The sequence below is a fragment of the Marmota marmota genome, unplaced genomic scaffold (assembly GCF_001458135.2).
Source record: "Marmota marmota marmota unplaced genomic scaffold, marMar, whole genome shotgun sequence".
Lineage (NCBI taxonomy): Eukaryota > Metazoa > Chordata > Mammalia > Rodentia > Sciuridae > Marmota > Marmota marmota.
In genome coordinates this window covers 52,260,478-52,332,566 of record NW_026000108.1, presented here as the reverse complement: position 1 = coordinate 52,332,566, position 72,089 = coordinate 52,260,478, and the positions used below count along the sequence as shown (strand labels likewise).

The window sequence follows — 72,089 nt, the reverse complement described above, 5'->3', positions numbered from 1 at the left end:
TTCGTTGGTCGGTCATATCGGAGTACGGGGATGACGGGGTGGGGTGGGGGTGGGGGGTGGGGGTAGGGTGTGTGGAGATTATTTCAAGGTCTAGCATTAGATAGACCAAGATTTAATACTCAAAGAAATAAAAGAGGTTAAATATTACACAAACCAAAGTACATTTTTTTATTTGTTTGTTTATTTCAATTCACTTACTTAGTTGCAGGGTCTGGCAATGGGGCGAGATTTCCTGGAACATTCCCTTGTATTATCTTGCAAAGTACATTTTACATTGGTTTCTCAGCTATGTTTTTTTGGGTACTAGGGATTGAACTCGGGGGTACTTGACCATTGAGCCACATCCCCAGCCCTATTTTGTATTTTATTTAGAGAGGGTCTCACTGAGTTGCTTAGCACCTCATAGGTGCTGAGGCTAGCTTTGAACTCAAGATCCTCCTGTCTCAGCCTCCCAAGCGGCTGGGATTACAGGCGCGGCTGAGAATGAAGTCCAAACTTGGATCTCCATCCCAATTCAAATTTCTAACTTCCAAAAAGGGTCAACTGAAGTTACTGGATAGACAATTGTATTTTAAGGATTTAAACAGTGAGGGCCAGGTATGTATATATGTGTGTATAACAACATACTTTCATGTGCTTTTCTGTTTTTGTCTGTAACAAACCTCAACTTTGGGCTTTATATTTCACACATCATATAACTAGTCATTTCTTTTTCCTTTGTGATACTGAGGATTGAACCCATGGGTGCTCTAACACTCACCCACATCCTTAGCCCTCCCCATTTTTTTTTAAGTTTTAGTTTGAGATTGAGTCTGCCTCTAAGTTGCCCAGGCTGGCCTTGAACTTGAAATCCTCCTGCCTCAGCTTCAAGGCACAATTACTGCATCAAAGATTCAGGGTAAACATGAGAAACATATTTCCTGCCCTCTTGAAGCTTCCACTCTAGTAATGTGGAATGCAAGTTACTTTAGAAAGTGGAAGGACATATACATTTTGGATTAATTTTTAAAAAATGTTCTCTATAGAGAACTCTAAAAGTGTATGCAATAAAATTTATACAGATGTTTATGGTGACACAAAAGATGTGTATTTCCTCATTAAAGAAAAATGTATTTACTGTTAATTAACACCAACATGGCAACATCTTTCAAATCCACTTTTTTAACAAATAATCACCACAGAAATCACAGGGAGCTGACAATTTGTCCGGTTATATAGGATTCAACTTCTAGGTATGAGTATCATAGAAGCACTATAGAAATTAATGTGTTTATTACATAGCTCATACACAAAGCTCAATAATTCAAGAACTCCATGACAGTCTTTCTAACTGTTCTGTAAATAAAATATAGTTACTGCAAATTTCTGCAACTTACACTCATTTTTTTAATCAAATTTTAAACCATTTGAGGAATCATTTAAGAAGGGACTTAAGGTTTGCAGTGTTACTACGATTCTTGGGGAGTTAATCTTTTACAAATTTTCTCATGTTTTGTATAACTCATGACACTAAAATACTTATGTTCCCACTTTTCATTGTTTAAGAGACAGATGAGTCAAATACTGATCCTTTATCTATAATCATGGGTGTGACAATGATCAAGTGATGCATGTTGTAGATCAGAACTCTTTAGAAATTAAATAAATGTCATTTCCAGTAGGTATGTGCTATTTTCTGTGTTGCCCAGAAATAATATTTGTTATAAACTAAAAAATATAAGCACTTATATCAGAATTTTAAAGAACTCAGTTATGGAAATTAAAAAAAAAAAAAAAACTTGATAACACAAGGCAAAACCCTTTCCAAAAGGTGGAAAGTCGTCATAGGTAGCACTGATAGGTTTCATTACTATCTCTCAGTAATAAACTTCATGTATTTAGACTGCACCATCATCACTAAATCTATTTGTAAAATAAATCCTTTAAGCCAGTATCATTTTTCTTCTTCAATGTGCATTATTTGTCTGCACTATGACTTTAAGCATCTTCATTTACTCATTTTTGTGTTTGGTTAATCTGGTCTACCACAACCACCAAACCTACCATACATATAGTTCATAAATTACACCCTGGCCATCCAATGTTGAATGAATTCTTGTTGCTTAAGATCTTCTCACTTTACTATTAAAAAGAGGTTTCCTTTACTCACCCCATACCCTCCCCCCCCCATGTTTACATTATTCTGAATTTCTCAAGAAAGTGGGAACTTTGGGGAGTTTCAAGGTGTTGGGGGGAATCAAACTGCTATAATCTAATCAATGAAATTATTTAGGACAAGGGCATTATCTTAAACATAATCCATTCCCCAAGCTTACTCTTCTTATCCAAGAACAATTCACTGAAAACAAAGACTCTCCTGAGCCAGCAACCAGAAAATCTTAGGAGGATCATAGGCTTAATGCAAACTGATTCTAGAATCCACTTAAAAAATACCCAGCCCAAATGAGCTAGCCATATAGAAGAGACCTGAGAGATACAGTGCAGATACTCTACAATGTTTTCATCAACTAGAACTATTGCAAGGCTATCATATCATGATAATCTATGGGTTGAAAATGATCTTCAGGCAGTATCCAATCTAGACCACTCTGAAGACGACATTCACTGGTTCTTCCCTCCAACCCTCCATAACTTACAAATAATTTGTTCCCGGTTGTACCCTCCCTGTGGGAGCTACGCACGTTTCTAGCAGAATGGTTGCCAGGGTGCCTTTTTTTTTTTTTTTTGGAAAGGGTTACGAGTCGCATAGTTTTATTTTCAAGCATCATGCTTTCAAAAATAATAACTCTAGGAACAAAACGGGATTATCCTTGCCACTTCTCCTATTTAACAGTAACAGTCTAAAGTTATTTGTAGCTATTTCTCGAGATTAATAATACACCTGTACCACTTAAACACATTCACTTAACTAGACTACCAGCGTTGATTGTGGCATTAAGGGTTTTTGAAATTTGGCCTAACAAAAAGGTTGTTCGGAAAATACGCATTACATCCGCATAACCCTACCAGGAAATAAGCCCAGGGGCCTGCAACTCTGAACAAGCCCTTGCTCAGCCACTCCCAACAAAGCTAAAAGGAAAGTCAGGAGTGGAATTTGGATCAAAGAAAAAATCCTGTGCGAAAATAAGTGTTAGGCCATATGGAGACGGAGGACGAAAGGACAGGCCTGGTTCTCCGCCAATGAGTCCAAGTGTCTCGATGGGGGGGAGCGGGGGTGACCAGCTCTGCGCCAGACAGGCTAAACTCCCCACCCCCGCCAGGCAGCCACGACCACCGCTCCAGCACCGCACTCCAGACCCCGCCTCCGCCCGTCACCTTTCCCGCACTAACCTTTCTCCTCCCGGCTGTCGGCCGCCATTGCTCCCCTCCGGCTTCCGCTGCTGCCGCCGCCGCTACCGCCACCGCCACCGCCACCGCCGCCGGGACGCGACTCACGCGGGCGCCGCAGCCGCGGCAGCAGTCGCACGCGCCTGTCCGTCAGTCCGCCCAACGAGCTGCGTGCTTCGCACTTGGCCGCTACCACTCACCCTCCTCGACTCACCCTTTCTTCCCTCTTCTTTCCGTTCTCCCTTATCCCCTTCCCTTTTTTCCAGCCTCCGACGGCCTAGGCCCAGCTTTCCCGTTGAGGCTCAGATAAGGGCGGGGTAAGGGGGAGGGAAGAGAAACAGATGGCGACGGCGGGCGGCGCTAAAATGGAGCCTGCTTCCTGCGTGAAACAATCCCGCTCCCGAAATGCCCTGCGCTGTTTACGCTCCGTTCCTCTTTGGAAACGTCACAGTGCGGACATGGGCGAAGAGGCAGGACGGTAAGGGAGCGTGGCGTAGCGTCAGCACGTCGCCCCGCCCACCGCAGCCCGGATGTCCCCGAACCAGTCTTATTTCTAGTAATTTTAGACGCAGGTTTTATACCGGCCGGGTGTTCTGCTGCGTACCCCGTAGTGGTGCAGATTTCCCACCCGAAACTCTTAGTGGAGTCCCTGGTAGGCTTTGAAAGATTAGGTGAGAAGAGACTGAATCAAAAACAATGTCGTATGATGCTCTCATTCAGTTAACTATTTAGTTTTTATTTAGTCCCAAATATTCATCTCACGCAGGTGCCGTGAGAATATATATACATCGTTTTTGTTTTAATAATCTGTTCCTTGCCCTTAAGGAAACCTAGTTTACAATCTAGTTAGAGACAAGGTATAAGTAAACAAATTTAAAATCGTGAATTCTATGAAACAGATTAATAAAGAGATTAATTAAACAGATTAAATATGGTTCTAAGAGTAGAACCATATTTCAGGGTTATCGAGTAAGTCCTTGATGAAGAGAAGTGTCTATTGAAGCATTACAGCTAATACACGGTCAGAGCAATGCATTAACAACTAGGACATCACTATTTACAAACATTAATGAAATAAACTGATTAATGCGTTTTGGGGGAGGTACTGGGAATTTACTGAGGCACTCTAATACTGAGTTTCATCCCTCCTCCTTTTTATTTTTTATTTTGGGACAGGGTCTCTCACTAAGATGCTGAGACTGGTCTACTACCTGGGATTCACCTGCCTTAAACTCCTGAGTCCCTGGGATTAAAGACATATTCACTGTGCCAGCTGCTAATTAATAGAACAAAGTCAGTCAGATGCTATGTTCCTCCTGATAGAAGTACGTATACCATCTACAAATCTTTCCAAAAAATTAAACCTGGATGTCATAAAGTCTGTGGATTCATCTTGACATGATTGCAGCCATCTTGAGTCGTAACAACTGTGCTTTCAACCACTGAGTAACCCTAGTTGGTTTCCTCTGTTTAGTTTCCAAGCACACTATAAATAGACAAAACCATTGAAGTAGAATGTAGAGCTTTTGTGACCATACCCTAGCCCCAGGAATGTACCTGATACTAGCTTGAGACAAACTGATATATTCTGGCTTGAATGAATTCACTTTTGTCCTGAACACTTCATAAGCCCCAAGTATACTGATTCAAATCATGAGAATCTGGTCTTGCTATTGCCCACAACCATGATTCTGTCAGTGAGTTCCTAATAACACTCTACAATTTTGAATCTATCTGCCTCTTTTCTTTGGTCTCCTTACACCTTGGGGCCAGTTCTCATATACTGGGACCGGGTTGTTCAGAACAAAGACTTTAGGTTAGTGGGTCTAGAAGTTGTAGGATAGTGTGAGTGTGAGAAGAGATGTAGGTTATCCTACCCCCAGGGGATATTTTACAATGTTTGGAGAAATTTGTGGTTGCCACAACAGGGGAGTGCTACTGGCATATGGATAGTAGGAACCAGGGATGCTGTTATACATCTTATAATGCATCAGAAAGACCCCCATAAGCAATAATTATTTCACCACCTAATGACAAGTACCAGTGTATATGTTAAGCAATTCCACAGAAACACCATTAGCAAAATCCAGACAACAGAAAACTCTGTGGGACAAATAAACAAGTGTCTTCAAAAATAAAATGCCATATAAAAAGATGGAAGAAGATGGGTGCTGTGGCACACACTGTAGTCACAGCTATTTAGGAGGCTGAGGTAGAAGAATTGCATATTTGAGGTCAGCCTGGGCAACACAGTGAGACCCTGTCTCAAAAAGGGCTAGGAAGGCCAGGTACAGTGTGCATGCCCATAATCCCAGTATTTTGGGAGGCTGAGACAGGAGGATCTCAAGTTCAAAGCTAGCCTCAGCAACTGTGAGGCACTGAGCAACTCAGTGAGACCCTATCTCTAAATAAAATACAGAACAAGGCTGGGGATGTGGCTCAATGGATAAAAAGAGCTAGGAAGAAGGTAGCTCAGTGGTAAAGCACCCACGAGTTCAATCCCCAGTATTGAAAAGAATGTAAGGATAACCTATAGATTAAAATTAATTTACTAGAAGATAAAAGTTATACACCAGTTGTAGTGCATGGATGTCATGTGTTGCCTTGTTCTCCCAAAATAATATGTTGAAGTACTAACCTGCATTACCTCAAAATTAAACCTTATTTTGAAATAGGGTTTTTTCAGATATACTTACTTAAGATGAAGTCATACGAAATAGGGTGGACTCTTAATCTAACAAGACTGGAATCCTTACAGGAGAAGAGACAGGCACAGAGCGAGAAGACTGCCATGTGACAACAGCATTAGATATTGGAGTGATACATCAAAGAAACACCAAAGGTTGTAAGCAAAAACCGGAAACTGAAAGAGGCAAGTAATGATTCTCTTCCTTAGTAGATTCTGAGGGAACATAACACTGTGGACAACTTGATTTCAAACTTCTGGCCTATAGAAATATCAGACAATACATTCTTGTTGTTTTAAGGCACCCTGTTTCTGTACTGTTACATCAGGAAACTAGGGCATTGTTTGGATACTGATTGGAATATACGACCGCACATTAATAAATACATATATATTAAATACTGAGTAAATACCTGATGGTTTTGAGGAATTATATTTAGCTATTTTTAATAGTAACATTAGTTTTTTGAAAGTTCTTATAATTTCAAGATACACACTGAAATATTTGCAGATAAAATTATATGATAACAGATTTGTTTCTAAAAAAATTGGTAGAAGACAGAAGGGTATGGCTGGAACAGTGGCACATTCCTGTAATACCAATGACTCTGGAGGCTGAGGCAGGATTGCAAGCTCACAGCCTCAGCAACTTAGCCAGACTTTGTCTCGAAATAAAAAATTGAAAGAAAAACAGAGGCTGGTGATGTAGCTCAGTGGTAGAGTGCCCTTGGGTTCAATCTCCAAGTCCCAAGGCAAAATAAAAAAGGAAGGAAGAAAGATAGGGAGAGCATTCCTTTCCATACCTTTAAGGAAGGCACCTTATCATGTCCACAGAACAGGTTAGAAGACTAAGTCTTGTGTGTTTGACCCAGAGACCATAAGCCAGCCACACCAGCTTCAGTTTCTAGAGTACTTGAACTAAAAAACCTGGCTAGAGCTGTTGAAAGAAATATCAACAGTACTTAGGGGTTTTTGTTTTTGTTATTGTTTTTATTGATAGAGAATGAAAATAGTAAATACCTATAGACAGGTCTCTGACTGTCCTGAGACTATGGTACCCTTCAATTAACAATCAAAATCTAGATATGGAAATCACCTTAATATTGACAGGTTTTAAAGTCTCTCCAAACCAGAGTTATCTGGTACTCTTGTTAAGCCATCTTTGTTTTCTCTGAAATAGAATCAATTGCTAGATCTTTATTTGCCCTTTCTATTTCCATTGTTACCACTCAAGTTGATTGCCTAACTGGTTGTTCTGCTTCCTGTTTGCCCCATACTATCATGCCTAAGACCATCAGATCAATCTTTTTGAAATATTGCAATCATGCTACTTTTCTGTTCAATATATAGATAGCTCTTTTCTTCCAAATAAATTATTAAACCATAAACAGACTTTCCACCTAATTATTTCCACCTAATCTTTTACTCTTGTCTCTCACTCAAGTCTAATCACGTGATGTAGTCAAAGTAACTTTTCTCTGTGCTCTCTTTTAAGTATACCACATCATTATTTTGCATATGTACAAAATTTCTCATTGACTTCTACCTAGACCCTCATGTCTCCTATTTTTTTTTTTGCCTGGGGTGGTTCCTGGGGATTGAACAAACTCAAGGGTACAAGGTGCTTTACCACTGAGCTACATCCCCGATCTTTTTTTTTTATTTAGAGGTAGAGTCTTGCTAAGTTGTTGAGTCTCACTAAATTGCTAAGTGTGGCCTCCATCTTGTGATCCTCCAGTCTCAGCCCCCCAAGGAGCTGGGATTACCAGCCTGCACCATAGCGTCTGGTTTGGGAGGTATTTTCTAGGATTGATATGAAGTCAGCAAAACTCTTGTGAGATAATCAAAAAATTCTGTATTGTAAATTATCCTCCTGTTTATTTTTTTGTGGCACTTGGCTAAAAGGCTATGAAGTAGATATCTCACTTTTCCTTGTAAAGGAGCCCAATCCGCTTCCTGATATTTAATTTTAATCAGTTTTCTATAATAAATATGTATACCTCGCACAAAACTTTTTTTGAAGGTATCATTCAGCCCCATAAGTGAACAGTGCCTCCTCTATATTCTCAAGACATTTGCTTTCTGGTCCTCTCAGACTGTTCTTATGGCTGCTTGTATACTGGATATCCAGACTGATATCTGTCTTGACAAACTTAGGTTTATCTTCTGGTGGACAGTAACCTCTCCTAAAACTGCCATTCTGCTTTCTGACCAAAATTGGGATACATGTAATCTGAGTCTCAAATGGTACAATTTCTACAAAGTATTTATAAGAAAAAAATGGTAAACAATTTTGAAAGTCTTTAGGAAAATAACAAATATGTGATCCTTATACTAATGTTGTTTTATTCTTTTCAGTACTAAAAAAGGCAATAGCTGCTCAATAAATATTTGTAGAATGCAAACATGAGAACTCCATTAAAGTGCATTTTTGGGTAAATAAATGCATGCGATTCTAACTCTGAAATCTTAATTAGAGTACTGGCCTATTAAATTGAGGCTATAGGTTAATATATGAGAGAAGGACATACATTTATGTACTCACCCACAAACACATGTGTGGGGAGAATTAAGTAAACTAGAGATGAAAGAAACACACAGAGACAATTACATGTTAAAGTAACTAGTTAATATTTACTGAGTCTTCCATATTATTTTTTGGGGGGNTGTGTGTCTGTACTCTTGTCCCACCAAACAAACATTTGATATTTGAACCACACTTGGCTTAGTGTGCTATAGACTAAATGCTTAGAAATAGGCAATTTTTTCTTCCCCTCTTACTTTAAATCTTATCCTTGTTATGCTTCAGAGAATGAGAAGAATATTGTTGAACGCAATGTGTCCACGTCAGGAGTGAGCATTTACTTTGAGGCTTATCTTTATAATGCTACCAACTGTACCAGCACACCATGGCACCTCCCCCCCATGCACATGAGCTCTTCCCAGCGCCGGCCCTCCACTGCTATTGAAGAAGAAGATGAAGACTCACCCTCAGAGTGCCACACTCCTGAGAAGGTGAAGAAACCGAAGAAGGTGTACTGCTATGTGTCACCAAAGGTTGGAACACCCCATTTTTGTATTATAGTCCCTCTACTTGAGCCTGCCTCTAATTGGGATTTAGTAACATTAGCAACAAAATACCAGTCTGAGTGCTGGTGGGGCAGGATCATTGACTTGACTTGAATGGTTTGGGGATGCTGCTAAGAGAGGTTACTGAAAGTGGAGCAGTAGATTGATATTTGTTTGGAACTAGCCTAGATCTCTGTCTAGAGAGGCTTTGTGCCTTGGCACTGTGAGCATCTGTCTGTGCTGCCTTTTGATTGCTTCAGTGGAGAATTTTCAAGACATGGCTCTGAGTTGTAAAGAAAGCTACTTTTAACCATTAAGAAGTTCTCACCAGTATAAAAATCACTATTGGCCCCTTGTACTATGTTGAAACAATTTGGTCATTTATTCTGTGATTTGTGAAACCTCAATAAATGGATGTCACATCAGGCTCCAAGATTGGAATAAAGAAATTTTGGCAGAGACAAGAAGGTGAACTTCCCAAGCCCCTGAGCTCAGAGACGCTTTTTATAAGTGTTTCATTTGAATATTTGTATTTTCTTAGTAAGTTCTCATAAAAATGAGACTCTGTTGAAATACCCTATTTTATCTGTTTAATCTCATAACCAAAACTGAGTTCAAATTCTGTTCTTCAGAGCACTTGCTGTATACCATCTTCACTTAAAAATCTAGCCTTTATTTGGACTAGAAGGGATGGTAATGAGGGAAATGGATGAGGTGAATGAATGAAATAAGACTGGCTTTGAATTGATCATTGCTAAAGCCTGGTTATGGGTTCATTATATTGTTTTCTCTTTGGAAAATGTCTTTAAATCAAGAAAAAAAATCTGATCTGCCTCATGTTCATATAATAAGTTTTTTGTTTTTTTAGATTAAAGAACTGTTACATTGTCTTTTCCTTTTTTGTAAATTGCAAATTGCATAGGAAGATCCTTCTTTATCCTTGCATGGAATATTTTGGTGAACTTTTTGTGTGAGCTGCCCCCAAAACACACATGCATTACTATCCTCTTGCCTTTCCATCCCTGGCAAATCCTTGGCCACCCAAGGAGGAGGAAAGTAATGGGTCTGGAAGACTGGTATGCCCTGTCTGGACTTAACAAAGTCATTCTGACCAGCACTGGGCTGAGTAGGAGATTCGGATTGTTTCTGGGTAAAATGTTCACCACTCTGATCCCAGCTATTTCAGAATTGTAAGACTTGAGTTTTAAGGTTATAAATTGTCTCTGTGAAATTTTATGTCATTGTAATATTTTTAATTTGCCCTTTTGGGGGGGGGATACCAGGTATTGAACTCAGGGGCAATCAACCACTGAGTCACATGCCCAGCCCTATTTTGTATTTTACTTAGAGACAGGGTCTCACTGAGTTGCTTAGTGCCTCACAGTTGCTAGACTGGGGTTTGGGGTTTTGGTGTTTTTGTTTGTTGTTTTGTTTTGATACTAAGTTTCACTATGTTTTCCAGGCTGGGCTCAGTGATTCTCCCACCTCAGTCTCCAAAGTAGCTGGGATTAGGGTGTTTTGGTCCACTTTTTCGTGGCTGTGACTAAAAGACCTAACAGGAACAAGTTTAGAGGAGGAAAGTTTATTCAGGAGCTCACAGTTTTGGTGGCCTTAACCCATAGACAACTAACTCCATTCTTCGGGACTTGAGGCGAGGCAGGACAACTTGGCAGAGCAAAGTGGCTTCTGATAGGGCCATCATGAAGCACAGAGAGAGACTAAGCTCCTCAATGACCCATTTCCTCCAGGCACACTCTACCTGCCTTTAGTTACCACTCTGTTAATCCCAATCAGGGGATAAATTCACAGATTGGGTTAAGGTTCTCAACTCAACCATTCACCTCTAAATCTTCTTACATTGTCTTATACATAAGCTTTTGTGGGATACTTCACATCAAACCATGATATTCCGCCCCTGGTCCCCAAGGTTCATGACCTTTCTCACAATGCAAAACACACAGTCCATTTCCAAAAGTCTCCATAGTCTCAGCAATCTAAGAGTGTTCAAAAGTTCAAGTCCAAAATCTCCTCTGAGACTCAAGGCAAACTCACATTGTGAGCTCCTGTAAAAATCAAAAGCAATTCACAAGTACCTAATATATAAAGGTACAGAGCAAATATTTCTATTAAGAAAAATAGGGGCATAGAAAGAAGGGATGGGACCAAAGCAAGACCAAAATCCAGCTGGGCAAATAATTCCTGTAGTTCCAGGTTCTCTGCAAAGGGCTTATGTACTATGTACCTCCTGGGTTTGCTGGTTGCAGTCCACATGACCTCTCTCTTGGCTTGTCTGTGCTCAATTCCTACAGCTTTCCTCCAGAGACATTCCATGGTACTGCATTTCTTAATCTTGGGAGTTTCTACTACAACTTTGGCTTCCACCTCACATCTTCACACATTGCGTGCTCAGGGGAAGCCAGTAGGGACTCAGACCTTGCTGCACTTTACCTGGCCTCCCAGTTCTTCCTTTTTACCTCTTAACTCAAGCACCCTGCATTCCTGCAGAACCAGCACCACTTGGTTCACGTGGTTCACGCCAAAGTCTGTCACTAATTCCAGCTGCAGCCAATCCTCCAGAACCCTGGCTGTAGAAGCCTTTGAGTGCCTAGGTGGCTGAGATTGTTTAAAAAACTTCTGAGGCTCTCTTCTAGGCAAGCAGGGCTCCCCACTGGTCTCTTCCCAAAGGAAGTTTTACTTTTACTTCCTTGAGCCTGAGATGGGTGTGATCTCGCCAATTCCTGAGATGCCTTGGAGCCATTATTCTTGTTGTCTCTGAGCAAAGTCTTTAGCATTTCTTTAGTGTTGTGAATGTCTTTTTTAACAACTGCAACTTTCTTAGCCTCAATTTTACTCCCACTTTCTTCTTGCATTGTTTCACACATGAGATTTTAGAGGATACCTCACATCAACCATAATAAATGGGTATGAACCATGATGCTGTACTGAGTCTTTATTAACTACTAAACCCTATGAAAGTGTTTTCTCTATTGTCTCATTTAACTTTTGTTTTATTTTGTTTTATTATGTTTTAAATTTATTTGATACTAGGGCATGAACTCAGGAACACTTAACCACTGAGCCATATTCCCAGCCCTTTTTTTAAATTTTGAGACGGGATTGCTAAATTGCTTGGGGCTTTGCTAAATTACTGAGGTGCCGGACTTTAACTCCCAACTTTAAAGTAAATAAACTATTCTAGATTTACCCATGTTTTCACCAAAAATAAATAAATAAATAAATAACTTACTGAGGCTAGCTTTGATCCTGTCTGTGATCCTCCTGCCTCAGCTTCCTGGGCCACTGGGATTGCAGGCATGCACTACCACCCCTGGCTAACCTTCATTTTAAAGATAGATCCATTGAATGTCTCATGAGCCATTTCAAGAAGGAATGCTACCATAAGAAATACATTTGTATGTGAGTGTATCTTACTTTTTTCAGACTGCTAAAACAACATACCATTGACTACATAACTTATAAACAATAGACACTTATTTCTATCAGTCTTGGAGATTGGGAAGTTCAAAATGAAGATATTACCATATTTTGTCTGATAAAGGCCCACTTTCTCATAGAAAAAATATTCCAGCTATATGTTAACATGTCAGAAGGGGCAAACAAGCTACCTAGAGCCTCTTTTATAAGTCACTAATCATATTCTTGGGGTCTCTACCCTATCATCTAATCACCTCTGAAAGGCCCTACCTTTTAATATCATTGTCTTGAGGGTTGAAATTTCTACATATGAATATTGGAAGAATATAAACATTCAAATTATAGCAGAATTTCAAGAATGATATAATTAAATATCATGAAGAAATAAATTTTCATGAATAATTCAATTCTACTTAGGTCAGCCTGGGAAACTTAGCGAGACCCAGTCTCAAAATAAAAACTAAAAGGGCTGTGAATTGTCATGAGCGAGCTATGTCATTAACATATACCAAAACATGTTTGTGTCTTTCCACAGTGTCAGAATTTATTGAATAACAATAAATTCACAGACTACACCACTTTAATCAGTGGCAGTTCACTGATGAAAGTCAAAAGCCAGGCAAACATATATCCTTTTATTAATTACTAACATCTATAATACTCAAGTAACACATCACACTTCACACAATTCTATATATATAAGTTAAAGAAAGGCTAAGAAAAGGTTTAGGCAGCCATAGGGGTTCAGGAGGCTAACTGAGAGCAAAGGCAAAAAACAGATAAAAATGCAAAGAGTCACTGTAGGTAATCAAGTAAGATTATGAACCAGCCCAAGAACTTGTTTGGCATGCAAAATTGTCAAAGCACAGGAACTTATTCTAGGCCAAAGTCCAGAAGGATAACAGTTTCACACTCTCAGCTTGAGATGTCAACTTAGAGAAGGCTGTATGTGTTCATCACAGGCAGGAGAAATAGCACTCTGCTAAAACCCAAGGACAGCGATTTGGAGGTTAGTCACTGTTGCAATATTTCTGGGCAAGGTTCATGATGAGGGACCAGGTGATGCAGTCAGGGCACCACCATGAATAGTCTGGTGTGTGGGGGGGTCCTTCTTTTATGGGCTCTGAGTCAAGGGTTTGCTTCATTCAGTTGTCTGGTGTGTTGGATAAACTCATGGGCCTAGCTTTTCTGAACATGAGTTTAATATGCCCATACATCCATGTATTTCTGATTAATTTGATAACTTCATAGGTGGTCATTTTTGTTTGGTTTGGTTTTATTTATTTATTTATTCTAATTATGTATATATGACAGCAGAATGCATTTTAATTCATTGTATATAATTACAGCACAACTTTTTTTATTCTGTTGTGTCATAGCTTTCCTTTTATTGCATATGTTTAAGGAGTACAGTATTATGTACGCATATCTTTCCTTTTTTCTTCATTTTAATTAGTTATACGTGACAGTAGAATGCATTTATATACTTTGATATATCATACATATATGGGATATAATTTCTCATTTTTCTGAGTGTACTTATTGCAGAATCATATTGGTCATGCAGTCACATATATAACATAGAGTAATAATGTCTGTTTTATTCTACTATCTTTCCTATCCCCACATCCCATCCCTTTCCTTCCCATCACTTCCCTCTACCCTAGTGCCCCTGGCCTTATTGTGAATTAGCATCTGCATATTAGAGAAAACATTCAGTCTTTGGTGTTATGGGATTGGATTATTTCGTTTAGCATGATATTCTCCAATTCCAACCATTTGCTGGCAAATGCCGTAATTTTACTCTTCTTTAAAGCTGAGTAATATTCCATTGAGTATATATACCACATTTTCTTTATCCATTCATCTATTGAGGAATACCTAGGTTGGTTCCATAGTCTAGCTATTGTGAATTGAGCTTCTATAAACATTGATGTGGCTGCATCACTATAGTATGATGATTTTAAGTCCTTTGGGTATAAACCAAGGAGTGGGATAGCTGGGACAAAAGAAAGAGAGAAGAAGAAGGAGGAGGAAGGGGAGGAGGAGAAGGAGGAGGAGGGAAGAGAAGAGAAGAGAAGGGAAGAGAAGAGAAGAGAAGAGAAACACACACACACACACAGACACATATATTTGTACCTGTGACTCTACATGCCTCTAAAGGACTTCATTGCAAGTGTGTTCCTGCAAGTTAACACTCCTATCTAAACTGACTCATTTGACCAGAACAACCAGTTCACATGCCAGTGCAAGTGAAGAAAGAGGCAATAAAAAGAGGGAAAGAGGAAAAGGCATTTAAAAGCTGACTAGTTACATTTACATTTAGTTAATGATTGCTTTTGTTTTCCAAGGGCTACCTAACTTTTTGGAGAAAGAAAAACAGAGTCGACTGAAGTATGAAATTAATATTTCTGTAGAAGATCTAGTCTGCCCTTCTTGCCTTCTTTTTTTTTTTTTTTAAAGAATTTTTTAATATTTATTTTTTTTAGTTTTCGGCGGACACAACATCTTTCTTTGTATGTGGTGCTGAGGATTGAACCCGGGGCGTATGCATGCAAGGCGAGCGCGCTACCGCTTGAGCCACATCCCCAGCCCCATCCTTGCCTTCTTCTTAAGACTTAATTTCATCCACAATTTTAGTAGCTTAACTAACCATCTTCACTTCCTTCCCTTCCTGCCCCCTCATTTTTCCCCCACTAGGAGCATTTGTTGAACATTTGTTACATGGCAGGCACTGAGCAAGGCCTTGTTGTTTTTATGCCAAAATAAGTTAGTTTATAATTGATCCTCTTGATCAAAAGTTCTCAAACTATAATGTTTATAGAAGCTCAATTCACAATAGCTAGACTATGGAACCAACCTAGGTATTCCTCAATAGATGAATGGATAAAGAAAATGTGGTATATATACTCAATGGAATATTACTCAGCTTTANACAGGGATGAGAGGTGGGGAGGGGGGAGGGTGGAGGATGGGAAAGGCAGTGGAGCATAACAGACACTAGTATGGCAATATGTAAATCAATGGATGTGTAACTGATGTGATTCTGCAATCTGTGTATGGGGTGAAGGTGGGAGTTCATAACCCACTTGAATCAAAGTGTGGAATATGATATGTCAAGAAATTTGTAATGTTTTGAACAACCCACAATAAAAAATTAAAAATAAAAAAAAAAAAAAAGATTCATGAAAAAACTGTTTTGAAAATGCCCATTCCTGGGGATCGGATTCAGATGTTCTGGGTCTGGGAATCAGTCATTTTAACAAGCATCTTAAATGATTCAAGGGAATAACTTAATTGGATTTGCATTTTGAGTGATACTTCTATCAATCTCTGTAAAATTATTAGAACAACTTGCTATTAGGTTTGTGGACAGCTCAACTCTGAAAGATTTTTCTCTCCTTAAGAACTTTGAAATTAGGCTTTCTGTTCAAAGACAGACTCTGCCACTTAAAAGCTGTTTAGTTGGCTGAATCAATGAGTTAACCTCTTTTTACCTGTGTCCTCATCTGTAAGGCTACGTGGGAATCAGAGCCTCTTCCTTAGGATTACTATGCAGATTTAGCAAATAAAGCATATGTGTTATCAAGACAGAGCAGTAAGTTCTCAAAAAATGATAGCTGTAATAATACTAATTATTATTTTTATACTTAGCATTATAATATAGCTCCATTTATTATTATTTCATTATTATTATTATTATTGTATTGGAGATCAGATATAGAGGCACTTTACCACTGAGCTTCAATCCCAATCCCTTTTGTTTTATATTTCAAGACAGGACTTCACTATTTTGCTGAGGCTGGCCGCAAACTTGTGATCCTTCTGCCTCAGCCTCCTGAAACTGTCCCATTTTTAGATCAAAAATGGGGGGGATAAAAAGTGATCAGATTCTTGAAACATGACGAGCTGCTTCAAAAGGAAGAAGCATTCTAAATGCTAAATTATCTTCTTTGAGGCCAAAATTTTTATTTTATCATTAATATTTTATTTTATTTTTTATTTCATTAAAATTTTATTATATAATTAATAATTAATTATATCATTAATAATCATTTCATTTTTTAATTTCCATAGGTCTACTTATTGAATTCCTGAATAGTAAGTACTACTATTAATGCTGTTCTGAAATTTTCTCCTCATTGCTTATTTTAAAAGAACCAAGTTTATCTAGTTCAGAGAAAGGAAATAATTTCTGCTCTCATCAAGAATCTAAAAGATGTCATTAACAGAGATAAGGATTATAGAAGGAAAGTCAGAATTAGAAGGAGGTTCAATTTCTTCACCACTTACATACAGCTAGGGTCTTATACTTTTATATACCAGAATTTAAATGTATTATTTCTACTGCATCTTCATAATCACCCAGGAGAAAGTACAATTATAATTCCCATTTTTAAAGAAGTCTTCATCTTTAAAAATGAAAGTTTTCAGTCAAGAACCCAGAACTATTTGATCTCAAATCCTCCCTTAGTTTCCATACCAAACTGCTCCCCAGACACTTCAAAGGACTCAAGTAAAGGTGGTTTCCTGAGAGGACTAAACAGGACTTCAGATTAGCATTTCCACTTCTCCTGAGCACAAAACACACTTATGTAATATTCCAAAATATTGAAGAAAAATAAAAAAAAAATTTTAGAAAATGTTTTCCAATCCTTCCTCTGAATGACTGACCTTACCTTTGATACACATTCCATATTCTTTACATCAAAGGTTCCACAAATACACGAAGAAAATACTGAAATATTCTCTGGCTTACAAAAGTGTTTTCAAATGAAAAGTGGCAGTTTTGGGTAATGGAAAACTGAAATCATTTGCAACTGAAATCAATCAATTGTGCTGCTTCTACCTGCTAAGGAAAGTGGTGTATTTTGGAGCAGAGGGGAAAGAAACCTCTACTCTTCCTTTTCTCTTTTGTAAAGTATAAGGACAGCAAGCAGATGACTCAGATTAATGATCTACTCACATGTGTTTGTTTGCTCTAAAAGATGCAGAGGTCCTTTAAGAAAATAGTGATTGACAAATTTTAAGTCCGTAAATAAATCTGAGTCAGTAAAAAGTTGCAGAATTTACTCCTGTACCATTGAGTGTTATTTGATAGTGTGATTTTCAAATGGATGTGCCATATTCTATCATATAGATACTCTATTGGATATGGTTCTTTTGCACACCACCCTAGAGGAGACATAAACAGGAATCTATTACTGGGTATTAGATGTCTTACAAATTCTATGAAATTGTACTTAAGTGAGCTTTTGGGAAGAATTTCCACAGCCAGAATCACACTGCCAGTTTTTTGATCCTGAGTCATCACTGCCACAGGAAACCATCAAACTTGAAAGACAGTGGCAAGCTGAACAAAGCAGCAGATTGCCACCTTGAGTTTGCTGTGCTGAAAAGGTTCACTGTTGAAGGTCCCATGAACACAGATCCCCTGTGTCTGATTAGTGGAAACCCAAACTGTCTGCAACCCTGTGAAGGCACCTGGGAAATGTAATTTTTTACTCTCCAACATCCAAGACACAGAAACAATAAGTCGATTGTAATTAAAACAGCATAATGTATTACAATTTATTTAGACATTTTTGAATTTTAGATTTTTAGGTTCCTTGCACATTTTTTCTCTACCCTAAATATGTATTTAGGTATTTATTGTATTATAAATTCCTTAGTCAAATAATATGAATACTTTTCAAGTTTTTGATGATTGCATAATTTTCCTCTTTTTAAAAACGTAATATGATTTTATGCTCCTCCCAGTCAATCTTGTTCCATATGGTCAGTCATGATTATATATTTGTTAGTACTTTTAAACTATAAACTGATGCATTATTTAAAAACTTTGAGTTTCTTTTGCTAGTAAGTTTGAACATTGTAATTCTCACAACAGGTGAATTATAATTAAGTCTTTAGCCTACTGTTTTTCCTAATATTTCTCAGCAATACTGTTCTAGTCAGCTTTTTCACTGCTGTGAATAAAAGTCCTGACCAGAACAATTGTAGAGGAGGAAAGTTTATTTGAGGGCTCACAGTTTCAGAGGTCTCAGTCCATAGAAGACCAGCTCCATTCCTCAGGGTGCAAGGTGACACAGAATGTTATAGCAGAAGAGCAGTGGTAGAGAAAAGCAGTATAGAGAGACTCCACTGTCCAGATAGAAAATATATACCCCAAAAGCAAGCCCACAGTGACTTGTGTCCTCAGCCACACCCTACCAGCCTTCAATTGCCACTCAGTTAATCCCATCAGGATATTAATTCACTGATTGGGATAAGTCTCTAATAACCCAGTCACTTCTCCTCTAAACCTTATTGTGTTGTCTCACACTTCAGCTTTTGGGGGACGCCTCACATTCAAACCATAACAAATACATTTATAAATAATCTCATAGGGTGGGAAATTAACATGGTTGTTTTGTTGGGTCATGTGTAATTGTTACTAGTGAAAAAGATAACTCTAAGATCTAGTGACACCAGTGTTTATAGCCCTGTAACAAACTTCTTTAGCTCTTTCATGTACATATCAAGGAAGTTTTTTTCTCTTTATGGACTCCATAATTAAACTTGGTTGAATTCTGTAGGTCTTAATTTAAAAGCAAGATTATATAACTCAATTATGATACAGTCAGTTGGATTTATATGGAAATTGTAGACTTGCAAATAAGTATTTGAATATCTATCAGTATAATTTTATGCATTTGGATTTACTTGTGGTGAGACCCAGGCTATAAATGTCTAGATATTCATAGAAAGACCGTAGGAAGAAGGAAGTTCTGTAAGGAAGAGCTCTATGACTCCGGGAAGTCCAAAAGGTCTAAACATTCAGAGCTACCATGGAATAACTATTCTTCCCTGATTTAATGAGACCAGATGAACTCTCTGGAAAACTTCACACTGGGCGTATAACACCTCCAAGATCCATTTCTTCTAGCAGGTACAATATACAGCACCCTGTCAGAAATGGTGAGATGACGATGATAATTTCTGGGGTTAATCATCTTGCATTTTCTTCCCAAAAAAGTATAGGGAGATTTAGAAGAGATACATAAGAAAAGCCTTGTTTCACTACTATTTAGTGATTTAGAAAAAAAGGAACTTGTTCTAAAATCACTTTTGAAACTAGAATACCTTTTACCAGATTAAGACAAAAATCCTTAACATACATATTGTACTTGAACAGGTGTTTTGAAAGACTAGGTTAGCCACAAACCCACAAATTGTCATCATTCTCCATCTAGTGGCAAGACAAGCTAATTGAAGCAAGCCACTAAAAAATATTCTTACTCTTAGATGTTGGACCCAGTATTTTAAAAAATTGATTTTATAGGACATATTATAAAACCTCACAACTATTTTGTTAAAATGTGATATAAATAAACTCTATGTAAAATAATACATTATTATAATTAGGTTCTATGATTTTTCTTTTAAAAGATTGATTAAATTTCTGATAAAACTGATCAGGAAAAGGAAAGAAGGTGCCATGAAGTTTTTATTCTATTGCTGAAATTAAAAACAGGAACACACAAACAGCTGCTATGCAAATGAAGAGTTACACACTTTTGCTATTAGAGTATTAATGAAAATTAAAACAACAATTAGAAAGCTTAATCATATTAAGTAGGAGTAAGGAAGTTAAGACATAAGAAACCTGTATAACTTAAGGGAAAATAAGCTAGTGCAACAATTCTAGGGAACAACCTGGAAAACTTGATAAATTAACTATACCTATACTTTGTATATGATGTAGCAATTTGATTTCTTGTGCATTTTTGTAAGAGTATTTTCACAGCAGTGTCTGAAAGGCTACATGTTCATCAGAAGAGGAGGGGAATAAAATGAGAGATAGACACAAAAGTTATATGCAGAAATAATTTTCCAGATTAATGTATATCTGGATGACTCTTAAAATATCATGATAATGATATGAGATGTATAAAAGAATACCTATCAGTGTGATAAAATGTAAACACATAGAATACAACTTTACTTTTAAAAAAATATTTTCAGTTGTAGATGGACACAATACCTTTATTTTTACTTATTTATTTTTATGTTGTGCTGAGGATCAAACCCAGTACCTCACAAGAGCCAGGTAAGCACTCTATCACTAAGCTATAACCCTGGCCCACAACTCTACAGTTTTTTTTTTTTTTTCAGAAACTGGTGCTTATTTCTGTAACTTTATTGCCATTTTGCTTAAGTGTTTCCAGAAAAACAGCCCAAGACCATTCTGTGGTTGTTCCTACTGGCTCAGTGGCTTGAGCAATGGGAGCTGCAGACCAATCTTCGGTGCTTGACTAGTTACTCCAGGTTTCAGTAGGGAACTGCTGGTTAGGCACAGAGGGCACCTTGAATGCCTTTAGAGCTGTCTCTGACTTCAGATTGAGTATCAGTGAACACTGGAGCTAGAACATTTCATATACCCAGAAATCCCTCCTTGGTCACAGCTTTTTTAGTGGCTGCCTGCTTTTCCTGTTCGATCTTTCAGAATCTCTGTGAAAGTAGAGATCAGGCATAGTCAACCACGGGTATTTGCGGGAAATGATGCCAGGCATGCACAGAACTTCTTAGGCCAGCATCCACCACATCAGACCCACAGAGTGAACTATTTTGTTGTTGCATGGAATGGCAATGTCCTCATAGCACAAAGGAGAATCTGTGTTACCCAGAGCAGTCGTAGGCAGGTTTACAAAAGCCACTTCTGTGAGAGGCTGGTGGTCAGAAGACATGGCTCCCAGGAGGCTGCCTGGATCTGCTTAGTGAAGGTTTCAAGACTGAAGCGTCCAGAGATAGGAGTGCCTCTGTGGCAGCAGCAAACTTCATCACAGCCTGTTGGTCAGTGTTTCTGGAGGACATGACACTGATATCAGCAGAATTTTCCTGGCAACACTGGCACCAGAAGCTTCTCCCAGGTCCACTTTAGATCTGTGATGTAGATGCCATCTCCTTCCCTTTTGTAGATACATTGTTCCATCTGCAAATCAGGGTTGCTGCCACTTAAGTGGGTTCCTGGTGCAGAAATTTGAGGACATCCTCTTCCTTCATTTGCAGGACATCAAGGGCTCTGGACATTGTGACACTTTGCCTTTAATTTATGATAGGAATCAAGAACAACAACAGCTGGAGCAGTGGTGTAGGCCTGTAAGCCCAGTGGCTTGTGAGACTTACGTAGGAGGATTGTGAGTTCAAAGCCAGCCTCAGCAACTTAGTGAGACCCTAAGCAACTTAACAAGACCCTGTCTCTAAATAAAATACAAAAAAATAGGGCTGAGGATGTGGCTCAGTGGTTGAGTGCCCCTGAGTTCAATCCCTAGTATCAAAGGGGAAAAACAACAACAACAACAATACCATATAGACCCCTCCCTAGGTAGCACATCAAGACTATACATTTTTGTATATGTGGTCTAAATAAACATAGAAATGATAGACTGCAAAGACATGAATACACAAATGTTGGAGCTGGGCTAAGTGGCACATACTTTGAATCCCAGAGACTTGGGAGACTGAAGCAAAAAGACCAAAAGTTCAAGGTCAGCCTGAGAAACTTACTGAGACCCTGACTCAGAGTAAAAAATATGAAGGGCTGAGCTAGAGCTAGAGCTCAGTGGTAGAGCACCCCTGGGTTCAATCTCCAGTAGGTTGGAAGGAAGGATAAAGAAAGCAGCATCTATTGCAAGGGTGCTGATAGTGTGAAATGAAATGGAAAGCAATTAATTTAATTTTGTGTTCTTAGTCTATAAATTAAAAATACAAAGTAGAATCTGAATACAAACAGTATATCTGAAGAACTTAATCTTATTTTCTTGATATTGCATTATTACAATCATAGCAATAATCTCAATTTTGAGATCTTTATAATTTATAAAATGTTTTCATAGACAGCTTTGTAGAGGCAGGAACCTCCATAGTGTTTTTCAATAGAAAACTATTCATTCACAGAAGAGTATGAAATCCTGTCTTAGTGACAACATGATGGACCTGGAGGGCATTGTGTTAAGTGAAATAAATCAGGCACAGAAAGGCACATACTGCATGATCTTATTTATGAGAAATCTAAAAAAGTTGATCTCATTGAAGTTTACAGTAGAAGAGTGATTGCTAGAGACTGGGGAAGGATGGGGAAAAGTTGATCAAAAGGTATAGATATGGGGCAGGTGGTACACGCCTGTAATCCCAGTGGCTCAGGAGGCTGAGGCAGGAGGATGGTGAGTTCAGAGCAATTTAGTGAGGTCCTAAGCAATTCAGCAGGACCCTGTCTCTAAATAAAATATTTAAAAAGGGCTGGGGATGTGGCTTAGCAGTAAAGCGCCCCTGAGTTCAGTCCCCAGTACCAAAAAAAAAAAAAGGTTACAGTTAGGGGAAATAGGTTCTTGTATTCTATGGCACAGCAGGGTGAATATAATTAACAATCTTGTATTATATAGCCCAGAATATTTTTAAAAGAGGATTTTTGAATGTATTTTTCATAAAGAAATTATAAAAGTTTAAGGTGATGAATATGCTAATTACCTGAGTTCATATCACCCAATGTGCATGAATCAAAATATCTTATTATATCTTATAAATATGTACAAATATTATGTATCAAGCTGGGCACTGTGGTGCACTCCTGGATTTCCAAGGACTTAAGAGGCTGAGACAGGAGGATCACATATTGGAGGCCAGCCTGGGCAACTTAGTGAGACCCTGTCTCAAAATGAAAAATAAACAAAAATTCTGAGGATGGAGCTTAGTGTTAGGGTGACCAGGTGCAATCTTCAATAAGAAAAAAGTCCAAAAAACTATATTATGTATTGATAACAATTTAATTTAATATATTTTTTAAAAGCCCACTACAACTTAATGATTAAATAAAGGTACTCACAGAAAAGATCAGTTTATGGTATGTTCTCTATATAATCATTTTTTACTGAAAGACCCAAGATAACAACCATTAAGTAAAAAAAGGAACCATGATCCAGGCATGGTGGCGCATGCCTATAATTACAGCAGCTTGAGAGGCTGAGGTAGGAGGATCACAAGTTCAAAGCCTGCCTCAGAAACTTAGCAAGACCCTAAACAACTTAGTGAGACCCTTTCTCTTTTTAAAATATAAAAAAGGGCTGGGGATGTGGCTCGTTGTTAAGCACCCCTGGGTTCAATCCCCTTAACAACAACAACAACATAAAGAGGAACCATGGAGTGAAGAAGCAACACAAATCTCATTGGAATCATTTCAAGTGGGGGAAAAAAAACTATATGTGGAGTTACAGGCACATGAATCTGATTGGAAATAAATAGAACTGCACATTGATTAACAACAGGAATATGTTCTGAGAAACGCATCATTTGGAAATTTCATCTTTGTGTGAACATCACAGAGGGTGTGTACACAAACTTAGATGGTATAAGGTCAATCACTCAACATGGATGGTTCATTATTTTATTAGCAAGAGACACAAGCTGAGGTTGCTGCCAGGGTATCACAGCATGCTGTCTCATAGTAAATTTTTTATGTAAGCTGAAGGAGTACACTAAAGTATAATATAGTAAATATGTAAACTAGAAACTATAGTTGTTTATTTTAATTATCAAATATTACATATTGTGTATAACTGTATATGTTGTACTTTTATACAACCACAATGTAGGAAGGAGGTTTTTTTACACCAGCAACAACACAGACATGTAAGTAATGCATTGTACTATGATGTTATAATGGTTACAATGCCACTAGGTGGTAGGATTTCTGCCAGTTCCATTAAAATCTTTTAGGACAACCATCATATGCAGTCTGTCACTGATTAAAATGTCCTTATGCAGTGCATGACTATAGATTGAAAATTGCCACATTTTTGAAGAAATTATTTTGGAAAAGAGAACTATGAAGCTGCAACAAAACACTAAGAATATTAAGATTTAAAACAACCTGCATGTGCCCAATCTTCAAGCTGGCAGCAGGCTTTTAGATATATAGAGCCATTAAAAGGGGCATGTTCCCCAGTGTCCACACCAGATGTGGACAAAGAGAATAACGGGTGAGTGGGAACCTTCCAGGTTAAAATATTGAACAAAAGAGTTCAACTCAAAAAACACAATCAGGATGTAATCAAGAAATTTCTTCTGTTCCCAAGGCCATCCCAGCAGGATTTCAAAGTTGTCCCCAAACAGTTTTCCAATGAAAGTATTGATTGTGATTATCTTATCCCAGGTCCATCATTATAATGAGATATGTGTTTGGGAACAATTCACTTACTTGTCTTTTTATTTCTTGGGTCTGCAGAACCTGAGGCATCACATCTTAATCAAATGGAAAGGACCATATAACAATTGGAGAGACTGGATTTGGAGCTAATGTAGTCAGTGATTGGGGTTTGGTGTTAGTGATAGGGGTAAATGAGGCCCATGAGTGGGAGTATGAATAAAAGGGATAATGAGTGGCCAAAAAAGACGACTGTGGCAGAGACTACCTAGATGCTCACCAATCTTATTTCTACTTCTCTTTTTTTTCACTAATCAAATCTATTTAATATACTGATTCAAGAAGCAATGTTTATACAACTCACAATAAACATTGATCATGAATTATAAAATTTTTCATAACAGTTAAGTTTAATTGTAATCCCACTATTATTAGTTAATTTTGCACTTGTTTGTGTCCCAAACCCCCACAAGTGGAGTTAATATTTAATTAGTTCATTCTATAAAATACCCTCTCTAGTGATATTTATTCTCTTTTTTCTTTTGTGATCTCACTAAAGTGGCAAACATCACAGGGGAAGTAAAACTACTCCTACTAATGTAGAAATTTAGCACCAAGAAATTAGCAGAAGTCTATGTTCCATTGATAGAAGAGAAAATTATTTAACCTTGCCTTCTACATAGTTGATTTTTTTTCTTACCAAGGCAAATTTGTTTTTTTATTTGTTCTTTTTAATTATGCAGTAGAATGTATTCTGACATATTGTGCATACGTGGAGTACAACTTCCCATTCTTGTGGTTGTACATGATGTGGAATTACACTGCTGGTGTATTCATACATGAACATAGGAAAGTCACATCTGATTCATTCTACTGCCTTTCCCATTCCAAGCCTCTCTCTTCCCCACATCACTCCCTGTCCAATCCAGTAAATTTCCACCCCATCTCCTGCCTATCGTGAATCAGCATCTGCATATCGGAGAGAATATTTGGCCTTTGTTTTTTTGGGATTGGCTTATTTTACTTTGCAAGATATCCTCCAATTCCATCCATTTACTGGTAAATGCCATAATTTCATTCTTCTTTATGGCTGAGTAATATTCCATTGTATACATGTACCACTTATTTCCACTTCTTGAGCATATAGGAATGCTGTAGTTCAAAGCTTCTCAATTAGATCAAACAGATTGCAGCTATATGACGGAGAAATAAAATGTCAGCATAAATAATTTTTTGTCATTTGAAGAACTGGACTCTCTCTACTGTCCTAAGGCTACAATCAAAGGATTTCAAGACAGTAGAAATTCACCAAGTCAACATTTGGAAGCTTCAGAACACAGCTGCTAGAACAACTTTGGTCTGTGACTTTGTTTTAAGTCACTGAAGTTTGGGAATAATTGTTCATAGCAGCTATCAAGTTTTACCATGACAAATACAATAATTTCCATATTAAAACATATTATACAGAATCAATTATGTGACCAAATTTAATATATCTGTATGTGTGATTAAGAAATAATAATTGTACCAGGCATGGTGTAACACTGTGTAATCCTAGTGGCTCGGGAGACCAAAGCAGAAGGATCACAAGTTCAAAAACAGCCTGGGGTGGGGGAGGGAAAGGGAGAGAGAAGGGAAATTGCATGGAAATGGAAGGAGACCCTCATTGTTATACAAAATTACATATAAGAGGAAGTGAGGGGAAAGGGGAAAAAACAACATGAGAGAGAAATGAATTACAGTAGATGGGGTAGAGAGAGAAGATGGGAGGGGAGGGGAGGGGAGGGGGGATAGTAGAGGATAGGAAGGGCAGCAGAATACAACATACACTAGTATGGCAATACGTAAAAACGTGGATGTGTAACCGATGTGATTCTGCAATCTGTATACGGGGTAAAAATGGGAGTTCACAATCCGCTTGAATCAAATGTATGAAATATGATATGTCAAGAGCTTTGTAATGTTTTGAACAACTAATAATAAAAAAAATTTAAAAAAAAAACAGCCTGGGCAATTTAGCATGATCCTGTCTCCAAATTAAAAAAAAACAACAAAATCATGGGTTTGGGGATGCAGCTCAATTTTACAGTGCCCTTGGGTTCAATCCCCAGTACCATGAAAAATAAAAAACTGGTACAGTCTGAATTTTATTTTTTGTAATATTGGAAAATAAAGGAGATATAAAAATGAATTATTGGAATGCAGAGCATATTCCATGCATAAATAGGATCACTAGTGAAGAAACAGATTGAAAATGGAAATGAATAGTTCTTCAAAAAAAAGAACAAAATCTCATAGTAAACAAGGAGGAAGTGGTTTTAGGCAGTGATTCCCAACCCTGGGAATGGGAGTGCAGGATTCTCACCTAGGGGGTTTTAGGAAGGAGAGAGGAAACCATAGGAGTGACATGAAAAAGTTTGAGGAGGAGAAGTTTTGGGAAGTCCTACAGATGAAAATTATGTGTTACCTGGTATTACCTGAGCAGAACCTCTTTTGAAGAGGAGGGGGAAAACATCAAAATTGCTCATCTAAATTCTGAGTGATATAATGACTCCCAAAGAAAAATTTATTCGGTTAGTGCATAAGATGATAGAAAATTGGTTTAAGAGAAGTGAATCACTGGGGAACTTGTAAAGGAGAAATAAGAATAAAAATTTTTAAGGGGAGTCAGATTTGATGATTTTTTAACTTTTACATTTCCTACTTAAAAAATCCATTTACATTTTTCAGAATTGACTACCCTTCCCTTTGATAAGATTTATCCAATTCATAAGGGTCACAGCCATTCCTTCATGTATATTTACAGATTATGCTCAGTGTGCAAAGCACTCAAAGTACACTGTATGCAGTGCATGTTCAAAGAATAAAGATCCTAGCTATTGAAGAACTTGTAATTTACTTCAGCAAAAACTATGGACCTCCTAACTCTACTCAAGATATAAAGATAAGCAAGTTATAACCTCTACTCTCAAGGAGTAAACAGTCAGTACATAAAGAGGATTCAGCAAGCCAGGGTTGGTGGCACATGCCTGTAATCCCAGTGACAGCAGAGTTTGAGGCAGGAGGAACTCAAGTCTAAGGCCAACCTCAAAAAATTAGGAAGACCCTGTCTCAAAATAAAAAACAAAAATGGCTGGGGATGTAGCTCAGTGGTAAAACATCCCTAGGTTCAAGTTCCCAGTACTGAACACACAGTGAAAGAGGACTTAGACATGTAAAGGTTCTGTTACAATCAACGTGGTCATAAACAGGGACCCAAATCCAGATTGCTTGCTTCGAATATCATTTATCTGATATACTAAGTGTGTTACCTTTAAAAAGTTGTTTAGTATTTGTGTACCCCAATAGAGATAGAAATGAATTCCTCATGGGGTTTTTTGAAGTTTAAATGAATTAATTTATCTAAAGAAACTATGTCTAGCACAAAGTTAGCACTATATGCATTAACTATGATTATTTATTTAGAGGTACTTGGGATTGAACCCAGGGGCACTCTACCATTGAGCTACATCTCTAGCCCTTTTTATTTTTTTTATTTGGAGACAAGGTCTTGCTAAGTTTCCCAAGTTGGCTTCAGAGTTGCAATCTGCCTGCCTCAGCCTCCCCAATTGCTGAGAACACAGGTGTGCACCGCTGCACCTGACTATCTGTGTTTATAATAGAAGATTCTATCAGATAGGCAAAAAGAAGGAAGTGGCTAATTTAGTCCGTGAGCACAGAGATGGACTCAGAAGAGTTCGACTTTACAGACTGAGGGAGACACATGGGTATTAAGTCACATTTGAGGGACTTCAAAAAGTCTGTCAGCCTTTAAAAGATGTGGTTTGGATGATTTCTTTAGTGTGAACTCTTCATCCAAAGGACTTCATCACAACTGAGTTTTTGTGCCTGTGAGAGTCTTAAAAACAGCTCTATTATACCTGCCTTAATGGCCACAATTTGGTCTACAAAGACAATTCTCTCCCTCTCTCCTTCCCTCCCTTCTTATAGATAACACCTCATGAATGTAATTCTTATCAGGGAGATTGCAAGTTCAAGGCCACTATTCACACACACACACACACACACACACACACACACACACACCAGCATGCTTTCATAGGTCAAAATAAATGGAAGGATTTAGGATTTACCAATTAACTAAAAAATGATTGCTTCTTCCCTGTATAAATGAGATTCTTTGTTTTCTGAGAATGAGAAACTTCTAGTTTCTCAATTTCATTTTCATGGCCATTCAACTTTTCAGACATTATCTTTAATGAGTCTGCTAGCATTTAGGGAGGAAAGCCAAAGAACACAAGTTTTCAGCATTTGCCCCAGGGCTTTTGCAACCAAAGCATCACCTATGCTAGTGGCTAATGCTTTTTTAACTTTTTATTTTATTTTGTTTTGATTGACACATGAGTATAGGGTGAAATGTGATATTCCAATTCATGTATGTATTGTGTAATATTATTTAGAAGGAAGAAGTTCTGGTGATCTATTAAGGAGCAGGATGACTATAGTTAATAATAATGTACCAAATATTTCAAAATAGTCACAAGAGAGGATTTGGAATGTTCTCACCACAAAGAAATGATAAATGTTTAAGTTGATGGATATGCTAATTGCTTTGCTTCCTTTGAAGTGACTGTGTTCTCTCTTCACTGTGCATTTGAGTGCCTGTGAAAGCATTTGTCTTAGCAGTTTCTTTGTCAGAGAGTTTCTAGATTGGGATCTCTGAGCTAAAAATCCCAAATTATATGCATCCACCCACCCTTATATTATAATCACTATCTATCTTTGGGCTTTTTAAAATTAAATATGGACATCAAATTCAACAGTTTCACAACTGCTTCTGTGAGTGTTGAGTATAGTAGGCAAACTCCTAGAAGATTATACAGGTGACTACAGGTACTAATGTACACATAGTTAGAAATGTTTGAATATTGTTATAATGCGATCAAGGGGCTAGGCTCAAAGATTCCAACGGTAATGCTGTGTGTCAAGTCTGCACTTCAAAACTAATTCAAAAGCATCTGTGAGGGTTATTATCTGTTTGCTGTTTGCTTTGGGGGTTTTCCCTCATAAGACCTTCATATAGTAGTATGGAGAAACATTAAGGTATTTTCATTTTAACAACTTCAAGTAAAATTGAAATCTGATAACAGCTTTCTTATGTCCTTATTTGATTACTAGACATCAAGAAACTTTTCCTCTATTAATTTCACTTTGGTCAAATATTTTCCAGAATGAAATTAGAAAATGTGAATTTCCTGTATGTATGTAAACTTGTTTATTTTGAAACAACACAGCATTATAGAATATGAGAAATGAGGAAGACTATAGAAATGTTGATTTTATAAGTTTCAAATTTTCTTGAAAAATGTTGATTTTGGTAACAAATAGACTATTTGGCCCAGGAAATGAAGAGTTTTTTTTTTTTCTTTTGGAAATTTTGGTTATATAGGGTGTGCAATTTCTGGGCCCTTCCCTCAATTTCCAATTTGAATTAACACCGAGAACAGCTCATTGAATACTACTTGATCCTATGATTAATCAGCACATGCTTTCTCAGTTCCAAACATTTTAGCTATCTGTCTTGCTAACTAGGTGGAGAATTGGGTGTATGCAGCCCACTTACAGTGCTGCCATGGTGAATTTGCCTTCCAGCTGGGCACAGAACATCCTTCTTTACTGTTGCCATAACATTTTTGTTTTTGTGGATTCATTATTTTTATAGTGTACTTAAGCCTTTTTATTGTGCTTTCCTAAATTCCATCTTTAATGTGCTACTCAGCATCAAGGCTATAAAAATGAACAGTTTCATAGCTAAGGTCTTTTTAAAAATAAAATAATGATGACTTTTGTCTTCTTATAATATCTGTTAAAATTTGGAAAAAATTCAAATAGATTAAAAAACATTTCTTTTCAGGATAATCATATTTTGTTTGGAGGAAAAATAAACTTGATTTAGGCTTAACCTAAAAATTGTAAATGTCCACTACAAAAATTTCAGTTGATACTGATAATCTGAAAAATTAGACATATGTGAGGAACTGATTGAGCTGGAATATGAATGATGGTCTTTGGATTGGATCACAATGAGGACAATTACCCTTTTGGAAAATGATTAATTATAATTTTGGTACTATAGCCTCTAATATTCCTACCTCTGAAAACAACCTTTAAGCTGCTATCAGCATACTTAAGTCACAGTGTTCCTACAGTGCCAAAGACTGGATTATAAACCAGGTTTGTAAGGACTGAGGGTTCAGTGGTTGCTTAGCATGCATGATGCTGTGGATTTGCTCCCCAGCACCAACAAACAAACAACCCCCTTCTCAGGGTTTTTATGAGTACAGTGCAGATTACAGGACTGTTTTTCATTCCTATACTTCTTCAGTATGCTTTTAAATGCCTGCTTAATTTTGTAATCAATTGATGTTTTATAAACCAAGGATGATTGAGTTTATTTTTTCAGCTGCACAGATGAATACACAGAGGAACAGAGAAGATAAGTGTCTTGTCCATGATTATCCATCTAGTAAAATTAACAGAGGTGAAAATGAGAAGGTCAAAGATAGTCATATCTCTCAATCCAGATTTGTGTTTTTTTTCTTTGCTTTATATGCTTAGAAATACCTCCTCTTCCTAGAGATAAGAGATATATTTAATCATGGATTCTTCCAATTGTTTCTGGTGCTTATTTGTATATTGACATTTAAGACAATCTGGCATACATTTTGGTGAAAGAATTGAATGAGATGATTTTTTTCCCTCTAAGGGAATTTTTTTTTCTTTTTTTTCAGTACCAGTGATTCAATCCAGAACTTGCACATACTAGGCAAATGCTCTATCACTAAACTACAGGCTCAGCTATTTTCTATTTTTTTTTTTAATTTTGAAACAGGGACTCCTTAAGTTGCTCAGAGCCTTGCTAAATTGATGAAGCTGGCCTTAAACTTGAGATCCTTCTGCCTCAGCCTCCAAGTCTTGGGGATTCCAGACATGCAGTATTGAGTTGGCCTAGTGGAAGAACCTGATGAAATTATTAAACTACTTATCTGGAAAATCAAATATGATAGCAGGTGGGAAATATTTAAAAAGAAGAAAGGCATAACAACAGGGGTATTGTATTATTAGAAATTTAAAAATGATAATTACATAATAATTACACCAGTAATCACTATTTTAAGGGAAAAAATTCTGTCCAGTAGAAAGGAACCATTAAACTAATGTAGAAATCTTAATGATTCCTCAGAGGCTAAAATAATTGATGATAAAATAGTTAATAATTTAAAAATGAAAACTCACAAAACAAAAATCTAAGCCAACATTTTTGTGAGAGTGAAATAAACTTTTTAACATGGTTTAATTTCTACTACCAACACCTGTGTCATCATAGATCTTGTATGCAGAAGCTCTTATGCTGACAAACACATACTAATGGGCTTCGTTTTCATGGTGAAGCTCTTCATGCTCCACCTGGTCTCCTTTAATGTGCATCCAGAGGATAGATGCTCTCTTGCTTCTCACCCCTCCTATCTACTTTTGAATTGTTAGAGGTCTGGTAACCTAGTTTTTTACCTTCACATTTGAGTAACTAGAAACTTCTTCCTAGAATCAGAAATATGTAAAAAAAATGCTTTTCTCAAGGTGGAAAGCATTTGGTCTTGACATATAGGGGAAAAAATAGGTTGGGGATAGTTGGAGAATAATAATTCTAGAACTGAAAAATTGTTAAAGTGTTCCTTAAGGATTTTCTTTCAATCTTCTATTATTCAACAAAAACCACAAACATATATATGATTTCCAGGATGAGGATGTTAACACAACATGGAAAAGAAAGACTGGCTGTGAGCTCCAAGGTTTAGGGACTTATTTTCCAAACATTTGTTCCTAAATGACATTTACAGAAATAGGAGTAATATCCCCCTTAGGCAGACATTTAAAGTTATTGAAACAGCATCAGGACACACAAAAAAAAAAACTTGGCAAAATACCAACTTTTAAAAATAGAAATCAATTTTTCAGTTCTGGTTTTTTGTTCTATTTTCCCAAGATTCTTAACATCTGATTTCTAAACTCTGCCAGGTGTAGTCAGGATTGAGCACGTTTCATTGTCTCTGTTGAAAACTGAGTATTACTTACATGGAGAATCATACCTGATTTGTAGTGCTTACTGGTTTAAGCTAACACTTTTTTTTTTCCTAGATGAGGGTGTTAATATAGAAAAGTCCGTCTCACTGGTTTTCAAAATTTATAGAAACTTAAACTTTTAAAGAGCTAGTACACGAAGAAAGACATCTGTTTGCATTTTGTCTTTCCATATTCTGTGATACCTTTCAACATAGTTTACACATAAAATTTTTCAACAATAAAAATATAAACACATATTGAAATAAAGAGTCTAAGAGGAAACCTGAACTAATTTTGAGACTAGGAAGCCAAACAAGACACATATTAATAAAACTTAGTTTATTTTTTCCTTACTTTGACCACTGATTGTGTTTTATTTGAAGCATATACATTTATTTGTCTTCAGTCTTGTGTTAAAGAAGGCTATAGAAAGATTCCCTCATCAAATGTTTTAGTATTCTCTTCCAGGAAGGGTATATACAAGCTTTATAGAAATCAGACATTCCTTTTTACCTTGTAATATATGTCCTTTTGCAATGTGATCATAGGCTGACCTAAGAAAAATCATGATTTATTATTTCAGTATTTTAATGCATAATTTACTGTGATGTACTTCTCTGGCTACAAGTTTCTGTTGCGTAATATAAAGCAAACTTTTTTGTTTTTTTGGCAGTGGTGGGAATCAAACCCAAAACATCACATCAAACCCAAAACGCCAGACAAGTGCTCTACCACTGAGCTATATCCCCAGACCTTAAAGCAAACTATTTTAAAATAACTTTTCAGGTGGAATAGCAACATGTATATACCTATAGTACAATTGCTACAACCAAATATCTAGTTTATTGTCAGCCACAGTAGGCTTCTGTGAAGGCCAGGCCTTTTCCAGGGCTTTTGCCAAGGTGAGCTTCTATTCATCACTCGGCTTTTGTTATGTCCATAACAAAAGCTTATGTCTTCATAAGTGTATGTGTCAAGATCATTTGGCAAATTTTCCATTAAGAATATTGCTATAATGTTTTTTCAAAAAAAAGGTCAAGGCACAAATTATTAATTCATATCGCTTTCCAGGAGCAATAAAAAATGTATCTTAAATTATTTCAAGATCCAAGTAAGGATATACACCAATAAATAAGTTGCAAGAGGACAAGCAAGAGAGAGTTTTCAGATGAAAAGGACTTGTGTTGCATTCAGGCACAACAGTGTATTCCTACAATCATCAGAACTTGGGAGGCTGAGGCAGGAGGATCATAAGTTTGAGGCAAGCCTTTATAATTTAACAAGACCTTGCTCAAAAAATAAAGAAGACGGGGCATATAGCTCTGGGTAGAGTATCCCTGGGTTGATCCCCAGTACCCTAAAAAGGAAAAAAAAAACTTGGGTTGCTTGTTTTATTTTTTGAAAAAGAATTAACTACTTGCCTGGCTTCTCACTGTGGAAAATTGAAAAGAAATGGAGCTGGGTATGTAGCACATGCCTATAATCCTGGAGACTTGGGAGACTGAGGTGGAATGGATGGCAAATTCAAGGTGTCATCATTTTAGCAAGAGATCCCAATTTTGAGACCCTGTCTCGAAATAAAAAATAAAAACTGCTGGGGATGTAACACAGTGGTAGGATGCCCCAGGTTCAATCCCCCGTATCAAAAAAAAAAAAAGAGAGAAATGGATCACATTCCATTTTTAGTAGATGGAAACTCTTCTCGTTCACCTGTTTAGAATCTTACTGTCCTTTTTAAATTTTACCTGGTTTTCTTCCCTTCTAATACTGGTGTCTAAGGCAGCAACTTAACCCTTAGCTGCCAAGGTGAGCAGAATATAGTTTGCCAAAAGGGGTTGTCCTGACAGACTCATACACTAAGTCTATGTAAAGGCATGATTAGACAATAGTGATAAATAATAATCTAAAATTTTTCTTCTTACTTCTTTCAGCCTTCTCATTTTTTGCATATTCTCTAAAATAATGCAATTTTCATTGGAAAGATGAGGAAAAAAACTTTAGTCTGTAGAGAAAATAAAAATAGAAAGGAATTATTTCAAAGTATCATTGAATAAATGTTTTATCCTTTTCCTTCCACTTTTTCTCCTCACCTCTTTTTCTTCATCATTTTTATTCTTTCTCTTGCTTCAAATAATTTCTAAGATGGTTCAGGAACAAATGTTTGCTACTACAAAACACTCTAGTCCTGACTAAGAACATATATTTTCCTTTACAATAGAAAAGTAGATGGATCTGCATTTATACATAATTGCACATAAATGTTTAGAATATGTTCATTCCTTAGATTGTGTCATGGCACAAGACCCTAATGTTAGGCCCCCTACAATGGAAAATACTTACAGATGTTAGAGTAGGTAGCTAATAGACTTTAACAAAGGTGGTGAGAAAAAGCCAGGAGTGCTTAGAATAATATACACCAAGCCCTGAAAGAAAATGGGTGCCAACCAAGATTATTATATCTCAATAAAACTATCTTCATAATTGAAGTTAAAATTAAAACTTCTACAATAACAGAAACTAAAACAAATAATAACTACTAAGCTTGCACTATAGAACACACTCAGTGAAATATTTCATGTAGAAAAAATGAATACTAAATATCAGAGCACATGGATGAATCTCATTAGAAGAAGACTAGTCAAATAAAGGAGAATTAAGTCTGAATTAAGCATTTAGAAATAAATTAAACTGGAAGTAAAGAAAAATCTTCTCTCTATAATGTCACTGAATGTAAATGGTCTAAACTCTCTAATCAAAAGACAGAGATTGGCAAGACCCAAATATATGTTGTTTATAAGCGACTCACCTTACAGGCAAAGATATTCACAGGTTGAAGGTGAAAGAATGGAAAAACATACCATGAAAATGGAGACTCAAAGCACCAGGGTTAGCTTTTCTCATGTCAAAGTAAACTTTAAGCCAAAATTAATCTAGAGACAAAGAATGCAATTGCATAATGGTTAAAGGAATCATCCAACAACAATATACAATGACTGTAAATATTTATGCCCCAAACTTTGATGCACTTACAAACATAAAACAAACCTTTCTTAATATGAAGAACCAAATAGACCACAATACAATCCACTGGGTGATATTAACACACCTTTCTCATCATTAAAAACAGGTAATTCAGACATAAACTAAGTAAAGGCTCTCCAGTACTAAAAAATACTATTAATCAAATAGCCTTAATAGACATTTATAGAATAGTTCATTCATCAAAAACCAAATTAATTTTTCTTCTCAATAGTACATGGAACTTTCTCTAAAATAAATCATATTTAGCAGGTGGCATCACTATACCAGACCTTAAACTGTTCTACAGAGCAAAAGTAAAAAAAAAAAAAAAACAGCATAGTATTGGCACCCAAACAGACGGGTAGACTAATGGTACAGAATACAGGACATAGAGACTAACCCACAAAATTACAGTTATCTTATATTAGACAAAGGCACCAAAAATATGCATTGGAGAAAAGATAGCCTCTTCAACAAATGGTGCTGGGAAAACTGGAAATCCATATGAAACAAAATGAAATTAAACCCCTATCCCTCACCATGCACAAAACTCAACTCAAAATGAATCAAGATCCTAGGAATAAAACCAGAGACCCTGCATCTAATAGAGGAAAAAGTAGGCCCTAATCTCCATCATGTGGGATTAGGCCCCAACATCCTTAATAAGACTTCTGTGGTGCAAGAATTAAAATCAAGAATCAATAAATGGGATGGACTCAAACTAAAAAGTTTCTTCTCAGCAAAAGAAACAATCTGTGAGGTGAATAGAGAGCCTACGTTTTGGGAGCAAATCTTTACCTCTCACACATCAGATAGAACACTAATCTCTAGGGTATATAAAGAACTCAAACAGCTAAGCACCCAAAAAACAAATAACTGAATCAATAAATGGGCCAAGGACCTGAACATACACTTCTCGGAAGATGATATACAACCAATCAACAAATATATGAAAAAATGTTCATCATCATTAGCAATTAGAGAAATGCAAATCAAAACCACTCTAAGATTTCATCTCACCCCAGTCAAAATGGCAGCTATCATGCATACAAACAACAATAAGTATTGGCGAGATGTGGGGAAAAGGCACACTCATACATTGCTGGTGGGACTGCATATTGGTGCAGCCAATATGGAAAGCAGAATGGAGATTCCTTTAAAAACTGGGAATGGAACCACCATTTGACCCAGTAATCCCACTCCTTGTTCTATACCCAAAGGACTTAAAAACTGCATACTACAGGGACACAGCCACATCAATGTTTGTAGCAGCACAATTCACAATAGCTAAACTGTGTAACCAACCTAGATGCCCTTCAGTAGATGAATGGATAAAAAAATGTGGCATATATACTCAATGGAATATTACTCAGCAATAAAAGAGAATAAAATCATGGCATTTGCAGGTAAATGGATGGAGTTAGAGAAGTTAATGCTAAGTGAAGTTAGCCAATCCCCCAAAACCAAATGCCGAATGTTTTCTCTGATATAAGGAGGCTGATTCATAGTGGGGTAGGGTGGGAGCTTGGGAGGAATAGATGAACTCTAGATAGGGCAGAGGGGTGGGAGGGTAAGGGAGAGGGTATGGTGTTAGAAATGATGGTGGAATGGGAATGGACATTATTATCCAAAGTACATGTATGAAGACACAAATTGGTGTGAATATACTTTGTATACAACCAGAGATATGAAAAATTGTGCTCTATATGTGTAATAAGAATTATAATGCATTCCTCTGCCATATATAAATTAAAAGTTAATAAAAAATAAGATTGATAAACCCTTAGCAAATGAATCAAAACAATGAAAGAGAAGACCCAAATCAACAAAATTAGAGATGAAAAAGAAGATATAACCACACATACTTCTAAAATCCATAGGATCATTAGAAACTATTTTGATAATTTATGCTCCAATAAACTGTCAATATTTAGAAGATATTGAGAAATTTCTAGACGCATGAACCTATCTAAATTGAGTCAAGAGGATATAGAAAACCTAAACAGACCAATATCAAGAAATGAGAATTAAGCAGCAATTAAAAGCCTTCCTTCAAAGAAAAGCCCAGGACAGGATAGATTCTCAGCTGAATCCTACCAGATTTTTAGCAAAGAACCAATGCCAATTCTCTTCAAATTATTATATGGAATATAAAGGGACACTGCTGAATTCATTCTGATACCAAAACCAGACAAACATATCAAGGAAAGAAAATTTGAGACCAATCTCCTTAATGAACATATATGCAAAAGTCCTTGGGATCAGTGCTTTTCTCTCATGCACAAGGTCCTGGATTCAATCCCCAGCACAACAACAAACAAACAAAAATAGTTCTTAATAAAATGTTGGCAAACCACTTTAAAAAACAGTTAAAGATGTTAGTGCTTAATGATTAAGTCATCCCATGGATGCAAGTTTTGTTCAACATATGCAAATCAATAAATGTAATTCACCACATAGAGTTGATCATCTCAATAGATGCAGAGAGAGCATTTGACAAAGTCCAAAACCCATTCATGTTAAAAATGCTGTAGAAACTAGGGATAGAAAGAATTTATCTCAAAACTTTAAAGACTATACATGACAAATCCATTGTCAACACCATATTGAATGGAGAAAAACAAAAGTATTTCCTCTAAAATCAGGAACAAGACAAGGATGTCCACTCTCACTATTCTTTTCAGTATAGTTCTTGAAAGTCAAGCCAGAGCAATCAGGCAAGAGAAGGAAATTAAAGGGATATAAAGAAAAAAATTAAGAAATCAAATTATCTCTGCTTGCTGATGACATGATTCTATATTTAGAAGACCCCCCCAAAACACCTACACCAGAAGACTTCTAGAGCTAATAAACAAATTCAGCAAAGTATTAGGCTACAAGACCAGCATATATAAATCAATCACTTCCTTGTACTCCAATAACAAATCTGCTGAGTAATAAATCAAAATAAGTATCCCATTGATAATAACCTCAGCAAAATAAAATAAAATACTTGGGAATAAATCTAAACAAGGAGGAGAAAGACTTCCACAAAGAAAATTATAGAAAACTGAAGAAAAATATTGGAGACAAAAATATTGGAGACAATCTTAGATGATGGAAAGACTTCCCATGTTCTTGGACAGCAGAATGAATATGGCCATATTACCAAAAGCAATATGTAGGTTCAATGTAACCCCTATCAAAATACCGAAAGACATTCTTTGCAGAACTAGAAAAAAAAAAAAAGACCGAAAATTCATTTTGAGGAATAAAAGATCCAGAATAGCCAAAGAAGATTAAGAAGAGTGATACTGGAAGCATCACAATACCCGATCTCAATTTATACTATAGAACTATATTAACAAAAATAGCATGGTATTGGCATTCCAGACATGAAGACCAATGAAATAGAACAGAAGACTCAGAGACAAACCTACATAAATATAGTCATCTGATATTTGACAAAGATGCGAAAAACATGAGAGAAAAGATGGACTTTTTTAACAAATGGTGCTGGGAAAACTGACTATTCAAATATAGAAGAAATAGGCTAGATTCCTATCTTTCACCCTGCATAAAATTCAATTCAAAGTGAATCAAAGATCAGAACCTTTGCAATTGCTAGAAGAAAACATAGGCTGAACACTCCAACATATTGATGTAGGTGCTGACTTCCTTAACAAGACCCTTAAAGCTCAACAAATAAAACCAAAATTCAAAAGTGGAACAGCATCAAATAAAAGCTTCTGCATAGCAAAGGAAACAAGAATGTGAAGAGAGAACCTACAGAATGGTAGAAGATCCTTGCCTGTTTAGAGGAGATTAATATCCAGAATATATAAAGACTGCAAAAAAATTAACATCCCCAAATCAAAAACCTCAATCAATAAATGGGCAAAAGAACTAAACAGAAGCTTCTCAAAGGAAGAAATACAAATCTCCAACAAATGCATGAAAAAATGTTTACCATCTCTAGCAATTAGGGAAATGCAAATCAAAACTACATTGAGATTTCATCTCACTCCAGTTAGAATTATAATCATCAATAATAAAAATTATAATAAATTATAGTGAGGATGTGGGGGGAAAGCTGTATTTAAACATTGTTTGTGGGATTGCAAATTAGTACAACCACTCTGGAAAGTGGAGATTCCCTGAAAGAAATGGAACCACCCCAGCTATCCCACTCGTGCTTTCTGAAAGAACTAAAATTAGCATAATATAGTGATACAGGACCATCAATGTTTACAAAAGTGCAATTCACAATAGCCAAGATATAGAACCAGATCTGGTGCCCATCAACAGACAAATGTATATAGAAAATGTGATACACAAACAATGGAGTTTTATTGAACCATAGAGAAGAATGGAATTATGATATTTGTTGGTAAATGAATGGAAATGAAAAACATCATGCTAAGTGAAATAAGCCAGCTCAGAAGTTCAAGGACTGAATATTTTATCTTTAATATGGAAGCTAGATCAATATTAGTGGAAGAAGGGGAGATCCCATGAAAATATAAGGGAGATGAGTAAAGGAAAGGAGTAGAGGGGGAAGGAGGAAGGATTGAAAAGGGGAAAAACTGAGGATTGAAATTGACTGAACTATGCCATGTATATATATGAATATGCCACAGTGAATTTTACCTTTTTGTATATCTATAAAAATTTTAAAACTATAAATAAATAGAAGGGGGGCTGGGGATGTGGCTCAAGCGGTAGCACGCTTGCCTGGCATGCGTGTGGCCTGGGTTCGATCCTTAGCACCACATACAAATAAAGATGTTGTGTCCGCCGAAAACTAAAAACTAACTAACTAAATAAATAAATAAATAAATAAATAAACAAATATATAGAAGGACAATCAGTAGAGTAGAAGAAGGGAAACAGGGGGAGGTAGAAGGGAAGGGAAAGAGGTAGTACTGGGGACTAAAGTAGAGTATATTAATATCATGCTTATGTGATTATATCAAAATGAACCTCAATATTATGTATAATACATATTTTCCACAACATATAATATATAAATATATACAATATACATATTATATATAATATTATATTATGTGTAATGCACTAATAAAAACGGTAAAAATTAAAAATTGTGTTTATATACAGAAGAACAAAAATAAAGAAAGAGAGATGGAAGACTATGGGCCAGACACAGTGGTACAGGCATTTGAGACTGGAGGATTGTGAGTTCAAGCCCAGCCTGGGTAATTTGGAAAGATACCCTACCTCAATTAAAAAATAATAACAATAAAATAGCAACAGAAGGGGTTGGGGATGTAGTTCAGTGGTAGAATGCTCCTAGGTTCAATGCCTAGTATTGCAGAAAAATAAAAAGAAGAATGGAAGGAGTATAATGAAAGGCTACTTGTAAAGTGGTATAAGAGTCCGCACCCAATTTTCACATGAGAATGTAGAAAAACTGATTGCCCCCATCTCCTTGGAAGCTTATACTTCAAACTTTAAAGTTTAAACTCCTAGATAATACATGTGATTTCTAAAGAAAACAAATAACCTCTAAGGGCTATTAAGTAAGATACTGAGTAAGCCCATATCAAAGATATCTTAGTGGCAACTCTCAGATTAACAATAGGCAGAAACCCTGTTTGAAGACAAAACAAATTTGAAGTAAGAATAATTCTGTCAGAAAGGCAACTGATCAGACACAAGGCAGAAGCAAGTGGAGTCTCAAAGTCTAAGAAGTGATCTCTAACAAACATACTGGGGAAGACATTAGAGGTCAGGTCATCTTTGGTTTCCAGGTAACCTAGCAGGTAGATATCCATTGTGGAGGAAAATGTATTAGGGACATTAGAATTGCATAACTAATATCTATGATCCTGCATGCTTACTAAGAAATATTCTGATAATTTGATTTTTCTCAGTAGATTTGCCTACCAAGAAAAAATGCTGGTCAACCTGAAAATTATGATCCATTTGGCTATATTGACAATATTTCTCATTATAAATTAACAGATATATTTTCTGGCTATATACCTTAGTAATATAAATATGTTTTGAAACTGCAAAGTATAAACATATTGAGAAAGGTCAACATATATTTTATGTTTTTGGTACAGATTTGGTAATTTGGTTTTAAGTGAGTATTCACAAATGTCAACATAAATAAATTAAAATATCACCTTGTGCAGCCAACTGATTCTTTTTTTTTATTCATGGCTGAAAATATACATTTTAATTTTTACTTTTCAAATTATTTTTCAAGACTAAATAATCATATACATATTGCACTGTTATTATGAGGGAGGAAGGAGAGAAAATTCAGTTTTATTAACAGTATAATTTTTTTGGCCCTTTAAATATATGAATGATAACCCTAAAGAGAAAAAAAAAAGTCTCTGTGTCACAAAAATAGATTTGGTGTTGTGTGGGGAGACGCTGGGGATATAGCTCAGTTGGTTGAATGCTTGCCTAGCATGCAAAAGGCCCTGGGTTCAATCCCAAGCATCACTCCCCCCCCCCAAAAAAAAAAAAAAAAAAAAAGATTTAGATGTTTAGTAGACCCTGCCTTGAGTCACACAGCTAGTAAATTTCAATGCTAAGATTTAATTCATATTCCTTCTGATTTCTTATGGGTACAATGTAGCCTTAAACTCTAAAAGAATATATAATCTGGTGTGCTACTAAAAATTTTAATCTGTCCTAAGGCGTAACTGGCGTAACTGGTATTTGAATGAGCCAGATTGGGAAAGGCCAAGACTCAAGTGTGGCAGATATCCAGGGTTAATAGAGGGATGGGTTTTTGTGACTGGAATCAGGCCAGAGATGTAAGGATTCAAACGAGCTTAAAAGAGAGGAGATCATTCTTCGTAGAGTATTGGGGATAAAAAGTAACATATCAATAAAAAAGTAAACATTAATAAAAGGAGTGACCTAAGTGTAGTTCCCAAAGAATCTCTTCAGTGGCAGAAAAATCAATGATCACATTCAAACATAGGAGGCAATTTATAGGAGGCCCAAGGATAGGAGCATCTATGCATCATATCTGAAATATGGCTAAAATTCAATTAAATATTTTAAATAATATTAAGCTCATAAAGAACTAGAAAACACGACTATCAACTCCTCTGTTATTGTTATCTCTGAAAATGACTTTGCTTACTTGATAATTTGAGTATGTATAGAAATCAAGATTCAAAGAATTTTTTTCTCCTAGCCATTCTGCTCAGTTTTTTCACTGCAAGCAGTTGTGCTGATAAAAAGTCAATTGTCAATCTTGTTATTATTTTCCTGTAAGCAATCTGCCTTTTCTCTGTAGTGGTATCAAGATTTTCCCTTTTATACTTGCTATTCTAAGATTGTACTGTCTTGTATTCATGTTTTTAGTAATGTGTCATTCACTGGCTCTTTTTGATGTTTCATGTTTTTATGCAGTTAGGAAAATTCTAGGCTGTTACCTCCTGAAATATTTTTCCACTACAGCCTCTCTAAACATTTAAGAATTTTATGCCTCGTGAAGTGACCTGATGACTGACCTTCAGGGTACGAGTGCTCCCCATCTTTCGTAACATCTCTAGCCCCCTGCTATATGCCTTATTTCTTGTAATAAGTGCCATATTCATCTTTCCTGTGTGAAGATGCACACTTACACTTGTCTGGCAGAAAGGAAGGAGAGAGAGAGAGATTCAGAGATGGGCCTACCTGGCTTCTCCCTTTGTGGTAGTCCAACTAATAATCCTGCCAGTGGCTTCTGGGTCCCCTGTCTGCTTATGGATCTATCGCCTCAGGCATGGAGCATTTGTGACCTTGATCTTATCTCTTAGGTTGGAATTCCTCAACAGAATGATGGACTCTGACTTCTCATCTGCTCCTGTTGTTCAAAGACTAATAATTTTTTCCCCATAGTTACATAAGTTGTTGTTGCGCTTCTCCTTTTTGTGGGTTGGTGAGGGTGATGGTGGTGGTTGGTTTCTCATTGTAGATATTGTAGTATTCACGTTTACTCTCTTAAACTGACCTCACTCATTCCCCTTGGCTCTGATCATTTTCTTCCAAAGCATATACACATTATTCACTCTGATAAGCATATAGATATACAGGCAGATTTAACTATAGTTTGAGGACATTCATTAAATGATAATGAAGAAACAATAAAAGCAATGTGGGAAGGTATAGTCATGAAATATTGTTAATACAATTAATAATCTGTAGCATTTTTGGTCATGTCTATGGAACACTGATGAATGAAGTATCATTTACATTTTAAGTTATTTATGTATAACTTGATAATATTCTTTTGGTTCCTAGTGTTCGTATTTTAGGGTTAGAAAAAAAATAAATTTCTTCAGCCAAAAATAACAGTCCTGAGAGCAAAACCTTTTCTTGTTTTCAAAATATTATTTTTAAAGTCATTTATAGAATGAACTGGTCATTGAAACACATTTTTTTTAAACTATAGATACCTGACATGGAGAGTTTAACTGTGTTCACCTCTATTGACTTGCTCTTGCATTTTTGCAATCATATTTCTAAGTTCCCTTCAGTTTTAAAATATTAGCAGCAAATTAGAAATAGAATCTGTATATGTACATATTATGAGCTTTTGCATGTGTGTTTGACTGGGACAGACTTTGAAAAAAATAAGTAGTGTCCATATTGTTGTATAGCACCATTATAGCTAAAGCTCAAAATTCCAGTAAGCACTTTGCTATGGTTCCTTTCTTTCAATCTCTTGAAATAATGAACAATAAAAACTTTTATTATTTGATAAACTATCTTAAGTCTTTAAGTATATCCGAGCTTGAATAAAATGACTACTGATAAAGACAAGAAACATGTTATAGGTAAGACATTAAAATTGAGAAAAATTTTGGTCATGTCTATGGAACACTGATGAATGAAGTATCATTTACATTTTGTTTTCAAAATGGAATAATAGAGAACATACAAAGAGCGTTCCCTTTGTGGTAGGGAAAGAATTATTGTTAAGTATAGAGATGAGAACTCCAGTGTGACAGTGTGGAGGGAGTGATGGGAAAGTAGTATGTGATAAGTTATGGAAAGGTTGGTAGAAATCAGATCCTCCCTGGACATAGAAGTTATAGTAAAGATGAAAATCTTTTCCTAAGGTCAACAGGAAATTTAAATATAACTCAAAAGGGTATCTCTATATCTGTAGTTTAAAAAAAATCATTCTGGGCATAAAAACAGATAGGACAATGGAACAGAAAAGGGAGCCTAGAAATAAACATATCTATGATTTTTGATGAAGGTGCTAGAATATTCATTGGGAAAGAAAAGTCTTTTTAATATAAATAGTGCTGGGGAAATTAGATATTTATACACAGAAGTATGATGTTAGATGCTTGTATTTTACAATATGCAAAAATCAAGTCAAGAAGGATTAAAGTATTAAATGTAAGATTTGACACAATGAAACTATTAGAATATAGTATAAGGGGAAAGGTTTATGACATTAAAATGGGCAGAGATTTTTGGATAAGACCCCAAATGCACAGAAAAAAAAAAGAAAAACTGACAAGTAAGAGTATATCAAACCAAAAACTTCTACACAGCAAAGGAAACAATCATCAGAGGAAGAGACAAACAAGAGAATGGGATAAGAATATCTGAAAACTATTCATCTGATAAGCCATTAATATTCACAATATGTAATAAGCTCAAACAATTCAACAGTAAGAAAACAAATAACCTAATTAAAAGACTTGCATGGACATTTCTCCAAAGAAGACACACAAATGGCCAACAGATATATAAAAAATGTTCAACATGGTAATCATTGTGGAATTGCCAACTAAAACCACAATGAGATTTCACCTCACTCCAGTTAAAATGGCTTTTTATTATCAAAAAGACAAAAGATAACAAGTGCTGGCCAGGACATAAAGAAAAGGGAAATCTTACACACTGTTGGTAGAAATGTAAATTAGTATAGCCATTATGTAAAATGGTATGAAGTTTCCTCAAAAAATTAAAAATAGAGATAATCTGTAATTCAGAAATCCCATTATTAGGTTGATATATTTTGGATAAGTGTTCCCAGAAGGTTCATGTCTTAAAGGCTTGGTCCCCAGCCTATGGAGCTTTGGGAAGAGATGGGTCCTTTGAAAGGTGCCACCTAGTGGGAGAAAATTAGGTCATTGAGAAGTGACCTAATTTTCTAAGTGATCTCATATTTCTAAGTTCCCTTCAGTTTTAAAATATTGGTAGCAAACTAATACTGGGTAGCAAACTAATACTAAACCCTCTTTAAGAGGGTTGTAGAACCTTTAAGAGGGTTGTAGAACCCCAGTATTTACTTAAGTCTTTGCTTCCTGGCTGCTATGAGATAGGCAGCTTCCTCTACCACACATTCCTACCAAGATGTACTGTCTCAATGTAGCCCAAAACCTTCAAAATAAAGTTTCCTCTTTTTAAGGTTATTATCATGGGTATTTTGTTACAGCAATGGTAAGCTGATTAACACTAAGCATATGTTGAAAGGAAATGAACTCTGTATGTTAAAGAGACATCTGCCAATATATTTCAATGGCCAAGAATATGCATGTGTGTGTGTTTGAATTATATGTATATGCATATATGATTGAATACTATTCAGCCATAATAAATGGATTCTTGTCATTTGTGGCAACATGGGTAGAAACGGAAATCATTGTGTTATGTGAAATAAGTCAGGCACAGAATAAAAAATATTGCATGAAGTGACTCATGTGGAAAATAAAAAAGTTGGTGTCATATAAGTTAGTAGAATGGTGTTTACTAGAGGCTGGGGCGAGGGGAAAGAAGGAATGGGCAAAAGTTGTTAATGGGTACTAAGTTACAATTAGGTGAAATCAATTTTGGTGTTCCACAGTGGGGTCACTATAGACAACAATAATATACCATATATTTCAAAAGACCTAGAAGAAAATAATTTGAACATTCTTACTACAAAGAAATGATGAGCATTTAAGGATATGTGTTTATCCTGATTTAAACACTATATAATGTATACACATATTAAAACATCACATGGTATTCCATAAATATTTATAATTATTTTGTGTCAATTAAAAAACTGAAAATAAAACACTTAAAAACATGATTACTTTGCATTTGGGGGGATGAATGGGTTGTATGTTCACAAATGCACATAAAAAATGAGGAGGATGTACAGTAAATTGTGTTCACTGTTGGCATAAAATAAATATCTGTAAAACATTAGTTACATTTATTTTGAGACTTTTCCCCTATATTTTAAAAAAATTGTCAACATGGACAAATATAATTTTTAATAAAAACCAATAAAACAGTATTTAAAACTCTAATGTAATAATAATAATAAGAAAAGTTCAGATTAGGAAGGATACCTAATCTAGACTAAAGGATAATAGCTACCTAGAGAATGTGAAGATGTTTAGGGGCTGATGGATGAGTAGTTTAATCAGACTGAAAGAGAGGGAGTGGAATTTTTGAATCAAAGGAAGTCAATTTACAAAGACAGGTATGTAAAATAGAAGACAGCTCAGGGAATAAAGTATATACCATAACCAGGGGTGTGGCTGAAGAGGTAGATGGGAGGGTATTTGGATAGTATGCTAATAAATTCATAATTTATCTTGAAGTAATAAATAGTAATTGAAATATTTTTAGTAAAATAAAGACTTTATGAGATTGATATTTCAAAATGAACATTCCAGGAAGAGAGGGGATAATGTACTGGATGAGAGCAAGACTTGAAGCAGAAAGACCAGCTGGGTATTTGATTTATTTATACAGTAATAGTACCAAATGATTAGGATGTAACAACTATTGGGCAATGTGTTGAAGGCACAGTGGTGAACAAGAAAGAGGGCCACTGCTATTTTTTCAAAGTTTAAAATGTAGTACATTAATGAACTCTAACTTACTACTGTTCAATCAAATCTCTTCCCATTCCTCTTTACTCCCCACTCTCCCCAGTCTCTGGTAATCACCATTTTATTCTCAACATCTATGACATCAACTTTTTATATTTCACATGTAATGAGATCATGAAGTATCTGCCTTTCTGTGCTTGGTTTATTTCATGTAACATAATGATTTCTGGTTCCATTAATATTGACACAAAAAACAGGATTTTTTTTCCCTATAGTTCAATAGTATTCCATAAAGGTGACTATAGAAAATAATAATGTATTGTAAGTTTGAAAAAAAAACTAAAAGAAAATATTTAAAGTATTTTTATAATAAAAAAGTTTTAAATGAGGAGAAAAATATGTTTAACTTGATTTAAATATTATATGATGTATACATATATTGAAAAATCACATAACTATTTATAATTTTAATATTTTTATGTTATAAGTTAAAGAATTTTCTAAAATATGTGAAAAAATATACAATGTACATATATTATACACATATTATACATATATACATAATATACATATATCTTATACATGTGTTATCTTACTAGAATTTGAAAATACATATGAATAAGAAGACTGTCAACAAAATTAGAGATTATCTCGATCTCTAAGGAAAGTTAATACTTTATATGTATATACTTCTAGATTTTTTTACATGACCATAAATATATTGTACATTCATATAATTATTAAATAAATTATATTCTACTTAATTGTTTTATAATTTGATTTCCTCTTAACAATGCATGGTAATCATTCCATGTTCATAAATCAATTTGTTAATGTTATTTTTTTATGAGGGAATGATTTTTTTTTGTATATTTGGATTTGGGGGAAGACTATTTAAAACAATGTCAGAACGAATACCCTTATAGGCAAAATTCTGGGAACTTTCTTCTTTACTAGATTGAATTCCTGAAACTGGAAAAGAAAATTCACATTTTAATGCCTTTGATAATCATGATGAGTTCTTTTTTATACTCTTTTCCTCTAGCTTTCACAACTTGCTTCTTGAGGTCCTTTTTATGAGTTCAGCAACTAATACACTCTTCTTCATTAATTCAGTGTGGTACACTGCAGTCACCTGGAGATATTTAAATATCCTTATGCCTGTCTCCCACCGTCAGACATATAGATTTTATTGATATGTGGTACAATCTGGCATCAGGGGCCGGGGATGTGGCTCAAGCGGTAGCGCGCTCGCCTGGCGTGTGTGCGGCCCAGGTTTGATCCTCAGCACCGCATACAAAAAAAAACCCAAAGATGTTGTGTCCGCCGAAAACTAAAAAATAAATATTAAAAATTCTCTCTCTCTCTCTCTCACTCTCTCTTAAAAAAAATCTGGGCATCAGAATTTTTTAAAGTGCCTCAAATTAATCTCATGTGCAGCAAAAGGTGGGAACCATTGTACTTTTTAAAATGTCCTGTTTACTCAGGAAATTTAAGCTCCATCCTAGACCTGCATCTTATTTTTATTTCCACATTCTCTTCATATCCTACTTTTACCCTTTCCATTCTCATCTCAATGAATATACTGTAATAATTCCTATCTTGCACTCTGACCTCATTTCTGTGAGTTCTAGTTCCACTATCTATAGAAAAATTAGCACTAAGACTATGCAGAGAACTAGCTCCCAAACTCAGGGAATCTCAAAATGAAATCAGTTTACCCAAGTGAGACCTATCTGACTTTTTACAAAGAGGTAACTAAATAAGCCCATGAGAAAGGGTGTTTTCCACCTTTCAGCTTTTTGTAATCCTCTTTTGCTTTTTTTTTTTCCCACTCACAAGACACATCTTAAATAATTCTTCCCACCTTTTCTATTGCCATTGTGTTGTGGTTTAGGTATGAGGCATCCCCCCAAAGTTCCTGTGTTAATGAAGGAATATATGAAGTGAAATGATTCAATTATGAGAGCTGTAACCTAATCAGTGGATTAACCCATTTGCTGGATTAATAATTTGAATGGATAGCTGGATGTTAACTGTAGGCAGGTAGGACGGAAGAGGGTCACTGGAGGCATGCCTTGGGGATTACACATCTTGTCCCCCTGGCTCCTGCTATCTCTCTTTGTCCTATCACCATAAAGTGAGAAGCTTTCCTTCACCATGCCCTCCTGCCATGATGCTCCAGCTCATTTTGGGCCTAGATCAATTGAGTTGACTGTCCATGTACTGAACTAATAAAACCATAACCAAAATAAACTTTTCCTCCTCTAAAAATTTTTTTCAGGTATTTTGGCCCCAGTGATGAAAACCTAACATCACCTACTATAGCATCTGCTATCATAGTCCCATTGCAGGAATACACATTTAAATATCTGTCTTGGGAGCACTACGCTGTCAAGGTAGTTTTTCTGAAGTCCCAAGTACATGAAAAAGGCTTCTAGAGAATCCCATAAAGGTGGGATAAAAAATTTCAACGTGTGAGAAAATGTGTGTGGTGGGGCACGCAAGGGGAAAGATGGAGGTCCTTTCCAGCTGCTTAATGATCACCACTCTTGGCAAGGAACTCAGCTCATTGTTGAAGAATATTGAGATGCTGAAGTCCCATCCTGATTGATTTTTAGGCTGTGCAAGTCACTTTGAGGATGAACCCAAAGAACTCTGGAGGAACAAATCCAAAGATCTTAGTAGAAAAAAAAAAACTAAAAAGCAAAAACTATTCCATTTCTGTTATAAAACTTTGAATTATAAAATAAATTGAATTCCTTACCCAGGCAACTCTGCCATATTGCAACCAAATGAATACTAACAGATAAAAAAATTAGAAATTTATAAATTACAGAAACTAAAATGTGAAAGCAAGTAAACTGAGATGAAGAAGTTGAGGGGGGGTAAAGATCCATTAGTTCATGACTGGGAAGGCACCATCCTTGACACCCAGCGAAGATGGAGGTATAAACCATCACCTCTTGTCTCTTAGATTTTAGAATATTGATCCACTAACCTACAGTAAAAGATCCGTCCAGCAGGGACCTTCCTGTGCTGTTAATTATTCAACAGCTCCATGAGTGCCAGATATAAGGGAGCCGTGCAAGAAATATCTGTTGAGTAAATAACTCTTCATGCTGAGGCCAAAGAACTTGTGTCTATAAAAGCCAGCTATCAGGACCTTCAAATGTGTGGGTTACTTTCTAGAGTTTTTGCAAAATTAGAAACTTGAAAGATTCTTGCAAATGGAATGGGGCATCAAGGGGAAGCCAGAAGAATTAAGAATACTTTTTAAACATTGATGTGGGTGTATCACTGTAGTATGCTGGTTTTTAAGTCCTTGGGGTGTAAACTAAGGAATGGGGTAGCTGGGTCAAATAGTGATTCCATTCCAAGGTTTCTGAGGAATCTCCATACCATTTTCCATAATGGTTAAATTAATTTGCAGTCCCACTGGCAATGGGTAAGTGTACCTTTTCCCCCCGACATCCTCACCAACATTTATTTTTGCTTGTATTCTTGGTAATTGCCATTCTGACTGAAGGGAGATGAAATCTTAGAGTAGTTTTGATTTGCATTTCTCTCATTGTTAAAGATGTTCAACATTTTTTCATATATTTATTGATTGATTGTATTTTTTCTGTGAAGTGCCTCTTTAGTTCCTTTGCCCATTTATTGATTGGATTATTTTTGGGGGGTGTTAAGTTTTTTGAGTTTTGTATATATCCTGGAGATTAATATTCTATCTGAAGTGCATGTAGTACAGATTTTCTCCCATTCTGTAGGCTCTCTCTTCACATTATTGATTGTTTCCTTTGCTGAGAAGAAGCTTTTTAGTTTGAATCCATCCTAGTTAATCAATTCTGGATTTTACTTCTTGTGCATTAGGAGTCTTGTTAAGAAAGTAAGATCCTAGACCAACATTGTGAAGATTTGGGCCAACTTTTTCTTCTGTTAAGAACAGGGTCTCTGTTCTAGTGCCTAAGTCTTTGATCAGCATGATACAGAGACACAGCCACATCAATCTTGGTAGCAGCTCAACTCACAATAGCTAAACTATGGATCTAACCTAGGTGTTCTTCAACAGATGAATGGATAAAGAAAATGAGTTATATATACACAATGGAATATTAATCAGCCTTAAAGAAGAATTAAATTATGACATTTGCCAGTAAATGGAAGGAACTGGAGAATATCATGCTAAGCAAAAAAAAGTAAATCCCCAAAACCCAAAGGCCAAATGTTTTCTCTAATATGCAGATATTAATTCACAATAAGTGGGGGGTGGGCACAGCTGTGGAAAAATAGAGTTACTTTAGATTAGGTAGAAGGGAGTGAAGAGAGAGGAGGAGATATAGGGGTAGGAAAGATAGTAGAATGAATTAGACATTATTACCCTATTTACATATATGACTGCATGACCGGTGTGATTCTACATCATGTACAACAAGAAGAATGAGAAATTATATTCCATTTATGTATGAAGTGTCAAAGTGCATTCTACTATCATGTATAACTAAGTAGAACAAATTTTAAAAAGAACACTTTTTAAAAGCATCTCTGACAGCTCTTGCCTAGCTGGACTAAAGAAATACTGAATTCTATCATAAATCACATTTCTCTATAAAACAGCAGGGAGGAAAGACTGCCATCATCCTCCCCCTCAATACTTCAGCTCTTTCTTGTCATACAATAATACACAAAAGCCTCTACATAGAGAGTTACGAGGAAAGGCATAGCTTCCAGACATGATAGAGATGGCATACTCTGTCCCTTTCTTTAATAAACAAAGGCTTAATGGGGCATGACTCACAATAATTCCAGTTTTAGTAATTAATCAATAGTCTCTCAAATTAAATCTGACTTAAAGCCAGCAAAGATTTTTAAATTAATTGAATTTTCAGTGAGGGTGGGGAAGCCCTAATTCTGGGAACACAGATTGCTAATTTTATAATACAATCCTCAGGCAAAAAATATCTTTATCTATAAGGAATAATTTGGATTGCAAAGGTAGTATAGTTACCTAAGGAGAATCCCCCCAGTACATTTCTCAGAGGCAGCTCTAAAAATTGAAAAACAAAAGAAATCTTTCAAGGGAGCAGAGCTTAAGGCACAGTTCATACCTCAAGGATACTAAGGATATTAGCTCTACTCATCCCCCTTTCCCTCTGGCCCCCGTACTGGGAATTGAACCGTGGGTCACTTTAACACTGACCTACTTCCCCAGCCCTTTTTATTTTGAGACAAGATCTCATTAAGTTTTCCATATTGACCCCACACCTGGGATCTTCCTACCTCTGCTTCTTGAATTGCTGGAATTTACAGGAATGAGCCACCATTCCCAGATACTTTTTCTACTTTCAAGAAAACAAGTCAATAGCATTTTATAGTACATGCTTCTAACAAGGTATTTTCTTTCTTAATGAGATGACTTATCATAGTTATTCTGCTTGTGGTATGCCTTTATTTACCCCCATGAATCCATTCTTCACCCTCCACCCTTCTCCCCTGCTCTGTCTGGGAGACTATGTGAACAACATTAATGGATTCTTATGACCTCTGACTTCCAGTGGGGTTTGTCCAATGAGAAGGCACAACAGTATATCAAAGGAGTCATAAGATCAGGGCATTTATCTTAAGGCTACTCTCCTATAAAGTCACTTCCTGTATCCATCAACTGAGGGTCATAGCTTATCTCAAGTCAGATGACTGTATGTGAGACTCCCTTTTTTTTTGGTAACTTCTGGCATAGGGGCAAGAGCTCAAGTGTTATAAAACTCTGGGTTTTTAAATTATAATTTGAAATTTCCCTACATCCATACCTTAGCAACTTCAAAAATAACCCTCATTGAAATTTCCTATTCAGTTGTACCATCTTCTTGTGATCCTGATTGATTGATAGAGCAGTGAAACACATCATTTAATCCAGACTGTGGTACTTGAAAACTTCATATTAGAGTCTGACTCAGTTGCATTAAAGGAGATTGCACATCCTACAGAAATCTTGGAGAAGACCAACTGACCTCTTGACATTGTCTGTGAAGGTTAATAGATATGCTTTTGTGTAATTTCCTGTTGGGGAGGAAGAAGGTGCTTATGGTTGCATGTAGATTATGACTGGTGGGCGCATTTTTAGAATGTATGCATTTCACCGGATATATGTTAAGCAGTTGAGGAGTAAATTGCACTGAATACCCACTGAGGTTCTATTTTACGCTAATAATTTTTCTTTTAATTTTCTATTCGTAAAACAATTTATATTAGAACCCTTACCAATTGGGCATCATTGTCTCATCATGATAATGGAATATATAATGGAATATAAGTTCACTTGCTTTTGCATGAAATTTAAAACAATACATGTATTTAAGATGTTGACAAAATATTCACCATAAGAAAAGACAATAATTGGAGAAGTCATACAGTCACAGTCAAATTTTGTAGAACACTCATACTTGAAATAGTTATGGAGAAATCATGTTCTTTTTATTATGACATGATATTTTATATAGTATTTTGTTGGAGTCTGTAAACAAGTCAAAATAACACCTGGCATTTTGCCAGGGGAATGTTAGAGTTCGTAAACAAGTCTGGATGGTGCCTGGCAAAATGCCAGAGGGAGTGGTTTGAGAAGTAACAAAACCGAGCCATTAAGTGTAGAGATTCCTGATTGGTTGACTGATGTATCTAGTTTATGCTAATTAGATAAGCTGTGTGGAATGTATAAATACTGCTCCTGTCCTGCAATAAACGGCTCCCACTCCTGCTGTATCAATGTACACAAGTTGTTCGTCACCCCCCGGTTATTTTGCTGCAGCCGTACTCCGGCAGTATTTACTGAGGTGACTTAACACATACAAACTATTGACCTTTTTCACATTTACTATAACCATATTGGAAATTCTCAATAACAGGTAGAAATGTTATAGCTGAAAGAGAAATTAATGTCTATTCTCTTTAGACAAATCTAATCTTAATCTGGTCATACAATATTCTTTTTGATAAGATTGCAACAAATCAAAGAATAATTAGTTAACAATTATCTTAAAAATCTGTAAGTGATCTTTTATACTTATAAAAGGATCTGCCTTTTCCTACAACATCAGTAGTTTCTTTAGGAATCATTAGTTTGTGACCATTCTGAGTGATACATGAATATGCCAGGAAAATAATCACAGAACAGTCTCTTGCTACTGAGCTTGACCTTTGCTTGGAGCTTGGTGAAGAGGAAATTTACATAGCATCCTACATGAGGTGGCAAAATTGTTTTAGTTTTAGTTTATAATTAGGATTGAACAAGAAGAAAATACTATGTAAGACTTTCAATGGATTTGTAAGAATAAAGTGCTGTCTTGGTGTCAGGTCCAGAACAAAGATAAAATAATTTTGAGCATCTAGTTTTTATCTTATAGTGATTATTCATTGAAGTGGCAGTTCTGCCTTCAGAAAGAGCATACTTATGCAATGTGTGATGATTCAGTCAATGATTTACCGCATATATGACAATGGCCACTAAGACTATAATGGACTTGAAGGAGTTCTTGCATAGTGACTTGTACTATCATGATATCATAGCCATAGTAACATTATAGTGCAATGCCTTACTCATGTGTTTGTGGTGATGTTGGTATAATCAAATATATTGCACTGTCTGTTGAATAAAAGCAAGCTACATACAATTATGTACAAGATTGCACAGCAATAAACATAAGAGATGTTGGAAAATATAGGTACACAACTAAATACTACATAAACAATGAAAATTAGGCTGTAAAATTTAACTTATGGATATGGAAAGATGTTCATGGTGTACTTTTTTTTCTTTTTTTGTACTACTGGAGATCATACCAAGGGCCTCACACATACTAGGTAAGTGCTGTACCACAGTGCTACATACTCAGTCCTTTGACACATCATTAAATAAAAGGAGTCAACTGTAATGTAAACTATAATGGTGTCAGGATAGTTTGGGCAATAAGCAAAAGAGCATCCAGCTCAAAATAAATGAAAGAAAGAGACATTTACTTTTATACTTATAATTATCAAGTTTCTAATCTAATTAATCTTACGTAGAGGTAAGGCAAGCATAAGGATTGATTGTTTCAGTGACCCAAGAATGTTATCAAAAAATCAGGTTCTTTATCTCTCTGCTATTATACCAAATATCTGCTTTATCCTTAAAGCTGGTTCCCAAAATAATTATAAGATTGATTCCGAGGGCAAATTGGTATAACTATTTGCTTTCTTATTTATGTGGAAAATGGAGATAATTCTAACTTGATAGTTGACAAAGGGACTGTTCTTATATTTAGACCCTTCAGGCTCCCCATTAAGCTAAGATCAATTTCCAAAATCAGGGTATTACCATTCCATGAAGAATAGGATGGGATGCATTTGGGGAAACAAATATAATTTTAAAAAATATCTCTGCCTAATCTTTATCACCAGATACTCTAGAAAATTGAGTGTATCAAATTACATTTCTTATAGTTTTGAAAAAAATCTCTATTTACCCATCCATCCATTCTCTATCCATCTTTTTACCTTTTTATAGTCTAGAAAATTAATACAATATGGTAGCATGTAGACAATGAATTACATTTCTTTTTACTTTTCTTTTGCTTACCTGTATTGAATATTATTCTGTACATAAGCATGAATTGTTTTTGTTTTGTTTTTAACCTTTGGTATGGACATTTTTAAATAAATACAAAAATAAAGATAATAATATAATGAACCCTAACCCAGAATCAATAATTATCAACTTGTTGCAAACCTTATTTTATGAGTTGTTTTGTAAGAGGGAAAAATTTTATTTTAGCTCAAAGAAGTTAAGATCTAGTCTTATTCTTAAAGAAGTAGTTAACATTTTCTCTTGTCTATAGAATATACTGTAAGCAAATCAGTAAAATTTAGTTAAAGATAGCTAATATTCTTTCTCTCAGTTGCCCAAGACCCTTCTTGAATTTTACCTGATGTATATATTTCTTTAAGAGTTTGGTTTTGCTCAGTTTATTTCTCTTCCTACACTTCTCAAATATTTGTATTTGAGCCCTCCTTACATGGGGGTTAGATGAAGGTGAAGCAGATCACCTTAGGAGTTTGTATATAAGAAATGAAGTGGCTTGCTGAAAACATAGACTTATTTTTTAAAAATCTGTGAATTAAATTTTACTACATCCCTTTGCATTTAACAGAAATAGAATGTTTTGAATTACTCACCATTGAATAACTCTGACACAGTAGGAAGATGGTCCATGTTGGTCTTATGGCTTCCTGTCCTCTGAGGCACCCTGACAAATACCCCTGTGAACACAAGGTCCCCAGTTTAAGAGGCACAACCTAGACTTTTCTCCCCATTTAAGCCCCTACTCATGCCCTTTGGCTTTGTTTTCTTGACTTTGAAACTCCATTCCCTTTGAGAACTGTGGCTAGAATTCAGTCCTCCCATTTTTTCCACTCTAGACTTCCTCAGGTAATATTCCCTACTGTAGAAATATTCATCATTTTTCACCCATATAGAAATTTGTCCTGGCTGCTAGGCTTAGTGGCCAGTAAGAAGATCTTGGATCCCTAAACTTTGAGTGTTAAGGTACTCATTCATTTAATAAATTATTATTGGCTGTCAACAATGCTTCTGACACTCACCTATGTCTTGAGGACACTGTGCTTAGAAAGAACACAATCCCCAGATTGTGTTTATAGTCTTTAAGGAGACTATACTGTCATGACTGGCACAAATAAAATGTTAATGGAATTTCAAAATGGAGTAGTAAATGCTACATTGGTTGAAAGTACTGTGTTCTTACTGGTGATTGAACCTAAAGACATTTTGCCACTGAGTCCCATCCCCAACCACTTTTTAAAAATTTTGAGATAGAGTCTCACTAAATTGCTCGGGTCCTTGCTAAGTTGCTGAGGCTGACTTTGAACTTGGCGATCATCCTGCCTCAGCCTCTCAAATCCCTGGTATTACAGTTTTGCACCACCACGACTGGCGGAAAGTACTATGTTCTATGAACCATAAAGCAGAGTCCCTTAAGAGGATCAAGGAAGTCTTCCAAGAATATGATGTACATAATGAGAGGAGAGAGAGAAGGAAGGGATGGCAATTTTACACATTTGAATATAAAAACTTTCTCTTGCTTAACCATGAAGTTTGGTTTCTTAGAAGGGAAGGGATTGCCAAAATAGCATTTTATATGGAAATTCCTTACTTTGATATATCTAAAAGAGACCAGCATGAAGAGTTTGAATCTTTGAAATATGGATTAGAAATAACTGTTTTTCCCTCACAGAATGTAGTGTCTGACAGGCAGAATGAATTGCTCCTTTGTCTCAATTTCCTCAGCCCTTTCTATGCCTTCCTGTTGGAATAAAAAATTAATCATTCCACCTTCTAAACCTCAGAACTCTATATAGTATGTAAACATAGTAGATACTTTTGTAAATATATGGATTACACTGATTTTAACAGTTTTATTTTCAAATTTAACTGATTCTTTTCATTATCATTAAATGACTATGCTATCTCAGTATTCAGAAAGTTTGGGTTTATTTTTTCTGCCCTATTTCTCAGTACAAGCAGGGATAGTGGTGGTGGTAGCATTTGTTCTGAAAGGTGAAATGTGATATGAGACTCATTTCTCATTGAGTGATTCAGAAACAGACACACCCAACCATTGGTGAACTCCTCTAAGGTGGAGATAGAAGGCACATGGTTAATGAGTGCTGAGTAATGCAGAGGAACGGAACAACAGACCAGGAAAGGCCAGTGCCACCTTCACCATGCTCTCTCTGAATGGATAGTCCTGCACTTTAGATCAAGTAAAAACAAAACAAAACAAACAAAAAACTGTTTCTTTGGTCTATATTTTTTCTTTTCCAACTTTCAAATATGTATATTAGGTACAAAAATGGTAAGGTGGTCCCTCATTTGGAGCATTCTCCTTTAAATCTTTTCAGAGGATAAATAAATAGTATAACCATTCAATAATCTTTTTTTTAATACTGCAAATTGAAATCAGGGGTGTTTTACCACTGAGATACAACATAGTTGTTGTTGTTGTTGTTGTTATTATTATATTTTGAGATAGGGTCTCACTAAATTACTCAGGCTGGCCTGACTGTGATCCTTTCGCCTTAACCTGAGATTATAGGTGTACACACCTGCCCCTGGATAGGGCTCTATTTTTGATAATTTATATCTTATACATTCTGTTCACAGGACAGGTCTCATTATCACTTTTTTATTTCATTACATCCTTGTTTGGCCTAAACAAAACAAGGGGCACTAATGGGTACAGAATCGTTACTATAGTAAAGTGGGTTTGGAGTATTGATGGGAAGTTATGACACCCAGAAGTCAAAATAGACTTGTTTGTGATCTTAGAGGAAAACCCAAAAGGCATTCACTTAGGTCCTGTTTTAAACCAGCACAACAACATATTTTACAGAAACATTTCTGGTAACCCTATGAATGCTTTTGAGTGCCTTTGTTATAGTAGACACTGTACTAGATGCTATGAGGAAAAAAAATATAAATAAAAGCAAATTTATTTTCTTAATCACTATTAATCTTCCACTTTATTACAATCAAATCTTTTTATAACATCCAAACAGAGAGTCATATGTGTCACATACAACTTGTTAGAACTTGTTTAAATAACCGTTACTAGGTTCTACTCTTCAAGTTCAGTGAATTTAATGCCATACAGCTTGATTTAATTTGGACATATCTACAGTTAGAAAATAGCTCTAATGCTATATCATCTATTAAGTCATTAATATTTTTAAAAATCTACTTATTTATTTTCAGGATGAGGTATTACAGAAAACTTTGGGTACAAAAATTTTCAAAAGAAAGCAAGGGTGACATCTTTGAATTTTAGGTGACAATTTGCATGTATTCTACTGCTGGTTAGTCTTATTCATTAGAAAAGGAGCCGTCTTTTAGGTCTTGAGTGACTTACTAGAAATACCTCAAGACTGGAAGACTCCAGCCTAAAAATTAGAAATGCTGTGCTAAGATATGGTTGTTAACACCTAACCTATACTCTAGTTTGACTTGGCTCAAGTCCCAGCTTATCTACCTACCAGTGTGTGACCTAGGTGAAGTTATATCAGTTCTTGTATCTCAGTTCCTTTATCTGCAAAATGGAGATAATAAAAGTGATTATGCCTACTCAATAAGGTTGTATAAAGATTCAATCAATCAATATATATGAAGTGCTTGGAAGAGGATGTGATAAAGGTAAATATTCCATAAGTGTTACTTATTTCTGTTTTTACTTGAATGTGGGGACTTACTCTCCAATTACACCATTAATCTTGTACTGCAACCCAAAGAGATTATGTCAAAGAAATGATAAATAAATAATTCACTTATTTGTGGTGATGGGGATTGAACCCAGGACCTTGCACATGCCAGGCAAATGTTTCTCCATTGAGCTACACCTCCAGCTCTCAACAAGTATTTTCAAGTGCCTTTGTGTCAGAGGCTATCAAGATCATGGGGATAAAACCAAGGAAGAGAAGATATAGTTTTGTGTTTGAGAGCATTTAAGTACAATGAAATAAACTGACAGTAGAAAAAAAGAGAAAGAAGTACATAAATAAATAATTTTAAATATCAATAAATATCTCAAAGATAAATAAAGCAGGCTAAATCATGGAGAGTAATGATGGATCCAGATCCTCCTTGACTTAGGATGGGGTTACATTTCTATAAAACCATTTTAAGTTGGAAGTATCATAGTTTGAAAATGCATCTAGTACAACCAACCCACTCAACATCACAGTTTAGCAATTCAATATGCTCCAGAGTATAGGTTGTTTATCCTTGTGATTGCCTTGTTTGATTGGGAGCTGTGACTTGCCACAACTGCCCAGCATGTCAAGAGAATATTGTACCACAAATCATTATGCCTAAGAAAATATCAAAATTTAAAAGTCCAAGTATGGTTACTATTTAATGCATTTAACTTTCACACCATTCTAAAGTAGAAAAACCAGTAAGTCAATCCATTGTAAATAGAGAATTGTCTGAAATATTAGAACAGGTTGTTTTAAGACTGTCTTGAGGAAATACTATTTGAGTGTAGGCATAAATGAAGTGAGATTAATGAATACCAGGAAAGAGTTCTAGGAGGTGAATAAAAGCTATGAGACCGAACTAGGTTCAGGGATTCAGGAACAAATAGAAGAGCCATGGGGTACAATGAAGTGAGACCTATTATTTAGAGATGAGGTAGAAGTAGTCAAATAATTGGGGGTTAATAATAGATATAGGAAAGGACCATAGTCTAGAGTTTGTTTCTGAGAAAGAATAAATTCCCATTTTTTACTGGATCCTGATGCTTTGTGACTCCTGGAGGGCTCAGAAAATTATCTCAGTGCTTGCAAATTTGGCTGCATCAAAGCATCTTGGAGGTAAAGAAAGGGGGCATGAGAGCTGTAAGTGAGGGGATGCTCCAGCGGGAGAGGGAGTTAAGGACATGGACTGGCATCAGGGCTCAAAGTGGATATGGTTGCTTTTTCCAGAATTGTTCCTCTGTGAGTGAGGTGGCTAGTGTAATGATGAACACTGTCCGTAGTACTCTCAGTGGCTTCAGAGGCTGAGGCAGGAGGATCACAAATTTGAGGCCAGCCTCAGTAATTTAGTGAGACCTTAAGCATCTTAGTGAGACCCTGTCTCAAAATAAACAATAAAAAGGACTGGGGATGTAGCTAAATGGTAAAGCACCTCTTTGTTCAATCTACAGTACCCATCCCTCCAAAAAAGGAAACCAAGCATATCATTAGCAATAGCTCTCAATAGCAGAGTCTGTTAGTTGACAAAACTGGACAGGGCAAGAGAAAGACCCAGTTTACACACCCACATAGATACATATCTAATTATGTTAAGATCTCTGTCACCCTTGTCTCTCCTCTCTGAGCCCAAAGCTCAAGGAGTTAAGCAGTGGGGAAGGAGGAGGAATGTCTCAGAGCCAGAACTCATATCAACTTCTCTACCCTACACAGCCAGCATCACAATCTATTAGAGGAAAACAAGTTGATTGTATTAATGTCCAGCTTTGTATTCAAAGTTTTAAATTGGACAAGTGAATTTTCAATAACCAAAAAAAGTAGAAAGTTATGACATGTTCCAAATTCCATTAAATACAAGAATGAGCTTTAACATGTCATGGCTGGAAGCCTTATTTAAAATGAAAAATAAACTATTTCCTGCACATGCTCCTGTTGAGATGTTGTGAACAAGAAACCAAGCGATGAAATATGAATTACATGCCATACCACATATACTAAGGAGTCAGACAGCACTAACCTAAAAGCAAAACTTTATGGGCTTTTACTTTATTTAAATGTAAAATTTCACCTAGGTCCTCTGTTTAGAGAAACTGCATTCTTTCATCTTCCTCTTTGCTTTAACAAAGTAATGTTGTCTTCTCTCAGTTTGCAATCTACAATATGAACTTACCTAGCCCTTGGAAGAATATAAACTCAGGTTATCTCCTATTATGTTTCTGGAAATTTCTTCTGAGAGAAGCAATATTTTAAAAAATTTCATCGAAGAAACATTATGCCCCATGAGTTCTATCTTTGAACCAAGTTAGACGCTTGGGAAATATGCATATTTGACAATATAAATATGTCTTCTTTAAAAATCTGTATCAACTTCTTAGTTGTATTCTCAGGTCTCTTTGAATTTGTTATAAAAATTATTATACTAAATTTTTTACATTTATTGGTAAAAATATCACTGACATATTGGAATGATCAGTGTGACCCTCATATAAGAAATGTCTTTTTCAACTTAGTGACAGGAAAAATTTTCCTGTGTTCCTTTCTTCTCAATAATGAGAATTGTATAGCTATCTTTGTTTCTTTTGTAATCCTTGCTGCCTGCAAGCTCAAAGCCAAATTTGTAGCTGTATCAGTGTCTCAAGATGTAGAACATATTTGCATTTATACTTTTTATTGAATTTCATTTTGAAACTACTTTATCAATTTATTGTATACTTTGGAGGAGTCTGTAAAGAGAGACGCAATGCCCAGAAAAATTATCCCTAGCATTATGAAGACAGTTATAGCAGTTGCAGAAATATCTTTTGGAAGAACTTAGAAAACAAATCCCATTTTATTTTATCTATCTATCTATTTATTTTTGTGTGCTGGTGATTGAACCCAGGGCCTTGTTCTTGAGAGGCAAGCACTCTACTAACTGAGCTATATTCCCAGCCCCTACAAATCCCATTTTAACTATGAATACCCCCAAAAAGGTGGGGGAAGTCAATGACAGAGTAGTGACAAGCTGGCTCTCCAGCAGCAGGTTTTTTGTTTTTTTGGTTTTTTTCCTATTAGTACTGAGGTTTGAACCTCAGACATACTATTGATTATCTTTTTGTATCTTTAAATGGATATCCTCTTACCCTCTGTTTACATACTTTTCATCTCTGGTTTTCTGAATTTCTTGAAGTTGTGACTTATACTCACAGGATATTAAAAAAAATACAAACAAAAACCCTCTAATTTTCTGTATTTACATTACTAGGTATACATAAACTTACACATAAAATAAAAGACCTTGGGGACATATAGAGATTTATTTGAATTGAGAATTTGCATTTTGTGAAAGGAGAAAAAGTAATGGGCTAGGATTGAAAGGGATAGAAGATCTTATCCTAGAAGAAGGATACCACAAGTCTACCACATATGCTAGGTAACATTTTACCCCTGAGCTACATCCATGGCCCTTTTTATTTTTAATTTTTTGACAGGATCTCACTAACTTGTCCAGGCTGGCCTCAAATTTGCTATCATCCTGCCTCAGCCTCCTGAGTAGCAGGGATATGGGCCTGTGCCACCACATATGATTGTCCAGCAAGTTTTACATGATCTCTTCCTGCTGAGATAGAGGTTAACTAATGGTATTTATACTCTTTGTTTTCTCAGCTTAAGCAAATGAAGGTGGATGGGTACCATCAGAACTATACACAGTAGGAAAGGATGGATCCAAAAATGACAACAGCTGTGTTTACCCAGGCATCTGGTTCATTTTCTAGTTTAAAAATGTTGGCCAATCTATATTGTACCTTAGTATTATGAAGACATAACCTAGGTATAACTTTAAGGGCTTCCATTAAATTAATCAGATTATTACAGACATCCACGTATTACCAAGCATAAGAGAACTTGGTACAGGCTAGGGGATATTTAAACAATGATAAATATCATCCATGAGTAGCCACATTGGCACTATACTTCTGTAGCTTACGGCCATCAGATGTTCATTGCTATAAATTGCTAAGTGTAGGCAGGACTATGTAATAATTTGTTGGCAGATAAAAATGCTTGTGGTCAGTGGTTATTTTAATTGTCATGAAATGTAACATATCTATTGTGGGTTTCCAAGAGACATATCTACAAATATATTCTCAATTCTTTTTTCATTGTTGACGGAATGGCACAATCACAACTGAGTCATGCTCAGAGAGAAGGACAACTTTTTGAAAACATTTCCTTCATTCCATGGTTTAAGACAAAAGGATTGTGGAATGATTTCATAAAAATGAAATAAAAAATTTAATGAAAGACAAAATTTTACTCTAAGGCCTTTTTTTCCCCCTCTTAGACACCAATTATTTTGAAATGACTCACTTTGCTTTTGTATCTTATAACTCCAAGAATGACTACCTAAATATGTAAAATGTTCCACTCAGTGAATAATTCAGAATCTAATGTTTTATTCCTTCTTCTTTCCCTGACATTTTTCAATTTTCTACTAAAATGTAAGCTACCATGAAATCTGATGATGTACACTGTAATGACTACTTGAGTGGCCTGAACAGAGGCCATTAGAATAGGAAGGACAGACATACTATTGATTATCTTTTTGTATCTTTAAATGGATATCCTCTTACCCTCTGTTTACATACTTTTCATCTCTGGTTTTCTGAATTTCTTGAAGTTGTGACTTATACTCACAGGATATTAAAAAAAATACAAACAAAAACCCTCTCATTTTCTGTATTTACATTACTAGGTATACATAAACTTACACATAAAATAAAAGACCTTGGGGACATACAGAGATTTATTTGAATTGAGAATTTGCATTTTGTGAAAGGAGAAAAAGTAATGGGCTAGGATTGAAAGGGATAGAAGATCTTATCCTAGAAGAAGGATACCACAAGTCTATGTTCAAAGTTATACTGAAGAAGAATCTGTTTTCCTTTGAAAGCAAGAACTTAATCAATATTTTAATAAAATATGAATATAAAATAAAAGATAGTATTATTAATCCATATTAACATTTCATTGGAAGAAATTTAATTTTTAAAGGCTGTGTAAGAACAACTTAATCTCAAAATCTAGAAGTTTTCACTGTTATTATATTTTTATTTTTGACTAAGTTGTATTGTCCAAGTGAATAAAACAAGAATCTGATACTACTTTATTGAATAACTTCAAGTAAATAAATATGCATGCTGTTTACTAGTGTTAAGGGATCTATTGTCCTGAACATAAAGGGTCTATCTCTCCATCCCAAATTCAGTATGTCTAACATAGAAGTTTCTTGGGTTATACTGGTAAAGAGTGATTCCAGTTCTTGGCAGCATGGTTCCACACTTTATCAGGAATTCCAACTCTTGCACCTGTCCAGGTGAGCCATTTGTTAAATGGGTGTAGAGTGGAATTAAACAGTATTTATTTGTTTCTTTATGTTGATTTTTAGACCTCACCAAACACACACATGCTTCCCTCTTTCCTTTCTACACAAATATTTGAGAGCCCATATATTCTAGTAACAGGGTTCTTATCTGTTAACAATTCACTATCTTTTCGAATTGAGAAACAAATAAAAATTCTAGTACAATGAGTAAATATTAGTATACATGAGAACATAAAGCAGAATAACCTAATATGGTTTATGGGGATTAAAGAAGACAATTTAAACATCATACTTAACATAAACACATAGACAGTTGCATACATGTATACACATGTATATGATATATATAAAATTTATATATATGCATACATACATATGTATAATTTCCAAAAATAAGATAGTAGTGAGTTATCTGATATGCCTGTCTGCAGTATGATGAAAGAAAAACACTAACTTAGGGGTTAATATTTGTGAATAACTGACTTCTCTAGAAGAAGGATACCACATAATTTAAAGCTGTTAATGTGTTTCTAACCTCTAATGCGCTTTCAACAGCTGACTTATAGTTAATACCAAAGGAAAACTTTCATTACCTGCATGACAGAGTAGAGAACATGTCAGATTAGTTTAAAAGTTATTGGCATTAGTTCTAGTTTGGCAGTTCATTAACTATGTGGTTTTGACTAAGACATTTGATATAATTAAACCTCAGTTTCTTTCCTGGAAACATGATGATGCTGAGTAAAATTGTTTAAAAAATTTTTATCATCTGACTTTTCTAAATATTTAGGTCTATGCTAAAATTTAAATTATCTTAAGACAATAGTTTTTAAATTCTTGCTCCTAGAAAGTGTTTATAAATTATTCTTGTTCTTACTTCCTACAAATTTTTTTTTTGTTACTCATCACACAAACCATCTCTGCCACACTGGCCAAGACTTGTCAGACTGGTTCTGTTTGGATCATCAGTGACTTCTTTCTTCACCTCAATCTAGCTTACAAAGTCACTGATAGAGCTGGATGCACACATTTGATTGTAGACTGGTCTCTGTGGGAGTCTCCTTGCTGGTCAGCAATGTATAGGTGAGTTCCCTTTTCTTCTTGTCTTAAGGAAGGAAAAATGGTATAAACTATATCAAGGAAGGTATAGATCTCTAATTTATTATCTGTAACGTATATAAAATGTAAAATATTTTTGAGATTTTACATAAGTCAAGAAATAAATGTCAATTCTCTTTTGATTAGCATACCTGATCCTCTCATATCCTATCACAGTGTTTTCTGTTTACTCTCAGAAGGACTCTACAAAATGTAAAGGTATATGATATTTGACAGTTGTCTTTCACTTTGTTCTAAGAAGAGTAGCATGTGCTTTAATTTGAACTTTATTTATCATACTGAGAAAATACTCTTATTTCAGAAGGAATGCATTAGAAAAATATAAATGTAAAGACATGAAAACCAAAATTATGCTAATTTCTTTAAGTAAGTAGTTCAAAATATAAAAATTATAAATTTTTGAAATTTATAAGATGATTACATGACTAAATTATTATAGTCAGATTTTATAAATAAATCCAACAATGTGCTTGACTATAATTAACTTCTCTATTGTTTTCTCTCAGAGTTAGCAACAAGGTGTGAGTATACCAATTTGGGCTAAAAATATCTCATATTCAGATTCAATTTTCTTTTTTCTGACATACAACTTTTGATTTACTTTGAGAAGAAAACCATTTGAAAAATATAAAACCTCCATTTGGAATCTGTAATCTTCATTAAATGGGGAAAACAGGGCCTGACATTGGGAGAGAGAATTTCAACATACTTTGTATGAGATGTTTAATTCTCTTTCATACCTGTCAATGAAGCAACTAAGAGCTATAGATATTACAAAAGTACTCAGATTTCTCAAGGCTCCCTGCTTTTTGCAATTATTTCTCCATATTCTATAATACTTTTGTATCCTACCTTCTTTCCCTCATTATCTTTAAAATTTTTATCATATAAAACAGGAAAGCCTCTACCAAGCTCAAAATACTAAACAGATCTAGGCCTCATCTAAGTCAGCTTTGAGTGAGTCTGGATTTGATTCTAAATGTTTAGAGAAGCCATAATAAAGGGGTATGGGAGTGAATTTTTCTAAGAGTAGTCTCTAATTTGAAATAAAGCATATGCTTACTTTTTAAAGTCCCTCTTCACAGTAGATAGAAGTTATCCCTCAAGGAAAAAAGACCAAAAACAGCTAACAAAACAAAAGCCAAAAATGTCTTCCTGATCTGATGTTTTTGTAAGAAAAATAAAGCATGTCTGTTTGAGTGTGCCTACAAGAGATGAAGCATTTAGGGAATGAGCTAGAGTGAAAAGGGATCAAGTTTATTATACACATTTGTTGGACTAAATGTGCCAACAGGAATTCTCTGAAGAAAGAGATATAATTGAAATGCAATTAGACATTTTCTATTTAAGGACTTTGGTTCATATCTGGAAAGCATATCAGAAAAAGGCAGGGAATTGTATTAAATAGCACAATCTTTTCTCTTAAGTAAAATTTTGATAGCCTCTTCCCCTATTTCACCTAAATGAGAATCATATTTTTAAGAATTTAAGGGTAAGAAAAAAAAAACATTAGAGCAGGTAAACATTCATCTTATGTTGCTACTTTCCCCAAACACTTATTTTATGCTATTGTTTGGGCATGAAGCAATCAACATATGAACTTTATAAACATATATGCATATGTGTATGTGCACACACACACACACACACACACACAGAGTCACACACACACACACACCAGAAGGCTAAAGAAAACTTTACTGGGAATAATCTTATAGTGAAGAGGTTTATGAGAAAAAGAACATATTTACTGAATATATTTCTAAAATATATTTACTTGTAATGGATGTGTATGCTAAGTATGTTCACCTATAACCCCAAAACAAGATGAAGATAAGCAGATCAAATGTACAGGGATAACATCTATGTATATTTAAGTAGATGAAGGTGAAATGAGGACTATTCAAATGAAACAAAATATACTTTCATTTTTCTTAAGAATTAGCAAAGGCTGGCTTAAGTACCCCCACGTTCAACACAATGAGTGCTTATTAAAAATAGTGATGCCCAGCTCCCATTCCAAAAATTCTAATTACTCTCTAGTTGTGGCATGGGAATCATATTTTAATAATTTGCACTAGGTAATTCCTAGTTGACCTAAAGTTTGAGAAGAACAGGTATGGTGTAGATATAAAAAGGAAGAAACTTGTAAGGTTGAAAGAAATTTAAAAAGAAATGAAATAGCTCAGTGGTTAAATGAGGCTTCCCTTTGTTTTATTTCAATTGCCATAATTATATCTTAATGGGAGAAGCTCTCTCCCTAGTCAGCTTTCCCTCTGAGGGAGAAGAGCATTCGTTTATGCAACATAGTGATGATTAAGGAGATGAGGGTTATTGCAGAAGGCACAGAAACTGAAGGGAGGACACGGATATTATTTGAGTAGTTGAGTCAAAAAGGGAGGCTGATCTTATTTGTATTTTAAAATCTGTATGTTTACAGGAAAAACTTCAGTGTAAAACGAATATGTCAGTATTATCCCCTGAACTAATCAGGGTGGTGCTGAAGGGACTCTCTGTTAACAGACGGACCCAGAGTTGCTTCCTGATTTAGTTTCAAATATTGAGCCCAAACTTATTTCTCTTTCAACTAAGATCAGTGCTGATTCAGATAACAACTTTTAGTGAGTTCTCATTGTGGACTAAGTTCTGCGTGGACTTCCATTGTGGATTTCGTGAAGTACTATTTCAGGCATGGTTATTGTTATTACTCTTTATTAAAAGATGAAGTGACTGTGGCTCCAATTGTACAGGCTGAGTAAGTGTTGGATTCAGAACGTGACCCGGTCTTTGTGGTTTTAAAGTCTAGGCTCTTATCCCTGTAGCACATTGTCTACCATGTGCAGGAAACCAAAAGTAGGGCCTCTTGAAAATGTATACTAGAAGAGAGAAATGGACCATGTAAACACACATATGCATGGAGAAAATGTGACTGCATAAGCAAAGCAGTAGATATAAAGACTAATATGTGATTGTTCACATATATGCTGGGGGGCAGGAGGGTGGGATATAATTTTGCTTCCTTTTATAGGTTTTTAAGAATGCTTTGACTGCCTTAGTTAATTTTCTTAAAACTGTCTTTGTTTTATTTATTAAATAAGATGGGACCTAATTCTTCCATTCTATCTAAAAGATGACTGAGAGTAAGCACTTTGATTAGTGTTTTCTAAAAAAGGATTTAAACATTGGCTATATTGTGAAAACTGAGTTCATCTTAGTGTAGCATTTCTTAGAATGAATTCATTGGTCAGTAGTGACTGTGACTAACAGACCTTTGTTATTCTTTCATTGTTATTTTCCTAAAAAAATGTATTCTTGCTTCAATGTACAGAGGAGATAAATAGACATACTCAAGAAAAATAGCACAGTATATGCCTAAAAATCAGCTCTGAGATTTTTTTTTCCTCAGTAATTTTTGAAATTTTATTTGTTGGAGAGATGGAGGAGGTGAGTGATAAATAGGCAGTTATAAATAATAGTTCTAGACATTAGTATGATTGGTTTAAAATATAAAACAAGGTACTAGTATAATGAATAACAAAAAGGGATGATCAACATACAATATTAAAGAACTCACCCTTAGAAGGTAAAGTTGAGCTCAGACTCAAACCTGAATGTCGAATGTTAAAAATAGAGTGTATTAGGTCAAGAAAAAAAAAAAAAAGCAGAAGATTCTGGTCAGAGTAACGAAAGTGCTAAGGCAAGAATAAGCTGGATATATCCTAAGTACAGAACAAGACTAGTGAAGCAGGAGCTCAGTAAGCACTCTTGATGACAACAGGTTCAAGAAGGAGGTGGGTTGAGCAGTTGTGGGGCAGGTTGTCTGAGACAGTTTGTGGAAAACTGAGTCCCTGACTTCATGACTCTATCAGGGTTAGAGTCTGGAGGAATTGTGTTAAGAAGTTATTGAAGCACACTCCCTTGGACCTACTCTTATTGAAGATACTAGATGAGAACTGTAAAGAAAGTTCTCACAGATTCGGGCATGATTTAATAGGTTTGAGATCTGTGGATGAGAGGATGAGAGGGATTTAAGAGGTGAAGAAGGAGGAACAGGCTGCAGAGAGAGCCAATACCTCATGCCAAAACCTGCAAACCCAACCTTCTTACAGGTACATATGTGGATGGATGAGTGAGTGATTTCTGAGATTTTTTTTTAGAGTGGTAATTCTAAAATTAAAGCTAGTCTTAGAAGAATTCAAAGTACCATACAGGCATCATTAAATTCTATCTTGCAACCTTTCATCTGAAGCTGTCAGATGATATCTCTTTTTTGAAGCTTCAAACACTAACACAGAAGGATTTAGCACTTTAAGTTGAAATGTGAGTCAGTGCAGGACCATGTAATAATAATAATTGCTATCTTTTGTTTCAAACATACTATGGGTCAACTACTGTCCTAGATCATCATGTGTGTTTAATCTTTATAACAACCTAGGGGTATATTATTATACCTATTCAACAGATTAGGAAACTGAGGCTCAGCCAAATACCATTTTTGCTCGGGGATAATAAATGGCAGAACTAAGAATTAACCCAGGCCTATCTGACACATATATTCTTAATCACAATGCTGTACCAATCTCACAATCTCTCCTTTGTTTACATAGGTGGTTCTTATACTACTCTGGGTTAACTGTCTTATAGTGTTAAAAGATATCAAATTTATACTTTTTTTTTTGGTACTCAGGATTGAACCAAGGTGTGCTTTACCACTGAACTACATACCCAGTCCCTTTTACTTTTTATTTTGAGACAAGGTCTCACTAATTTCCTTAGGCCTTGCTGAGTTGCTGAGGCTGACCTCAAACTTGTGATCCTCCTTCTTGAGCACCACCACACCCAGCTCAAACTTATGTTTTCAAAGAACAATATTATTTTTCAAAAAATAATCTTTGAAATTGACCTCTGAGGCTATTGGACAGGAAGAATTGCTATCTGTATTCTACAAGGAATAAAACACTCCAAGATCAGACAACTGACGTGTGACCACAGGAATGTGTTAGTCAATACTAGAGATAGAATCTGTCCTTTTGGTGCACCTGTATACTGAGTTTTATATAGTCATGTAGAAGAATTAATCAGTAAAGATGACTATATGATACAAAAGGTTTACTACCTGATCCAAAAAGTATTGTTATTATTATTACTTATACCATTTGTATTTGTATAAAATATAGTCCTTTTAATTGACAAAAATTAATTAATCATATAGAGTGTGTTGCTTTGAAATAGTTATACATTGTAGAATGGCTAAATTGAGTTAATTAAAATACGTATGCCTCACCTCACATAGATTTTTATGATGAGAACACTTAAAATTCACCCTCACAGCATTTTAAAAAATACCATATATTCTAATTAATTTCATCACTATGTTGCACAATAGATCTCTTGAATTTATTCCTTGGAGCTAACTGAAATTTTGCCTTTCAAAAATAGATTTGGCACCTTAAAAGCTTGTCAAGTCACATATGAAAAAGTTCAGAGTACGTATAGTAGGAATAAAAATATTCCCTGATATATATACAATTCTAACATATATTTTCTCATTTGGTAGTTGTCAAAAACCCCACCAGGCCAATAATTTTACTATTACCATGACAATAACATTACTATTTCCATACAAAGGAGGGAAGCAATTGTTTAGGAAGACTGAGTCTT

The 72,089-nt window shown here is 35.6% G+C and overlaps 2 protein-coding genes and 1 pseudogene across 5 annotated transcripts in view; 1 reads left to right on the top strand and 2 right to left on the bottom strand.

Moving 5' to 3' along the window:
- The window catches only part of Ythdc1 (YTH domain containing 1), a 30,199-nt gene extending 26,649 nt beyond the window's left edge, over positions 1-3,550 (bottom strand). For all 4 annotated transcript variants that reach the window (XM_015482152.2, XM_015482153.2, XM_015482154.2 and 1 more), the window contains exon 1: positions 3,331-3,550. In XM_015482152.2, the coding sequence (XP_015337638.1) occupies positions 3,331-3,358 (28 nt within the window). In that variant the 5' untranslated portion in view covers positions 3,359-3,550. The remainder of the gene's footprint in view (positions 1-3,330) is intronic.
- Positions 3,551-20,392: 16,842 nt separating this feature from the next.
- On the bottom strand, positions 20,393-21,589 carry LOC107138990 (annotated as a pseudogene).
- A 44,681-nt stretch (positions 21,590-66,270) lies between these two features.
- Positions 66,271-72,089, top strand: part of LOC107138989 (transmembrane protease serine 11E-like) — a 41,564-nt gene continuing 35,745 nt past the window's right edge. Inside the window, exon 1 of the mRNA XM_048784590.1 lies at positions 66,271-66,392. Coding sequence (XP_048640547.1) covers positions 66,385-66,392 — 8 coding nt within the window. The 5' untranslated portion in view covers positions 66,271-66,384. The remainder of the gene's footprint in view (positions 66,393-72,089) is intronic.